The sequence below is a fragment of the Alligator mississippiensis genome, chromosome 9 (assembly GCF_030867095.1).
Source record: "Alligator mississippiensis isolate rAllMis1 chromosome 9, rAllMis1, whole genome shotgun sequence".
NCBI lineage: Eukaryota > Metazoa > Chordata > Crocodylia > Alligatoridae > Alligator > Alligator mississippiensis.
In genome coordinates this window covers 60,908,132-60,980,220 of record NC_081832.1, presented here as the reverse complement: position 1 = coordinate 60,980,220, position 72,089 = coordinate 60,908,132, and the positions used below count along the sequence as shown (strand labels likewise).

The 72,089-nt window shown below is 45.4% G+C and overlaps 1 protein-coding gene across 1 annotated transcript; it reads left to right on the top strand.

The window, feature by feature from the left end:
• The first annotated feature begins 21,161 nt into the window (after positions 1–21,161).
• On the top strand, positions 21,162–68,649 carry ADRB2 (adrenoceptor beta 2). Its single transcript, XM_006277862.4, has 2 exons — positions 21,162–22,337; positions 66,905–68,649. The coding sequence occupies exons 1-2, from the start codon at positions 21,194–21,196 to the stop codon at positions 66,937–66,939; spliced, it is 1,179 nt and encodes a 392-aa protein (XP_006277924.1). The 5' UTR covers positions 21,162–21,193; the 3' UTR covers positions 66,940–68,649.
• Positions 68,650–72,089: the final 3,440 nt, after the last annotated feature.

The following is a 72,089-nucleotide window of genomic DNA, read 5'->3' as shown; positions in this document are numbered from 1 at the left end:
CAAGTTAGGCAGAGATCCCCCATTTCCATAAAGTAAGCCCAACCAACTTTTAGCACGTTAATTTAGCTAGCTATGCAGTTAAAAAAATAGCTATGCAGTTTTAACTGGAATGACAGTTACATGTTTTGGGGTTATATAAATTAACGTGCTAAAAGTTGGTCAGGCGATGGCCTGGGCAGCCCACGTTGTTTCATGGCATATGAAAGTAAGTGTGTAGCTGAGATCCTCCCATTAGGAGGCTGTAGTAGACTCTTGTAAGGTATCCTGTCCACACTGCATTGAACAGGTTTCCACCCTCTACTACACAATGCCATTTAAAAATGATCTTGGCCCAGGGGACAGACCAGTGCAGCCCAGAGATGACTGATTTTGATCAATCACTTGATCTTAGCCCACAAGAGGCTGTGATGTGAAACACTTCAATACCACCTATTTCATGCCTCTTAACTCAGTAATACACTTGATTATTCTGGTCTTGGGGATGAACACTTGACAATATACTACGCATTTGACCTAAGCACCTCAGCTGTGCCAGCTCAGGAACTAGGTTTAATTAGCATTGCAAGTTCTGCAAAATTATGCAATAAGTTGCAAAAATGTGAACTAGGATAAAACCATCCATCTTGTTTCATTTGGAAACTTAGCAAAGCTTGAACTTGTGTTTCCCCAAGGTTAAAAGTCAATATAAAAATCCCTGCATTGCTCCATCTCAAGATTCACTTCTGCATGTCCCTTCAATTCCTGCATTTGAATATATCAGTAAATGAATATAGGGAGATTTTTGTAAAGTGTGTGCCTTATTTCTGTTTTATCCAGCCATGTTGATGGTCACAGGCCAAACCATTCCTTTGAGAGGGTTGGGTTATTTAATCTGTAATTAGTATTTACATTAACAATAACTCAGCATCCACCATGCTTGTGACTTTTTCATGTAGAAACAAGACTAATGCTAAACATTGATTCTGTTGGGTAAATAGTTCAGTGGAATGTGGGTCAGTTAAATGAGGATCCAGTCATTTCAGAATGCAGAACATATTTCCTACAAGGCTATAATCATTTGGAGGTACCATAGGTCAAGTGTTGGGGTTATGCTACTTGATTGACACACTCTAAGGATGTTGATGTAAGGCACTATTTAGAACAACACTAGTGAATAAATCTGGAGCTAAGAAAATCAGATATGACTACAGTAACTGCATGACTCTATCCCACAGCTGGGCATCAGTGTGGGCATTTAGGGATTCAGATTTGTGGCAGATACATTCTGATCTGAGGCCACAATTACAGTGTTTAGTGCACTTCACTTCAGCGGACATATCCAGGAACTGGCTCCCCATAATGGAGAACCTAGTGAAACTTGATAAGAAACAAAACAAAACACAAATTTAAAATAGTTAAATATTTGAATGGTACCAGGAAAATCCAGCAGCTTCATGTTTAGGTAAGTCTTTTTGATTTCATAGGGAAGAAGTGGGGAGAGTTAAACATGGAAAGCAAGGGCCTAGTCTTATAAGGTATGGAGCACCTTTGGGGTAATTGATCCTTTCTCCCACACTGTTTTCAGTTGGAGTGAGTCCTCACAATATTTTCTTGCATACAGCATGCTCTTTTCTCAAAAAATAGCTGCTGGAAATTCCTGCACGTGTCATATGTGAGGAATACCAGGAGTTTCTGCCACTTAAGCTTTGGCCTTTTCTTGTAACTCTGGAGCTCATTCCTATTGCATTAGTTAAGTTACTCTTTAACTTACCAGGCAAAAGCAAAAGTAAAGTTTGCACAGATGCCCAGGGAGCAATGAGCAAGCTTGGCTCCCTAGCTGCTGCTACGGGGAATGATCTTGTTTCCTTCATTTTGCCTTTCAAAACCAAGGTGCATATCTTTTCCAGGGTGTTGTATGCAAAAAAATATTACCAATATTTTATCATTCATTTCTTCCATTACTGACTGGGAATCTTTAATGAATTGTGGACCTGTGTGTCCCTCACAAGAGCTGATAACCTAAAATAATACTAAGCAAAGCAATTTCCATGTTAACCAATGAATGCTCATAAACTCTTGCCTGTAGGAAAAGGAAAAGTCCAGGGACCTGGGCAAACAAGTCAGCCAAAGAGTCAAGGCTACAATGAAGGGTCTTTTAGTCTCATGGGGTGCTTGTACATGCTAATGGCTTCACATGTACATGTGATGAAAATATCACTTTGTGTGGCTTAATGGCATCACAGTGTAGACATGCAAGACTTTTGGGGGTTTTAAATGACTTCTACATCCAGATGTAGTTTAGTTTGCAACGTTACAAATTGCAAGGATGTAGCTGTCAGCTCACCCAGCTGTGGGAGAGGTTGGCAGGCTCTGCAGAAAAAAAGGGTCAAGCCCCTCACCTCCTCTGCCTTGAGCAGGTACCTGCTGAAAACAGAAGCTGCTGATCCTTCTTTTTTTTTTTTTTTTTTTTTGGCGGAGCCTGCCCACAGCCAGAGGATGAACTGTTGGTGGGCTGAGCGGGCCCTGAGTTGCAGGGGGCCCCAGTTCTTCCTTCCACAGTGGCAGCATCCCCTGGGGCCACCTTGGTGGGCTGCTAGCGGGCTGGGTGCTGTCTCAGCTTGAGGGCAGCACCCAGCTTAATCCCTCTCTTCCCTGAGTCTGCCCACTAGAAGCCCGCTGGGTGCTGCCCCCCTGGGCAGGCTCTGGGAATGTTTGGATCAGGCCAGGTGCTGCCTCCAAGCTGGGGCAGCACGTGGCCTGCTAGCAGCACACCCATCTGGCCCTGGGGGTGCTGCTGCCATGGAGGGAAGGATCGGGGCCCCCAGCAGCTCAGAGGTCACTCTGCCCACTGACAGCTTGCCCCCCAGATGCAGGCAGGCTCTGACCAAAAAAAAAAAAAAAAAAAAAAGGATCAGGCCCCTTGCTATAACATAACGTAAAAATTGAAACGGTTTAATCATCAGGTTTTATTTTATGCCCCACCACTTCAATTTAGGGGGCACAGAATAAAATCTTGCAGATCAAGCCCTCGTCATGTGTACTAGTGCCCATGGTTGTACCAATGGACAGTGTTGCCTCCCTTGCCATCTTAGGTAGGGGAGAAAAAAGCAAGGCTTTCTAGGGAAAGGCAACCATGTGCTGTATACCTTGGGCTGCTTGAGGTCCTTGCTGATGAATGCCAGGCCTCTGATCTTAATTCCTGCAGGTAAATGGGAGAAGAGCTATTGTTTATTTTAGTTATCAACATGTATTTTTCTGAATAATAGTATAACAGCCTATCTACTCTTCTTGATTTTGGATCTTAAACTAGATTTTTCTTTTTAAAAACTGCCTTACAGTCACTTGAGCTTTCCAGGCCCCCTGAACTAATGCAATAGGAATGAGCTCCAGAGTTACAAGCAAATGGGTAAATTCCTTCCTAGAAATTGTTTATTTTTTATAGACCAGGATCAGCCTAGTGTTCTCGGATGCTGAAAAGAACAAAGATATTTTCCCCCATGTGATGAGGAACTATGGTCTTCTAAAAATGTTGCACATCTAGTTATATATAATGCCTCTGACATCAAGCATGGCTATAACTGGTATCTTTCATACCTGTATTTTGTCTGTGAAATTATCTGGTAAGGTTTAAGTTTAGACCAGCTCTTTGGAATGTATCCAAGTAGTTGTAGTTACCACTAAAAGGATTGAGCTGTATGTGAAAGAAGATTCAAGTGCTTCACTTCACCATACCCATGAGCAAAAAAATCCAAATCTGTGGCAAATTAAGTGACAGGTGCCTCAAAAAGTTACAGTTATATCCAGTCTATAAAATAGACACCATGACTGACAATTTCATAGCCCCTATGAAATTTGGGCACAAAATAATAGCAGGAATTAGGTGTTCCTATCCCAGAGACAGTTTTGGCAGTGTCTACCCATTTCTTTTAATCGCATAAAAATAGTTTAGTATGAATGTAACGCTCATGGCACTGTAATTCTGGTCAGAATTAGGACTTTGTAGATAGAAACAGTGCAAAATCCCCCCCCATGGATAACTGCACTAATGTACCTTAATCCCGATCTGCAGCCATTCTTACATTAGCTGTTCCAGGATGCTAGTGCAGCTCTGTCAACAGACTTCAGCCCTGACAAGCCCTTCCAGCCATAGGAGTGGGCACACACCTACTCAACATTGTAGTAATCCATTTCAGTCCTGACCTACTGCATTTCTTGCTAATTCTGGGCAAAGAATGCCAGTCAGAGCCAACATATATAATGTATGGGCATCCATCCATTGCATTATAACGAGCTTGTTGTTTGTGGCTGTATCATGGATGAAATAATCATGACTAAGTAACACAAATGGCAGAGGCGTCAGGGCGGGTGATGAAGATTATGAGTCAGTGAGCTAAAATGTAGTCAGTTGTGCAATTACATTTGTAACCATATTCATTCTTTCCCCTCTTTGAGTCTTCAAAAGGTGGGAATGGGAGTAGAACATGGTTTGGGTATGTGTCCACTTTTACCTAGAAACGATCTGCGTAAAGGAGCCTAAACACATCTGTTTAGCTGTGGGGTCATGAAGATGGTTTCATTTTAACTATGTACTTGATTTCTTTGACAGACACCATATTTGCTGGTGTCCATCAGCTTATGGTGTGTGAAAATGTTATGCTTGTGAAATCACTTATGGTACCTACTTATCTGCTGTAGGAAGGCCACGCTGTAGCTGTGTATGTGGTGCTTGTTCCATGGATGATTGCCTTCTCCAGCAGTGTGCCTCCAAACCTGACTGAGATAAAACTAGCTCTGGGGATGAGAGAAGAATTAACTCTCCAGGGCATCAAGACTCCCACTTCTCTGCTGAGCCTGCAAACAAATGGGCTGTTTTAAAACAGCAGTGTACTAGGGAAAAGGTTCATCTATATCACCACCAAGCTCCTACCTTCTCCACACTTACCTCTTCTAGCCAGCATAGCCTCAGCATATTTTCTCTGTTGTTTTGGATCACACCTGTCTCTCTAGATTCCAAATTAATCCCTGTCTGTTTTTCTCTCCTATTAAATGGTTATGTAAGTCATTATGAAATCAAATAACTTTGACCTTTGAAATGGAAAATCAATGGCTGGGCAGGGCCCAATTCACTGCAGAAATATTTGCAAGCACATAAGTACTACTGTATGTATTTATTTTATTTTTGGGGGCAGAGCAAAGAGCCAGCATTTGTCATGTCCAACTCTCATTAAACATTGCTGTGCTCCCCAGTTTACCTGCCAAGGTCCTCACCCTTGTCCTCAGGAACATCCCATCTCTCTAACTGAAGTCAGCAGTATTTCATGGGTGCAATGAGTGAAAAGAATCAGGTCCCATGTTTCCAGTGCAAGTAGGTAACTGGAGGGCAGAAAACTCCCACAGTGAGTATGCAGGACCTGAGAAGATCCCCTAAAGATTCAGTGCAGCATGTAAAAAAGATTTGATGACTGGATCCCAATGAAAGAGACAGGGTCTTGCAGAGAACCACTGCCTTCTGTGCAGGGTACCAAGACAGTCTGCTCTGCAGTGTTAAGTTATTATGTCATCTCTTGTGCTGCATTCCCCCTTGTGTGCTGTTAAGACTTTTGAGGGGCATATTCTGTGGTTCTTTGTGCTGCAGTAAATTAATCCACTCTACAGTGGCCTCCTAGCGAACTGTGGGAGACTGGGTCCATCCTTGTGGACATACAGCACTCAGGTGAGTCTGCATCCATGCTGCAATGTGAGCTGAGCAAATTGCTAGCTTGAGTGAAAGTGGAAACTTGGGTCTGATTCACAAATCCTGGCATCATAGCTAGCCCAGCCTGGAACCATTGCAGCTTAACTGGGGTGAGAGGGTTTTGACTGTGGATTGAAGGGGCTTGTAGTAAGTACTTAAGTAAGAGCATAGGTGGCTGATTGTATTAAAGACATCCTTATGCTACCTCCTGAAGGGACAGAGCTATTAAAAATTGCCACCAGTTACAGATAAAAATCAACCAATTACTATACTTTAGCAAATGAAAACACCCATCAGAGATGCAATCATAAGAGCTATTAAAGTACAATAACTGCACAAAAACACCATTCATAGATACCATCTCACAAATGAATGGCACAGACAATAGTGAATCTGAAAGCAATTAGACATATTGTTTCAGAAGTTGCACACATTTGTTTTTGCTCCCCATGGGAATCTGGGGTGGGTAAGAGGAGTGAGTGAAGAGATATGGTGCCTCATAAGGGGCTCCAATCTTTGTGTCCCACCCATCAGCACTGGCTGGGCAACCCCCAGAACAAGCTTTTTCCATTCCCTTCCCCCCCCCCCCAATCTGAAAACAGCACCGGGAGCAGGGCTCAGCTGTGCCAACCCAGTCCTGCTCTTGGTTTGTGTTGACACAAGCTAAAGAAGACTCTCTGCCTTGGAGCATCTTTATTTGAACCCCCATGTAATGAACGTTCAACTTGTCATGGGATCGGACCCTTTTAAAGTACTCTTCAGACGTACACTTCTGTAAGGGTCACTTTCAGTGGCTAATTGCAACAAAATGTCACTTGCTTTAAGGCAACCACCTAGAATCTGAGTTGTGTTGGGCTGCTGATAAACAGAAAAGATTGCTACTAGCTGACAGAAGGGGCTGGATATGTGACAGAAGTTAGAGATTTGGTGGGAACTCAGTCTAGGTCTTAGCAAATAGGTATATATCTCACCAACCAGATCACCAGAGTTGGCTGTAAAGGCAAACCTCAGGTGAAAGGGACAAAAGAGCTGTGGAAACAGAATTATTCTACCTAAATCCATGGTTCCCAGGCTTCTTGGGCCAAAGGCCCATCCCAGAAGCTCATAGCCCAACTTATCATCAGCTCATTATCATACACAGGTATACTGGCTGATCTTGTCGGGAGTAACTCACAACCTAACCCATCAGGGCTGTGAAACTTATTTTGGCTTGTAAATTGGGCTTTTCTTGTTTAGAAACAGATTTTTTACATTCATATGTCAACCTGGATTAAATTTGTTTCTCAAGAACTCTCCCCCAAAAATCCTCACCTGGAAGAGCATGTGTTCAGATGGACAGGGAATACCTGCGCTATTCAAGAGTCAAAATTCCATAATCCAAATAGGAATGTGGAAGGCATAAAAATGGACATGTAACCCCATTTTAGCACCAGCTCATTACTAGAAGAGTTGCTTATGGAGTGCAAAGAATATATGCTGTATGGCCAATTGTGAACTAAATGATTCTTGTTGGTTTGATTGTTATTGGCAGTAATGTCACTATATCACACAGGAACTCCAGTCAGTCTCTGGGACCAGATTGTGCAAAGTGCTGTACTAATGGAAGAAAAGGAAAACCCCTGCTCCAAGGAGCTTAAACTACAATATGAGGGACAGCAGACCAAGACTGACAGGAGAAGGTGAACAAAGGAATGCTGAGACACTTTCGATCAGCAACTCAGTCTGGTTTATGTTTGTCAGCTCCTAATGGGGATTTTCTTTCTTTCAATGAAAGCTGGAATGAAAGTAAGTTTACCAGGGAAGGGATCAAAAGAACAATCCTCTGCTAGAACTATGCAGGAGATTGTACAGTAGGGAACCAGTAACCCGCTGTAACTATCTAAGGCCTCACAAAAGGTCCTGTCATGGATATTAATGAATGGATGTTCCTGGCACCCCTAAATGAAGGAGGAAGGTATTCTGTCCCACTTCAGTAATGGGCAACTGAGGCACAGAGAATAGAAGATAAAATTTCCAGAAGCACCAAAGTGATTTAGGTCCCTAAATCCTATTTAAAGTTGCAACAAAGTTCTGTAGTCAGGGGAAAATAGGCATTTTTTTTCAAAAGTACCTGCCTGAGTGTTTTAGGAGTCTAAGTCCCACTGAGCACAATCTTTCCTTATAATGTAGGCAATTTTAGAAATTACTTGGGCACAAGGAAGGCACTTTTACAAATCTTTGCTTAGTGGCTTGCCAAATGCCACACAGAAAATCTATCGTAAAGGCAGGAATTGCATTAACAGGTATATCTGCACTAAAACTGGAAGTGTGTGTGGGATGTACAAAGCCACTCAACAGTGTTGCTATGGATCCTTTGCTATTGCTACCCAGGCTAGTTAGATTAAATGTAGCTAAAGCTATAGTCTACCTATACAGGCTGCAAACACATCTCTGATTACTGCATGCGGTCTTAGGCTCAACCCAGCGTTTCAACCAAAAGACGATCCTTTCCTTATATTTCCTCTCTTTCAAACTTGCAGAGCAATTGGGACTGATGAGGGGGTGGGATTTTTGGTAGCTTGACTGAGCAGTTGGAAGCAATTCTTCCTTTTTCTATGAAAAGCCCCTTTATTCAGCAGAGCATGTATTCTGGCCCTTCACTATTGACAGAAATAGGCGGGAGAGATGTAATAATGCTTTTATATCAGAAACAGGGGGCAATACTTCACTTCTACTTGCTCAACCCCTAGAGCTTCAGTACCAGATTTCTCTCTTCATCCCCATGATTTCACTCCTCTGGACTCTTAACTTCTCTCCCATCAGCCCTTGGAATGATCCCACAGAACTGAAACTTCTAATTAGCAGCCATGCAGGCTATTTTGGGTTTGATATGAAGCAGATTTGATAAGAAAGTTCTTAGGAAAACACAAATTTCCTTTTGGAAGAAATAGAACAGGGTACATTCTGGTACATCGTTTCCTTTCCTATAAGCTCATTAAGTAGCTTTTCTAAAATTAGGAACCTGAGGTGAAAGCCTGGCCCCACTGAAGTCAATGACAAAACTCCCATGAATTCAGTAGGACTGGGATTCACTGTACAACCCGAGTCCACTGTTATTCCACATCAGTGGTTAAAAGGGCAGGTGGTGAATGGCCCTATACACCCTTTAGGACTTACTACTGATATTCCTAAATAAGTGGAGAATATAGTTAGGAGCTATAGGGAAGATTTCATTTGGAAATATGTAAACCCTATTTGTTTGAGGCCTGGCTAATGAAACTCTTATCTGGCTTTGCCTCTGCTGCAGAGTGCTCAGAATGTATTACCAAGAAGAGTAAATAGTTGGGTTGAAGTGTTGCTGTCACTATGATGGTCCAGGAAATGTCCAAGAGGCTAGGACATTTTAGTGATATATTTTATTGACCAATGGTAAAGCTGGGAGAGCTATTGGACAAGCTTTTGGGCATCAAGGTTGCTTGGAGATGTTAAGCCCCTCCCCCTTCCCCCCCCAAAATGGCACTTTACCTTAAATTCCATGCACTCCCATGCTGAGCCCAACACATGCCCACAAAAGGTAGGGTGTTATTTGGACTCAGCTTGCCTGACATTTGTATGGATCGGGTGCTTTAGTGGGCCTTTTATCTAATGGCCGATTGAGTTAGCTTTAGCTAAAAGCACCAAAAATCCATGCTGAAGTGCGTGATTTATACACATGCTGTAGAGCCGGGTTGAAGCACCGTGCTGCTTCTTTTGGTAAAATATGTGTTTTTGGGTTTGTCTTTTTTTAACACCTGCAAACAGTTCAAGAGCCTTTTCTCAGGCCTAAGAAATAGGCACATGAAGGATGAGCTAAATATCCCTCCTTTCTTGAGTGGTTTTGTTCTGCTGCTAACTAGATTGCCTCTTCTTTTGTACTTTTGTCTCATTATGGCTCCTTATAACACCTCTTCACTTGTAGTTCACAACTCTCCTCCATTCCTCCAAGCAAACTGTTGGCATTTGTATGGAGGCTTTCCTCTGATATTGAGCTCAGCCTGTGTCTGACTGTCTCACACAAGAAGAAGAAGAATTATCACATTTTTACACACAGGAGAACTGAGGAACATGTAAGTGAAATGTCTTGCTGTAGACTGCATCATAGGTGAGTGGCATGAACAGATGTCTCCCACCCAGGTGGAGCTAGGCCACCTGTTGGACTGCATGGCCCATGTTAGACACCTGGCTCTCACTTGATGCCTTAGAGGTCATCTCTTTCCTTGTGCGCTATGAGAAGGGCCAAAAACTGCTGTGGTGCCCATCCCCATGACAGTGCATTACACATAACATTACATTATCAGCTTCTGAAATGGCAGAGATTTCATCTATCATGAAACACCCTTTCTGGACAACAGGGCATCTGTGGTTAGACCTGCATAAACTAGTGCCATTGATTTCTGTAGGAACCCAGTCTCTGTATCACTGTTTGGCTCATGACTGGGTTCAAGTAAAAGCAAGTTACCAGTTTCCCAGTCCAATCTCCTCGCATCATAAATTGACTACAGAATTCATCCCGGGAGTCATTCTCTGCTCAAAGCAGCCCAAGTGCATTATGGAGGCTGCAGGCCAAGATTGAGGTTGTCCCTATGGGCAATGGGGCACTAGTATTAGAATAGCAAGTGGTGTTTGCAGAATACCAGGCTAGAGCTGGACTGTGGACTGGTGCTTGCACATTGCCTGCCTGCATTATGCCTGAAGGCATCGAGTGTTAACTGTCACCCACATTTATAAGCTCAAAACTCACTTCCCAGCCCCATAGTAATAACAGAAGCTTTTCTTTGTTAATAAAAAAGTCTCTTATCTCTAACTGTAATTTGGAGCTTTCTCCATTTCCTCTGCTGCCCTTGCATTATGTCATTTTATAACCTCTATTCACCATTGTTATTGATTTATGGAGGAACAATTTAACATTTGGCTCAAAGAGCATATATTTCTAATGCTCAGCTGTTGTATCCTGTATTATATTTCATATTAAATGTGTCTATTGCATTGGGGTTATTACTCATCTTGACCAGCTTCATCTTTTTTTGGTCCTGTCTGAAAAACAGCTCGGATGGGTTAATAATCATCAGCTCCAGTGGTGGTTTCAGAGATGTGCTGGAATGCAGAAAGAAGAGCTGAAGCGCTTGTTCGGCTTGTTGTAAGTTTAAGTGCCCCCTCACCCTTCACAGGGTTCCTCTACCCCATGCCCACAAAATGCCTGCTCTTGTAAGAGGTTCATGGCAAATGGGGAAATGAACCAGTTGCACTGAGTTAAAAGAAGACGATATTTACTGCCTGAGTGTCTGCTCTTACCCTGTGTGAAGCGGAAGCTAACCCAGTGACTCAGCTCTGAATGAAAGAGGAGTAAGTTACCACATCTTTTGTTTTCACTTACTGCAAGATGAGAGTATGTGCACAGAGTGTCACTTGTGGATCAACTGTGGAGCAATTGTGGAGCAAGGCCTCCTTTCTAAGCAACTGATATGTAGTAAGTTCTTATCCCATTTTAATTCACTGTATTTACCTTAGTGCAAGGACCCTTAGAGTAACATTCAACTTCTGATGACCTCTTTAGGCTAGATGTCAATGTGAAGAAAGGAGAAAAGCCTTGCTTGGACCCACAGCAGCCGGAGATCCACCTGCCTCACCAGAACCAGCAACACCGAGAGAACAAAGGACATCACGGGAACCACACTTTATTAGCAGCTGTTCAGTCTGGATCAGAACTTCCCACAGCTGCTCAGGTATTTCTGGCCCACTGCCGAGACTGGAAGCCAGGTGGGATGGGCTCCAAGAGACAGCGAGGTGTGGGAGCATTGGGGTGCTGGAGGAGAGGCTCTGGAAGAAAGGGAGCTGGCTGCCTGCCAGTGTGGGAGCTTGGAGGGGTTTCAATAAGTTGGGAGATGCCAGCATTGAGCCCACAGCAGGAGAAGCAGCGGGAGCCAGTGGGAAGCCTTACTGGGAGACAAGCCAGCCGTGGAAGAGGTGGCTGCATTCAAATTAATATTCTGGGGTTTTTGCTTCTTTTTTTTCAGATTGGTTTTGTCAGAGGGGAGTCAGTTAGGCTGGATCCTGACCCTGGGACCAAGGAGGGGAGGACCAGCGATGGGCTAGGAAAAGGGGAGAGATGTGTGCTTGAAGCTGAGCTCCCATACCTGGGCCCACATAGCTAGTTAGGGCCAAGAAAAGGCCCATGTCCAGGTATGCTTGGACCCATCCAGGAGATATATGCTGGGCCAACACTGAAGCGCTCATGGCTGGGGCCTTCGCACCACTGAGAGGCAAGCCCAGCCAGGGTCCTTTTCAGTTCCTCATTTAAGTTGAGAGGGGATGGCCCCTGCGAAAAGGAGGGAGACTCCCCCACCCCCTGGAGCCTAGTGTGCTGCAGTGGAAAAACTCCTCTTGTCAGCTGGAAGGCCCCAAACCCTGAGAGACTTACCTGAGTTCAAATTGCATGTCCTGTGTTCTTCTTTAGTTCTTTTTACATTCACGGTGCTCCAACAGGGGGACTGTTAGTGCCGAGGTGGTCATCATACCTTGGAGACAAGTTCAAGGCTACCATGAGCCTATAACTTCAAAGGAAAGAAGTTGTCCGTTGAGATCCAAGGGTGAAACCAATGCTTTAACATCTGGGTGGTGCATAGACAAGGTGTAGGGGAGGTAGGAGCCTCAGAAGAATGACCAAGCCTGGCACATCCGAGTCAAGCTGCAGTGGAACTGAACACTTCCTGATCAAAGTATCATTCAACATCAAGTCATGACAGGTGAAAATCAGGTAACCCCACAGTGTGGCTAGATCAGGTGAACTCACATCCCTGTGGCCCAGTCTGGTCAGGCACAGGGCCACCAGGCCCCATGGCCCTATCCTGTACTGCGCCGACAGTCAAACCTCCTTTAAAGATGCAGTTTGTAAACTGCCTCCTTTTATTGTCATCCCTAGCTAGCCACAGTAATCCAGTCACTTGTGGTTTTGGGCCTAAATTACTGAAGGTCACTATATCCGAAACTGAATGTAATGGCAATGGACAGCTCCAGATGGTCTAGAATGCATCTACCTTGTCTTCTCCATGGCTCAAGCTGTCATGTGCCCAGTGGGTCTGAGCTCAAATTCCAAGACTTGCCTCCAGACTGTTTCTGATGCCAGTTAAAAGTGTGGGTCCTAGTTTACAGAACCCCTAGCTACAGCAAAGACTAAATGTCAGTCTCCAAGCCACCATGACAGCTGTGGTACTCTGAGACCATGTAGGTCACAAAGGGAAGCACAGGAGTGGAACAGGGAGCAAAACACTCTGCTGAGGGGATTCATCCAGGGAAGAATCTTCCAGAGGAGATCAGGTGAATACAGTGTGTGTGGCCTCCTTTGCAAGGCCTCTTTTCTAGGCAAGTATTTTCACTATAAGGGACACTCAGAATTTGAACACGCCTTTCATCCTTAAACACCTCTAGATCCCCATCTCTAGCCAGAGATCTGACCCAAAATGATGGATCTGGACTGAATCCAAAAGGATGAGCCAAAGAAGGAAGACACCACAGACTAATGCCTATCTGTTGAGGTGCCCAATAGCCTGAAGCAAGAGGAGGAGTTGTCATTAAATAAATCAAGCTTCTTGCTTCCACCCCCCACCAATAGTCACTGTCAGCTTGGGAACTGACCCCAGATGTTGTGCAAAGCAAAGTCATCAGCTTAGATATGCATGCAACATTTTCTCCATGTGTAAGGGATTGTGACTCCCTGAAATTCAGAAGAAGCACATTCCCCAAACCCTCTCCCCGCCCCCAGGAAAGAAGAAGGAGGGTTCCCCTTTATGCTATGGCAAACCCTCATGCAGATGTGTAGATGGATTGAGACAGGAGCTCCCTTCTGTTCCCTATTGGTTCTAAAAATGACAGCTACAGAGTGCAGCTGTGGGAGTGAGGAAAATGAAGGGAGCCAAAAGAGAAAAACTCAACTTCAAAATTGACACAGGAGTGATAGATGAACTAAACTCCAGCTCCAAACAAGTATAAACATGTTCCTTTTTCTCGTGATTCACAACTCCTTGTTCCTTACAAGTAGCCCCACCTCACCACTTAAAAAGCGGGAGAGTAAGAGAAATAAAGAGTCTTTAGTACCACATTGTTTTGTTACCACAACAACCCATCATAAAAAGGTACATGACTCCTGCCATACTCTTTTGTTTGAATTTGAGACAAACTGAACCCACCCATGCCTCTAGGAGAATGCTGGATGGAAGTACTGTAATGACCCACTGAAGTCTCCTTTGCATTGGCTTTTAATTCTGTTGAGACTCCATCGCAACAGTCAAACTCACCCTTGACGTTGCTCTGGAGACAGCATCCAATCCCTACTGCTGGGCTCCATGGCAGCAGACACACAGGGCAGTTGTTTGAGTGTATATTACATTTCAAGAATGTTAAAGTCAAACTGAAACATTAGGAAAACAAGAAATGCAAAACTGAGGTTTCACTTCTCAAACAAAGTACGCACACTACCTTTATTCTGTCCCCTGTAGCTATGCCTCAGGTAGATCTGAAATGCCATTGACAACCAAGAACTTGATTTTAATCAGTGACCACAAAACATGGAATGCTTCAGTGATGATTATATAGTGTTTCTGCTGCTTTTACAGTCATACAGTCCTAACAGTATTACTTAGCAGTTACGTCCAGTAACAGAATTTACTAACTCTTGACTAGATAAACAACAGTTTGAAGCCAGTCATTCCCCAGACCTTGCTCTGGGCCGGATCCAGGTAATTGTTGGGCTCCTTAATATCTTTTACATTGTGTTGCTCCTCTGGCAGGATCTAGGCCAGGCAGTTGTCCAACTGTCATCAGATACAGAAACAGTGCACATCCCCTCATGAAATTAAAGTGCTTGCTTGAGAGAGAGGAAAGGTTATTGTAATGGCAAAATAGCAAGCTTGACATCAGATGTGTGTATGATAGTTTCCATTCAAAGAAAACACTTGCTATCCAGGCAGAGGTCCTGTCATTTGGACACCCCCTATAAGAAATTAAACCTTAATTCTGCAATTCTGAGGCTTCTAATGTTGGAGGGTTTGGCTGAAAAAAAATAAAAATCTTGAAAGTTAATAATTACTGAAAGCATGGCTATTGCTGCAATTTCACCTTTACCTAAGCCAAGTTTTTGGTTATGGAATTTATCTCTGCATGGGGCCAATCTCTGCCCTTATACAGAACCCAAACACTGTTTGAGTGGGAGTATGTGGGTGCACACTTGAGCTCAGGATGAGTAGGCTCAATCCTGTAAAGCCTGAACATGGAAACAAAGATTACTCCGGTAAGGAGAGATTGCAGAGGCCTTAGATTGCACCTGAGGCCTCTGAAGGTTGTACTTTGATGAGTCCAGTGGTACAGGCCTAATCCTTCTGAAATAAATTGAAGCTTGTCCACTGACTTCTCTTAAGCCAGAATTCCACCCCAGGTATAGATTTCATAGATTTCATAGACATTAGGGGCTAAAAGGGACCTTGTGAGATCATTGAGTCCAGCCCCCCTGCCAGAGGCAGGAAGTCTGCAGGAATCAGATGATCCCAGCAAGATCCAAATGCCTTTTGAATGAGTCCAGAGTAGGTGCCTGCACCACCTCTGGGGGAGCCTGCTCCAGACCTTGGACCCTCAGACTATAAAGAAGTTTTTCCGTATATCGAGTCTGAATCGGCCTTCCAGAAGTTTGTGGCTGTTAGACCTAGTTATCCCTTGGGAGCCCTGGTGAACAACTGTTCTCCCAGATTCTGATGCACCTCCTTTATATACTTATAGACAGCCACCAAGTCCCCCTTGAGCCTTCTCTTTACCAGGCTGAAGAGTCCCATGTCCCTCAGCCTCTTCTTGTAAGGCTTGCTCTCTTGGCCTTTGATCATATGGGTGGCTCTCCTCTGAACTCTCTCAAGCTTATCCACATCCCTCCTGAACTCGGGGGCCCAAAACTGGATGCAGTACTTCAGCTGTGGCCTCACTAAAGCCAAGTAAAGTGAGAGGATGACATCCCTGGTTTTGCTCAAGATGCATTGGTAGATGTATGCCAGTTTGGTTTGCTCTGCTGGCCATGACATTGCATTGGGGGTCATGCTTATCTTGTGGTCAATCAAGACCCCCAAGTCCCTTTTGGTCATGGTGCTAGTGAGCGTACCATCACCAAGCCTATAAATATGATGCTATTTTTTTCTCCCAGGGTGGAGTACCCTGCATTTCTCTACATTGAATGCCATCAGGTTTTGGTCTGCCTACTTTGCAGGTGTGTCCAGGTCAGCCTGGATCCCCAGCCTGTTCTCTAGCATGACCGCCTTCCCCAATAGTGTCATCCACAAACTTTGCCAGTCCACATCTGATGCCCAAATCCAGGTTGTTAATGAAGATATTGAAGAGTACTAAGAGCACTGAGCTCTGGGGGATTCCACTGGTGACCTTGTGCCACACATTGATTTATTCCCATCAACTAGTACTCTTTGGGTCCTACCCCAGAGCCAGTTCCCCAGCCATTGGACCATGAGATGGTCGAGGCCAAAGTTCCCCAGCTTGGTCGTGAGAACATCATGGGAGACCGAGCCAAAGGCCTTCTTGAAGTCCAGATAAATGACATCAACCTCATCTCCCTTGTCTAGGCAATGCGTCACCTGGTCATAGAAGGAGATGAGGTTGATCAGGCAAGACCTTCCAGTATTAAACCATGTTGGCTGGCATTCAGTAGGTTGCCTTCCATTAGCCTGGTGCAGATGGATCCCTTGTACTTTTCCCTTTGTCCCTGAATTTGCTATAGAAATGTTGAATTCGAAACTTTGGTGAAAGGTAAAGCAGGAGAGATGTTGCTCTGATTTATGCTCCTGGCACTGTTGGCATAAATAAGGTCATTTGCACTGGCCCAGAATCTAGTGTAGGAAACTCAAATCTCTGCTGGGAGTCTCTGCCTGGTTTCAGCGGTCCTCCCTAATGGACAAGAAAATCCAGCCTTTTATTTCTTAACATTGTAATTAACTCTTTCAAAGATTGGGCTGGGGATAACCAACAACATCTGTGTTTTCATATTAGCAAAGCTGATTATGAGCAAGTTAATAGCTTGGATGAGCTCTGGATAATTTGTAAAATGGACTATCTTTGTACAAGAACTCAAAGGGCTGTCATTATAAAGATGTAAATCCCACAAATCAAATAGAGCACTAATAACTTACTGTTGTACCTCATTCCCATCAGGGACATAGCTCTGTGTGTTAGCAGGTCCCTGGGCTTCGGGAAAATCTTCCTTTTTCCCCACTTCTCCATCTTACTTTATTAACCATACGAGTGGTTCATAGTGAATACAAATGAGCAAAGACAGATTACATCAAGGTTTTAGATGAGCTGGTCATTTTCTCCACCCTGACTAATAGACAGCCCTGAAGTACACTGTGGAGGTTCATGGTGGGTCAGTATCTGGAAGGTGTGTGAGTTTTTGTGCATGCATGACACATAGCCAGAGCTGATGTTGCATTGTTCAACTGGCAAACTCAGCACGGGCAAGCCCTGCTCCTCCCATTCCCCCACCCCAGTTGGTGTTTTCCAGGTCTCCAGTCTCTTTTCAAGATGTAATACTTCTTGCAAGTGATACCATATATATCTAGATTTTAATATAGGGGGTGCTTCAGGATGTGAAGTCATCTGCTTTCTGAACTCTCAGAGTTCTGTCTAAACACCACAATCAGCAGCGACACAGTGAAAATTAAAGGAATTCCCTTCTTCAGTCACAAAAAATATATATCTTAATTCCATTTTTGATCAGCTCTCAAGAAAGAATGAACAGGTAAACGAGGTGCCATAACTTGTCCCTTCTTACTGTGCTTTCTGCTTTCCTTCCCCATGTTGCCTGCAGGTCCTTATCTCTTCTCAAACATTGCCTAGTCAACAATCCCTCTTTCCCAATCATTTCCTTTGGTGTTTCCACTTCAAGGTGTGTGGCTTTTGGGCATGGGAGGGGTGGATATATGTGCAAAGGAGAGATGGAATGTGCAAGCCATTAAAGTGTCTCAAAGCAAGTAAATGGAGCTGTGTTAAGCAATTATGGGCCAGATCCTTCACTGACCTAGATTAGCACAACTCAGTTTAAGTCAGTGTACCTATGCCGATTTACCCTTGCTAGGAACAGCTGTAACTATAGATACAGGTTTATTAGAGCACAAACGCTTTACCCAACCTCCAGTTAATTGAAACTCATGGTTTATCAAAGGTCATTTCTGTTCCCTAGTGCAACCTGCAGCCTGCTTTGCTTAGTCAATCCTCATTCTTTCTGAAGGCTTTTGGTATTTGCAGGGAAAACAAGGGCTGTGTATATCATCTATTTTATGTTTTTAAATTTGTTTATTTTCATAAAGTTAAGGATTGTGAAGGCTGGGCAGACAGTGGTATTCAGGAACAGGGCAAGAAATGTATGCAGAAATGAGGCTTCTCCTGCTTCAGGGGAAATAAACTGGCCCAACATGGAAAATACCTAGTGATTGACATTGCTTTTAACCTTATTTCCTGTTTCAAAAGTTCAGTGAAGTTCAGCTGAACAAAACCTGTACCTGATGCTGCAAATACTTGCAGTCCTTCATACATCCCCCACCCTTTCTTAAGCCACAAAACTTCCTTCAACATACACAGTTGTGCTCTATAAATAAAATCTTCGGGCCTATTACATACACCAGGAGTAGCACTGACATGAAATGGGACACCTAGTGGATTCAAAGCAGCAAGTTCTGAGATGCTTGCTCTGATCACTACCCCTCAGAGAAAGTGAGAAGAACAAGCAGAGCAGAGTAACTGTTGGCAAGTTTACTTTGCTAATGGGAACATCTGGGATATTTACTGCTTTTGCATTTAATTTCCTATTAGGAATAGAAAAACGAGGCACACTCTTGAAAACCACTGAATCTTTACTGTCCTGAGAACTTTAGAGTGTGATTTAACATTAATAATCCTTCAGAAATCTGAAGAACAATCAGAAGCCCTCTGCCTCCGGGCCATTTTAGTCATAACAATACTTGCATTTCCCTGTTACCTTTCATCTAAAAAGCTGAACAAACCCTGTACCTGATGCTGCAAATACTTGCAGTCCTTCATATGCTAGTTCTGTGGATGACATCATGGGGATTGTTTGTGAGGAAGGGACTGCTTTTGTGCCTAAGAGCATGAATATACCAACAGCATCACCACCACGCAGCCATGGATAATGGATACACAGCATGGCTGTGGACAGAAATGAAATTTTGGGCTGTGACACCATTGTGAGTCCTTTCTGTGCCCTGGGATCTTTAATGACCATGCAAATCACAGCCCTGAGACTTGGAAGACAAGCCCAAAAGACCTCACGCCTTGCAGGAAATTTAATTTAGTTGTGAAAAATGCAGGGCTGAGACAGTATGGTTTTATTCTAAAAAAACCCAGCAAAAATGAAACATAAAGCAGCAGCATTCTTTTCAGTCAGGTTACAAGAAGCTTGGCACCATCTTTATTCCCTAGTTAGCCGATTCTTTGCTTCTGGGGAAAATACTTTTAAAAGTTAAATGAACAGATTAACTATGTCTGGCTTCAGCATGGTGAAGCAGAGTGCACTGGAGTTATATGATCACAAATATTCCTAATAGCATTGGTGTCCTGAATACTCAGGAAATCACTGAGTACATTGTGTCAGGGCCATATTTTACTGTGGCTAGGTCGCTGCTGTAATTGTGAACAGCTGTGTGTGGACAACAATGCTTTCAAGCTGATTAGAGAAAAGGCAACTGACCCTATGTACACACTCCGAGTTATGTAAATTAAAAGTTTAACTTCTCATTTAAGGTCTTTTGAAAATCTAATGTACAGGCAGATAAGGCAGGTACAACCTGTATTACAAATTCTGGTCTGAGGAAAAAGACCTAAAAATAGATGCTATTAGGTAGCAAAAGTCCATAAAAATGCCTTCTTCTCCTTGACTTAAAAAAAAACCTAGAACTCTTGGTTCCAAAATGATATCTTTTATGAGACCAACTGGAAAATGGCAAGAAAATTGTCTTTTTTCTTGCTATTTTCCAGTTGGTCTAATAAAAGGTATCATTTTGGAACCAAGAGTTCTAGTTTTTTGTATGTCTTTTTGTCTCAGACCAACACAGCTACCAAGTACACCCTTCTTCTCCTTGATGCTTTTCAAGAGTCAAAAGATCCCCTTTATGCTCACCAGAAATCCAGAAATTGTACATCACAGCACAAGCTAAGGAAGGATAAGGTCCTTCTAGTACCATTAGTGGCCTCAGGATGAGCTGAGTTGCCCTACAGTAAATTTAAAAGGCTACATGGTTCCCAAAGTATCTGAAGACTCTGTCAGAGCACTCGCCCTTACCCAAACAAAGTGGCTGAGATACTGGCCTCACCTTTCTTGATTCCTCCATACACTTCTGCCAGCGTTCAGTCTAAGCCACCTGCTTGTTTGGCAAATCTGCTGGGGGGGGGCACTGCAGATCCCATCTTGGTCTTACCAGGCCCTGGGAGCTGCAGCCTCCTTGTACACTGGATCCTTGCACATGCTTCTAAAGCAGGAATTGCACAATACTGAAGGGACCCATGTGAGCTCTCCCTCACTTTGAGAGGGGTCACACTGAAATCAGCAGGACTCTCGGAGAAGTGTCCTGATTTCTGGGGGGAGCGGGGGGACGGGTAGGACAGGTTCTGCACCTGTCTTCTTGTGGGGCTTCTGATTATTTGCCCAGTCCCTAAGCTAGGCATTTCATTTAGCCTCCACTTTCCTCCTGAGGAAGGAAGTTTACACTCACTTTCTGATCCGACTCCAGGGATCATGTGCTAAATTCAGACCTGCAGTTAAAAGGGAGGGTGTGGCCGGCTAAAGGCTGCAACTAGAGGAACTAGATCTACCCGCGCCACTCGGTTGGCCCGAGGAGGGAGCTGCGCCGCGCTTCGCTGCACCTGGCGACTGGGTCGAGCCGTCAGACACGGTCCGAGGGCGAGGGAGGGAAGGAGCAGCTGCCGCCTCCCCCCGGCTGAGGGGTCCCGGGCAGATCGAGAGCCCCGGGCTGAGTCGAGCGCTCGCCTCCGCCCGAGCCCGCAGCGGGGAAGTGATCGCGCCCATCCCGCTCCACGCAGCAGCGCCGGATCTGAGACCCGGCCGGCAGCAGCGATCCGCCCCGCTCCGCCCAACCCAGGCCAGCCGGGGGCAGCTGCCGCGCCGTACCGGGAGCTCTGCTCGGAGCGGGTCCCCGCGCGGGACAGCGGGCGCCGCGCTGCGGTCCCCGCTCAGAACGCTCGAGTCGGCTTGCGTGTCCCGCCGGCCTCCCATTGGCTGCGCCCTTTGTGATGTCACGCCCGGCTGTTCTATAAGCTGCCTGGCACATAACGGACTCGGGACACTTGGCTGCTGCCCGGACGGGGCGGGCGGGCGGGCGGCAGGGCTGGGGTTGGGGCTGGGGCTGGAGCTGGCCTGCCCTGGCCGGAGCCCGGCGGCAGCGAGGAGCCATGGCGTCGGCGCGGAACGCCAGCGGGCTGGACAGCGCGAACAGCACCACGCTGTCGGGGGACGTGTGGATGGTGGGCATGGGCGTGCTCATGTCGCTCATCGTGCTGGCCATCGTCTTCGGCAACGTGCTGGTGATCACGGCCATCGCGCGCTTCCAGCGCCTGCAGACGGTCACCAACTGCTTCATCACGTCGCTGGCTTGCGCCGACCTGGTGATGGGGCTGGCCGTGGTGCCCTTCGGCGCCAGCCACATCATGCTGCAGATGTGGCAGTTCGGCAACTTCTGGTGCGAGTTCTGGACGTCGCTGGACGTGCTGTGCGTGACGGCCAGCATCGAGACCTTGTGCGTCATCGCCGTGGACCGCTACTTCGCCATCACCTCGCCCTTCAAGTACCAGAGCCTGCTGACCAAGGGCAAGGCCCGCGTAGTCATCCTCGTGGTGTGGCTGGTGTCAGCGCTCACCTCCTTCCTGCCCATCCACATGCACTGGTATCAGGCGGAAAGCCGGGAGGCCCTGGACTGCTACGAGAAGGCCACGTGCTGCTACTTCTTCACCAACCAGGCCTACGCCATCGCCTCCTCCATCATCTCCTTCTACCTGCCCTTGGTGGTCATGGTCTTCGTCTACGCCCGGGTCTTCCAGGTGGCCAAGCAGCAGCTGAAGAAGATCGACAGGTTCCACGTCCAGGGCTGCCAGCAGCCCGAGCACAGCGGCCGGCCGGGCCGGCGCGCCTCCAAGTTCTGCCTCAAGGAGCACAAAGCCCTGAAGACCCTGGGCATCATCATGGGCACCTTCACGCTGTGCTGGCTGCCCTTCTTCATCGTCAACATCGTGCACGTCATCCAGGACAACATCATCCCCAATTACCTGTACACCCTCCTCAACTGGCTGGGCTATGTCAATTCCGCTTTCAACCCGCTCATCTACTGCCGCAGCCCGGACTTCAGGTTCGCCTTCCAGGAGCTGCTGTGCCTGCGCCGCTCCGCCCTCAAGCTCTACGCCAATGGATACTCCAACAGCAACGGCAGGAGCGACTTCCACGAGGAGGACAACGGCTACCACTCGGGGCCGGATAAGCCTTGCGAGCTGCTGTGCGAGGGAGGTGCCGTCGCGGCCACAGGAGGCTTGTTGCACTGTCAAGGTACTGTGCCCAATGGTCGCCCCGAGCCCCCGGGGGTCAACCCTAGCACCCAGGTGTCCGTGTTGTAGGGCTCGGCCTTCCTTAGGGGCGAAAAGGCACCCGGCGACGTGGCGGCCAGAGGACGGCCGGGAGGTGCCTGCCCGGGGTGTGCGGATGCACAAACGCTGTAGCAAGGACCTATTTATAGGCGCGCCGGGGGGTTATTTTAAGCCTGTTGTAGCAGGCTCATCCCAGGAGGAACGGGTGACTTTTGTGGTGTCCTTGTCACTGTGTTGATCTACCTCAGAGCTCTGGTTAGAACCATCATCTTCATCTTCATCTTCACCGTGGCCTGAACCGCGGAGCTGCCTCCTCTCTGGGGCTGGGCATCGGGTCGGAGGCCTGCCCGTCCCTTCCCCTCCCCCTCCCCCTCCCCAGCGCTGCGGATGCTCTTAGCCGCGGACTAAATACAAAGTTGCGCTGACAACTTTTTTTAAGCGACGCTTTTCTGGTTCACTTCCTCCCCACGCCCGCGCCCGGTCTCACGAAGGGCAGATCAGCTGGGGGAGACTGAGGGGAGGGCTGGAGAAGTGCTCCACGCCTCCCTCGTGGGCTCCGGCAGCCCGGGGGCGGTGCGCGGGGCAGGGGCAGCGCGGAGAAGGCGTCTTTCCGGCCGCCCATCGCCTGTCCGAGGGCGCGGGGGTCCGAAGGCTTCCGACAGCCACGTCCGTGGCCCCCCCCGGCTGCACTAAACACTTGGCGGGGTGTTTTGTTTTTCTCTTCCCCTTGCTCTCCCTGTTGCCCCGGGCTCGGGCAGCCCGGGGGGCTGGGCTGGGCCATGCGGCGGGGGCTGGCAGGACATGATGTACAGACGTGCTGGGCGACAGTGCATCGCGATCAGCACTGCCAGGGCGGCCCTCGGGTCTTCCCTCTGCCCTCCTGCCAGCTCTTGAAGTGCTGCATCTCGGCTCCCGGCCCGGCGGGGGGACGCGCGAGGTCCGGGCTCGGCGGGGCTGCGCGGGGCTGTCAGAGGGAAGCTGATGCTCAGACGCACGCGGACAGGTGCGGGGGGGGGGCGGGGGGAGAGCAGCGACACGGGCCCTTCTCAGATCGGCAGTGGCAGGAAGCGATCAACGACCCCTCGTGCTCTGAAGGGCTGCAAAGAGCGGGGAGTGCAGGGTGCTGCCCAGCTTCGGGGGGAGCAGGCAGGGCAGCGACCCTCGGCCCTCGCTGTGCAGGGTGTCAGCCTGCCCCCTGGCTCCTGGGCCGTGCGGGCTGGGCCGTTCCCGTGTTGCTGCTCTGCTGTTTCACTAGTGCCCCCAGCCTGGGCCAGGGAACTTCCCCCGCTGTCAGCTTGGCTTGAGTAGGCAGCCCCTGCTCACTGCCGGCATCCTGCTGAGGGCAGGGGGCTCTGAGTCTGTTGCCCAGACCCGAGGGGCTCCTAGGAATCCTACCATGGGGGGGAAATCTCAAGCAGGAATGAACAAAATACCAGGGATGCGGCTGGCAGTCTGCTCAATGCTGCTGCCAAGGGGCTGGAAGGACAAAGCTCTCTGCACGGGAGCATCCAGTGCTGCGATTCTCAGGGGTATTGCCAGTGGATTGAAGAGGGACCACTTGCTGCAAAGTCAGACAAGCAGCTGCTGCAGAGCATGGGTTATCTTCTCCCTTTGTTCTTATTGCACTGCCTTACTTCTGGGACACAGGGTAGTTTCTCAGTAGCTTCCTGGGCACTCAGCAGCTGCTAGGGCTAAGATCATCCTAGGCTTTACCATTTCCAGTGAGGACAGCTACAGAGACTGTCACTGGAAGAGCTGGCCTGCAGCAAGCTGTGTGCACCTCCATCAGAAATCTGCAGGTGACTCCTATTCAGACTAGGGCTGTGGTTTGATCTGACAGCTGCAAGCCAGATGCAATGGATGGATATCCCAGGTAGTGTCCATGTGGCCCACACATTAATTGGCTGGGACCATAATGGGGGAAACCTCCCCTGGCCACACTGATTCAATCTTTGGTGAATTTCCCTTGTGTACATTGCTCTGCCAAAACATGCCCTCCTTTTTCACCTCTCTCCAAGCATCTTGTTCAACAGCTGGGAAGAACAAGTAGCTCTGTTGCCTTTTTTTCAATTGTCTGCTTAATCTTGTCAACTTTGTGCATGGTCAATTTGGGAATTAAATTGTGCAGTGAGCAAAGCAGTTACTGAGGTAATAGAAAAGCCCTATTGGAGAACAAAATGCCTGGGGAACCTTTTTTGGCAACTTTTCCTGCACTTGGAGAGTGAGGAAAAGGGAAGAGCAGTTGTAACCAAGGGAAAGACTTGCAGGATCTTTGGTGCTGCAGGAGATTGGAGACGTGGGCATAAGATACTGACATCCTGTCTTCTGTAGGTTTGCCATTGTCTTTATGGGACAAGGATATAAGAGAGAAAGTAGGCACCATGTGACACAAGGGAGTATGAGTTTCTATGGACAGATCACTGCAGTCCCAGCACTTGGGCGGCTGCATTGCTCTGCACAATATGTCTGCAGTATGCCTACCATATGCATGCTGAAAGCAGTGTCACTGGCTCATATCTTTTTGGCCACTGAAAATATTGACTTTGGCTCCTCTAAAGCATGTGTGTGCATGGAAAGCTAAGGAGCTCTCGTGTGTATTAGTCAAGTCTCCTTTAAAAATGTAGCAAGTGGAATATAAAATGATGGCAACAAAATTCATACAAAAGATGCCTGGCATTTCTTTAAAATGCATGGCACATTCCAATATGGAGAAACATGAAAATAACCAGGCATCACCCATTTTTGCTCTTAGAGGCCAGTTTGCCATTGTCCTGCACTTTGGGTAGTTATCTGCACCTGTATAAAGGAGGGTCAGTACTACCATCCCAATCTAATAATGCTTTACACCCCCTTGCAATTACTCTACACTGATAAAAGCGATGGTACAAAGTGCATGGCAGTAGTGAATGAATTGCAGAATCAAATCTGAACTATATAGGCTCATGTAGACATAAAGGTTTGTCTTAGCTGTTGGCTTTCAGGGGAGGACATGTTGAAATTTCCATTTCCTCCTCTCTACAGCAATGTGGTCTGAGCACTTAGGAAGAGTGGTTGAGAAAAAGAAATAGATTGAGGTTCATCCTTCTGTTCTACTGCAAAAAGAATGAATGCATGACTACCTGTCCTGAATCAGGACTGTAGGACCAAGCCCAAAGTAGATGCAGAAAAAGGGAATATGTCCTGAGAAAGCATTTTCCTCATCCATTATCTGTTAATATCCTATGTGTGGTGAGTTTCAGGGTGTCCAGATTGGTCTATGATCATTGGCTGCCCCCTAGCACCAAGCAGAGAGCAGGGTTTGCTTTAAGGATTTTGCCTGGTGCATCTCCCTCTGCTGTCAATGTAAGGTCATAAGTAGATCCCATGTACAGTTTAATTCCTGTATTAAGTTTTTTAATTTTAAAGCAGCTCAAGCAAACATATAGAGTGGTGATGTTTTGGAGTATGCAACTGCTGCTGAAGAAGTCATTGGGTCTACAAAAACATTATCTCTGAAGATAAACATTAACAGGCTGTCCTAGCAAAATGAAACCTGACACAGCGCAAGACTTAGGAACGCAGAAAATCAGGCGCTGTTTGTTAATGAAGCTTGTTTTGTACAATACAAGGAATTGGATACAGGACACCAATGTACAGTACAGAATGTGCATGTAAACACACATACTCATCATATACATGCTGAATTGTCTACATCAGCAAGCGTGCATATTACTATTACATAGCACCCTAGAGGAAGTGAAAATTAACTTCCCAGTAGTGACAATTGATCTCCTTGCCCATGTTCTTAGTTTCATAATAGCAACAACAAGTTGCTGGCAGTATAATTGAATATAATAAAATATGCTATAATATATAATGTGTATGATTATACACCCATGAATAGAATTACATGTATACATGACATAGAGGATATTACCAGTTGGAGGGGGCTTAAAAGACTGAATGAGCTAGTAGGGGGAAAATGGCATCAACTCTCATAAATGGCAGGTAACATTCTCTTTAGCAAGGGCCCAGTGAACCGAATTCACGCAGACTTTCACGGGAGCAGAATCTGACCCTCAGTACAAATAAATGTATCAGTATTACAGTGCTGTTCATATATTGCTATTATTATTGTTTGTTCCTGTTTGCATTACAGTTGGATATAGAAGCTCTAGTCACAAATGAGGATGCCATTGTGGTAGGTGCCACCCAAACAGCTACCACATTTATATGGCTTCTTACACTCAAATTTCAAATGCTGTTGCTCCGTATAGCCAAAGATGCAAAGTAGTTTATTTCAGAACAACATTGAGGTTCAAAGCACTAGACTGTGGAAAGATGAAGTATCAATAGATTATTCATTCTAAAGCTGGGAAGGAGATCTAGATAATGTGATGTGGGCACACAGTTTGGATGAGCCAAGATGATTCACGCAGGTCTACTTACAATTGCTGCAGATTGCGTGTCTTTCCTCTAAAGCAACAGTAGCAAAACAACTAGGGAGTTGCAAACTGCTGAGAGCCCCAGAAGTTGAAGGCAATACTTAACAGTTCCTTCTGAAATCCACAGAAAAAATTAAGCTAATCCTCAGGTGCTTACTTAGATATTACTCTGGTCTTACGCAGTCAAAATCTCTCTTTGGAATTAGACCCATTAAACTGTAGTGGCCTTCCAAAGACATATCATATTTAAAAGCACAAAAAGAAAGAGTGCTGTGAAATCAGTCAGCCACCATACAACACACACAATAAACAGGCCTTCATGGTTACTACCACACAAAGATTAAAAGAATGGCTAGAATGGCTACCTCTTGTGTGGTAATTTTGTAATAAAGAACCAAACAACTTAGACAAGACAGAAATAGGTATATATACCTAGATTGTTTGAGCCAACTCTCCAGCTATGGAAAGTGATTTCAGTGATTACTAGTTAAACCAACAAAGAGTCTAAGTCAAGGGTGTGTTATATCCACAATAAAATGCACAGGCCTATTTTCTTTAGTGGAAAAACATCCTACCAAACCCCTCTGTTGCTCAAATGAAACACCATGTTGGATTCACTCCACTGAACCCATCTAAGGCTAGGTGCTGTGCTGCTGATTTCTACCTTGCCTAATCCCCGCAAAGGCAGTGAAACTGACTTGGAAGAAACTGGAGAATCTTGACTCCTTGTGTAATGATATGTACAATTATTTGTAAATATATATCATAGTGGCCGCTACATCCATTACTTTTTGCACTTTGAGGGAAAAAAAGTATTTTTTTAAATCTTTCAGTCTAGTTCAGTGTTGTAGTTCCTGCTTTTGCCTCATCACAAAATAGCATCCTAGCTGTAGATCCCCAAGTCATTTTTTACCTTGGCAGCTAACATTTTCCAGTGAGAACTCTGCTTCACCCTTCAAATAAGTATAGCATTTAGGAGTTGCTACACTGTGTCAAGTCTTGCCTCTGGAGACATTCCTGGAGAGCTTCTGCATTCTACAGACTCCAGGTCTTCAAAGATGACTTGAAACTCACTGCACTTTCAGATTATCATTGAAGTGCTGTGGGCACTGTTAACATTAGGAACAAGCTAATCCAGACTCTCAGTAATGCACTTGGCTCACTGCTCTTTCAAAATACTGGTAGCCCAGTTCTAAATCCCAGAGTAATTCTGGGTCAGATGCAGGTTTCAGCATCTCTTATTCAGTGTTTTGATTCTGCCTACACTGGATTTGTTTCATGCCCAGCACAGGTTTCTATAGAATCGTGCTATCTTTGCTCTGCTTTCTTTGTTCTGAACAGTGACATAGACTGACAGAATTTAGCCAATTTTCTGACCGCTGATTGCTATAGGAAATTACTAATGAGAGGAGCTGCATGTCAATGAATATTATACTGTAGTGTGATATTGAAGTCTGTGTATGGGTGGATATATAAGAGTGAGCAAAGGCTGTAAGCTAGCAAGATTCTTATGGACCCAAAGTATGAGTGACTAAGATGCCAGTGATTGTGTGTGGCAATCTATACCTACTTTCCCAGCAATTTTGGTTCAGGCATTTTGCCTCTGTGAAACAGCCAGAGTTTGACTAGGTTTGCTCTTGGTCCCTTATTTAAGGGTAAATACAAGAACTATACTGAAGCAGTGGGAAGAAGGTCAGCTAGTTACCAGATATCCAGAAATGCTTGAGAACAGGCTGAGTGTAATAAAAAAAAAAAGTGAAGAAACAAGGAGCCTCTCTGGACAGAGAGTGAGACGGGGAGCCAGAACATGCTGTGCTCCTCAGCTCCCTCAAGTCATGGGCCTTTGCACTTTTTAAAGGTGTTATTTATTTATTTATTTGCTTACTAGAAGGGAGATATTTTTGTCATTGCATGATCCCTCCAATTTGGAGAGTGCCAGCTAGGAGTCAACAGAATGCTGAAATCCCCTTCACAGCATCTCCCTCCCTTCTTGTGTTACCACTGTCCTAACTGCATGGGCTAGAGGCACCCATGCTGCTAAGACAGACAGATGTTGTTTCTCTCTCTCTCTCTCACTGCATCTCTCCCATTCACCTTTACTCTCCACTTGTTCTGCTTGCTTCTTTTCACCAGTGTAGCTAATCCATTTTCTGACAAGATTAGCTTCCGTGATTTGGGTTCATTCTTTTGGCAGCAAGCTCTGTCCACTGTTTATTTTGATTAGTCTCTGGTTTGCTGTTCAGAACAAAGAACCACCAGTGTGAGGAAAACTGTTATCCCACTGAATTAGGGAAGAAAAAAAGGGTTTCTGGAGCAAATTATCAACCTCTGATATATATGGGGCAAAATGTCCTTTCCAGCTTATTTCCCCTGTAAACGCAAATCAGTGATGTTTCAGCGCATGTGCCTAGGGCCAGATATCAAGTCATTCTGAGTTTGATGCCTAAATGGTTCTGAGCTTTTCTGAAAAACTAGGCTTTAGATAGTGAACCTGTCAGAGGCAGATATAAGCGGCCACATGTTCATTTAAACATTATGCTGAGGTTTATAGGGTGTTCATAAATTACACCCACAGACATTTAATGTTTGGTTACTCTAGCTCCCATGCAGGAGTCCAGGCACTGCTTAGTATTTTGTTAGCATGGAACGGTCCCCTTTCTCACTGAAGATCTCTGCTGTCTGTGATAACGCACCTATCCACACTGATGTTCCATACCATTGTTGTTTTCTTATTGGCAATATTTTCAAAATGAGCTTTATCATTAACTCTTTTGCCCCACTTCAGACAGAACTGTTTGCAACAGATGCACGGTGCTTCCGGTGAACTTACAATTGTTTTGCCAATAGGTTGGTTGGACCCTGTTCTCCCCACATCCATCCTTTAGGAGCAGATTGGGAGGGAGGAAGTCCAAAGTACTAGCTATTTCCTGTGATACTGCAAAGCAGGATGATTAAGTTATGGCCCAACGTTGCAGCTTGCCAGAAGCCCTATGGCAATAGCTTAAGCCCCCAAGCCTGCAGCTGATAGCATAGTGCTTTGCTCAGATGGAACCAGGTTGAAGACACCCTGAGTCCTGAAGGACACAGCAGTTCACTTGTGTACCAGCGGCTGTAGGATTGGGGCCCATGATGGTAGAATATAGAGCTGATTACAACCAGGCTAATCTTCAATGGAGAAGTGCTCCAACAGGTATCAGCAAAGCAGTTTAGATGAATATAGCACACTCCATGCTGACAGCTAGAGTTCTGCATGGTCACATATCTGTTGTAGAGAGGGGGGCAGCCACAGGCTACATGTATAACCTGCTGGTCCATCCCTCATCCATAGTGTTAGCTGGGCCTATCCATAAGACTCCAACATGAAACCCAGATTCACCCCTCCATTAGCTGGAATCACAGCATAATGGAGAGGTGAATTAGGCGCAAATATTTTAGGAGGCTTCAAGTTCTTAAAAGCTCTTTAACATAAACATGAATGTATCATTCCTCTGTTGCCATAATGAAACCTTTCCTTCAGTCTTCTTACCCCTCCAAAGCCAGGAGCGGACATGTGAATTTCTGTGCAATATTGCTGATGTCAGCAAGAGTGTGTCGGGAAATGTTTTCTTGTTTACTGTCCTGCATAAGGTCATTTTTTGCACAAAAATATAAATAAATAGATATAAGTCAAATGTATAGTTATTTTTGTTCTTCTAGGCAGTTCTATAGAGATCCATATCTATGAAAATGTGTATGGTCAAAGTTGGAGTATTTATTGCAGGCCCTATTGTTTGCCATGTGTGTTTAAATAAAGAGTATTTATGGTTTTGCTTCTGCTCAAGTGTCCTTGTTTAAAAGTTGTTTTGCTGTCGTCTTGGCCAGCTATTTTTCCCCATGTTCTCTCAAGCTCTTCCAATGGATTTTCCAGGGCTTGGAAAAAGCTCCATCCACGTGTTAGTGGACAGGCATGAAAAACCTTGTGGAGCCTGCAAAAGGCCTTCATCTCCTGAGGCCTGATCCTATAAAGAGCTGAGCTCCCTCATTGTCTCATCTCAGAGTTCAGGGCCTTCAGTCTAAATGGCTTTCAAACAACCCTTTTGCTCTTCTGACAGTTCATTTTGCAAGCTCTGCACTGTCTTGAATTAATCCTGTACATGTGCCATGGAACAGAACTGCTTAAGAAGTGCTGTCAAGTGTTTATCAACAGCTTTTTAAAATCCTTTGTTGCTAGTTTCTAGTGCTGATGTTTCAGCGAGCCATCAGAGAAACACCTGCTAGATCACAACATGTGCCCTTGAGGACAGTCCTGCACATTCAGGGAGGGACCATCGGGGTCCCTGTTAGATCCTTTCCAGTTGTATCTTTAATGAGCTGACAGCTCCTTTAAGGGACTGGAGCAACCTCAAGGGGCTTTTGGGAAAGCTTGATAGTTTTCTGGCCTGCGTCCCCATGGCTATAAAAGTTCTGGCTGTTCAAAACACTCATCACAACAGTGAAAGAATGAGAAAAAAAATGAAAAAAACCCTTCCAGAAACCCAGCCCAGAGTGTGGCAATGTAAATACATTTGGCATTCTTCATGCCACTTAAAACCCTGATCAGCTCCTTGGTAGGAAAAGATTTTGTGTGCCTTGCACATTTCAACATTACCCCTTCCGAAAAACAACAGGGCTTTACAGAGGAGCAGGGAAGGGGTTGAATCTTAGTGCTGCCAAAGTCATTACAGCTTCACAAATTCTGATAATTTTTTTCTGTTATAGTTGCTGCTTTTCAAAGGGCCTAAGAGCCCTACAGATAGATGCAAGTGTTTTTCTGACTGGGCAGCCCCTGAGATATTAAGAAGAGCCAGACTTTTAGTGAGAGTCGAGGCCATGCAGCCCCCAACAGGGTCAAGCCCAAACTTGAATGTAGTCCCAGCCTTTAAAATGGGAGCTTCTCACTGGAGTAAAGTCTGAGTTATGTCGCACCACAGGGAAAGGCATTTTACCCTTAAAGGCCATGCACAACCCTTTCCTAAGTCCTTTTTGTTTGAACCATAGCTGTTTCTTTCCCCAGCCTGCTTTCTCTTCAGGTTTGATCCCACAGTGATGTAATGCATTATAGTGATGTCATTGTGATATTACTGTGGGAAACTAGGACAATGATCCAAGCAAACAGAAACATTTGAACTGGGAGGAAGGAATTGTTACTGAATCTTTGGAGACACGCCTGACCACAGACTCCAGGTCAACCCTTTTCTGAGTGTCAGGTTATTCAAACTGTAGCTGAATTCTGCAGTTTGATTTGAATCCTGAGAAATGTATAAACATCGAAGAGGCATCAGAGATATCCCTGCCAAGTCCTTTGTCCTGGTATAAATATTTTCTTCTTTCAAGTGCACGCCAGTGTGAAAATCCTCTCTTAAGCTTATAACCCTGCATCGAGGAGGAAACACTTTATGCAGCTTTGGGCGGGAGCAGAGGCCTCTTGCCACGGAGCTTGCATGCGAGCCTGCGGCCATCTCTCTTACCGGAACAATACAGCTCAGAGCCTTACCTTTCTGTCCAAGTCTCACCACAGCCGGACCACTGCAGGCTAAATGCCTGCTCCTTAGCTCCACTGATCTGGTAGTGATGTTGCCTTGTCCGAGAGCCAAATCTTAAGGTCCTTATCCAATTTTTACTCTGCTCAAGTTCACTGAATTTAATAGGAGCTTTGCCTGAGTAAGAACTGAATGAAAACTGAGCAAGTACCTCATAATCCAGGCCCAAAAGCAGATTGTTCAACAAAACAGATCTATCGGTGATATTTAAGTGAAATGTTTCTGTCTGCAGTAGAGGTGATGGATAGTTACAACATTACTACAAATGAGGAAAGAGAAGGGTGTACTTTAATTGTTTAATTATTTCAATAATGTACCAATCTCAGAACCTAGCATCTACCATAAAGGAGGGGTACTACTACAGAACTAGTACAATGTTATTACTATGATTTATTGTAGATAGTCAAGATTTACACTCAAACCTATACCTTTACATGCCCCTTTTGATAATGGTTGATTCCTGGGTTCCTGGGCATAAAGTTCCTGGGCATAAAGTTTTTCTAATCAGTCTACTGAGCAAAAAAAAAAAAAAAAAAAAGAGAAAATATGCATGCACCTACACACACGCACACACATTTGTATGACAGGATGCCGAGATAAGAAGAGGTAATACTACAGTGAACATTTACTGCCTTGCAGTGACCACTGCTTCCTGACCCTCAGAAATCTTGCTGTGCCCACCACCCCTGCTTCTAGATCACTCTCCAAATTACCAGTACCATCCTCTGGTGAACCCACCTTCTTTCCAGGTACTTTCAGTAGGTCTTGGCATCCCCTTTTCTAAAGCAAAGGGACTGTTCAAAGCAGAGTATCATTAGATCTTGTGCAATTCTGTATTGTGAACTTCAGAGCTATAGATTAACATTACTGCCTTTTATTCAGGAGCAGTGTCATTTTTAGAGCTGGATTCTGCTGCCAGCTGCACAGGTATAAATCAGGAATTAACTCCAAAGCCAATGCCACCACTGGGGATCAATCAATATTAAGCTCTGTAACAGCATGGTCTATGAAGCACAATTATTAGCATGGTCAATAAATAATTGCAGAGATTTTATGTTTGGAACAAGGGCCTTTCATAGTCATGATGGACTGCTTGCTGTGGCAAATCTCTTTTGAATAGACCAGGCTCATTTCACTTGGTGTTTTGCTAGGGCCAGATTGGGAGGTTTTAAGTACAGCCTGAACAAAGAAGTGGAGGCATGAACCCCATGAATAGCCCCAGCAGGCACTGTGCTTCAAAGATGCCCTTTGCAGGCCAAATCCCCGCTTTGCCCTGCACTAGCTCAAATATTGCTGCTCTCTGTGCTGTCTGGTGTGCCATGGGCATGCAGCTGTGTTCTCCCACGTGCCTTGCTAATGTGGCAGTGGAGAAGTAGAAAGCATCCATCTCCTTCAGCTTGACCCCAAAAGCTTGTGCAGGGTGCTACTTTGCCCCTCAGCCCATGTGCAGGCATGTAATTCAACCCCTAGTGCAGTTGTTCTTTTCTCCTCTCAGACATGCATAGATTTAGAGCAACTCCCACCAATGCCAAATCAAGGTGAGATTGGAATCACCCTTTGTGCTTCATCCCATCCCATCTTTCAGTCACGGGCCCTCTGTCTTTCTCCGTCACTCTTAATGTGAAATTTAAGGAGAATGTCAAAATGAAAATCCTTTTAAGAGAGAGAAATGAGCTATCAGGTGGTCACTGGGTCAGCTTGAGCAACCTGGGCCTTCTGGGAGTAAGCTTGCTCCACAATAAACACCCTGTCAGCATACTCTCTGGCTCAGGAGACTGCACGCGGGATAAACCCTACAAAGCCAAATAGAGTTTCTTCTGTTCTGGAAGTTCAGCTCTCGACTCATCCAGCTTCAGGTGCTTTCTGTTTTCACATGGCCAAAGAGATGGTAGAAGCCCAAGGCAGCTACATGGAAGGGGCACAGAGGGAGGGCCCTGCCTTGAAAAACCAGGGCTAGATACAGGCATTCAAAAAACCTGAGGCAGAGTCGATCTAAGTTATGTGGTTTCTGTAAGTGGTGTAGTTGAGATTGATAGCAAACAGAGCATATTAGCCCTTTGGTAGGGGTGAGGGGAGCAAATCTTGGACTGGACTCCGCTATTTTTAAACCAGTCTATGCATTACAGGTATAGACTGGTTTCCGATCACTTATACCAGTAAAAGTGTAATATCTGTACCTGGCCCAGGAATGGAAAACCACAGGCCTTAACTGATGTGCAGGAGAGTGGACAGGGCTTAACAGATTGCACCGTCAGAGGCTTGATGAGTTCCTACTCACTCAGTGTGGCTGGAGAGCATGAGAGGACACAGAGAGGAAGCATGGAAAGGAGGAAGGAAGAGGAAGAGGGAAAGGCAGGGGTATGAGGGAAGATTTGATAACAGGCTTCAAATAGAGAAAGGGGAGTTATAAAAAAGGATGATGATCAATTAATCTCTGTCTACTGGAGACAGGACCAGAAATAATGGGGTTACATTGCAGCAAGACTGAAGTTGGATATTAGGAGCAACTTTCTAACTATGAGTGGCTAAGCACTGGCCCAAGATGACCTAGAGGGGCTGTAGGATCTCCCACCAGCAGAAGTTTTCAGCGCGGGTCACACAAACCTTTGGGTGGGACGATATGAACAGAGGCAATCCTGCCTAGAGCAGTGGATTGGACTAGGCGACTTCCTGAGGTGCTTTCCAGCCCTCCTTTTCTATGGGCCTATTGCCTGGAAAAGGACATCACCTACTAATGATACCATCCAGCTTTGTCTTGAAAAAACTGGTGAATGAGGTCAGAGAGGCTGGGGGCAGTCCCTGCATCAGGGTGGGGAGAGAATCCCCTCTGAAAGGGACTCCTGAGAGGGCTTTTTTGTAGCCTGGAAACCCTGCCAAGAGGCCTCTTATAATACCTAGACCTGAATGAACATCTTTTTGTTTCCCACAAGGAAAGCACTGTGTACATGCTGTTCTTCTCCAGCCCTAATCTGTCCCCCTGCTATGGCTTGCTCTCTGTTGACATTTGCTAGCAGACTGTAAGCAACAGTTGTGGTTGGTTTTCAGTAGCAATAAAAGGTGATGACATACTGTACACTGCCAGCGCTGGGGACAGGGAGGAGAGTGGAGGGGGGGTCACGTTCTGGGTGGCATGACTTGTCCAGCTGCACTGTACCTGACTCCTTTGCTTCTCATTCTGTTAACTGAGCTGAGGCAAAGGGCCCATGCCATTCCCTGTAAGGAAACAGCAGGACGCAGCACACATTAGTAGTGTCACCCATCTCAGCCCAAAGGCGGACAGCACTGTTCTTTCTAGGCGTGACTTGTTTACTTTGGCTGGAAGAGATAAAAATGAATTAAAGAAAACACAAATCAAGCCAGAACAAAGCCTTGGCTCCCCAGCTTTCGTAATCGCGGGCTGAAGCAACATCCTGTTCTAACCATCCCCGAGTGCCCATCACATACGTGTTCCAGACTTTGGGAGTGTAACGGCGATACCATGTGTCTGCTGCGGAAGCAGGCATTATCGGGCTCATTGCACCCTCTGAGATGAAGATACACATCACCTCAAGGCAGTGCTGTTGTATTCTAAGGCAATGGACCACACAATGCCTACAAAAACTCTGGAGGCACTGGATAGTGGCCTATCTTTTCCGTGTATCACTGTGCCGGTGATGCTAGAGGCCTACATCAAACCTAATGTGATTTAAGGAATATTTTTGTGCTGAACATAAGTACTTTCTAATGCCTACAACAATAACAGTAAGTTATTGGAGCAGGGACCATCATCCCATTATCTATTTGTATAGCACTGGTACTGTAGGATACAGGGGCCATGGCTGAGGTTCCTAGCCACTACTATAAAACAAGTGACTAATCATTAATTAGTAATATTGCCCACCTCCAGCATTCCAAAACCATGAAATAGATCCTCCCCCACCCCCGGCCATGAGATAAAATGAGGGTTCTTTTAATACTGAACTCTTTAGTCTCTCTGTTTTCCTTGTGGGTTTGGAGCATTCAGGGTTCACATTTTCAAGATTTCCCTATTGCCTTGCGGACTGGAGACTTCTTTTGAAAAACAAACTTTAACATTTCCATATAATCACATGACTCCAAGATAAAATCCAAAGTAAAAACTGTAAGACCCAAGATAAAAATAATGAGAGTTCACAATAGCATAAGGGCTAAATTTGTCCCTGGTTAAAATCTACCAACAACAATGCAGCTACATTTGCAATTGAAGGGAACTCAAAAATCTGCCAAAATGGCAAGAGCAGAAGGAGATCAGTGATGAAGATAGTGATGCTAAAGGGAAAGTTTGGAGGGGCAAGTGGAGATTGTTCTGAGAGTAGGGTCCCCCATGAGATATGGAATGAGGTAAAGTGTAGGAGAAGGGGACACCAGGGTAGAGAACTAAAGAAGGGAAAACAAAGCCAGAGGTGCTGGAAGGAGCTTCAAGGTGAAAGCAAGGAAAAGGAATTTCATACGGGAAAGGAAGGCAAGGACTCAAAGACAAGAGAAGTGGAAGGAGTCATGGGACCATGTAACTGTATTCTGAGCTTCCCTTCTTCCTGCTGGATTATGGGAACAGGAAGGGAATCAAACCAACCAGAAGGAAGGTGGTCTGATAGCAAAGCAGTTAAGGTATTTCACTGTGGGTCTAGAAGTATGACTTTGAATCTCACTCTGGACTGATGCTGAAATCCTTGCCCAGTCAATTCAGCTGTAGATGGAGAACTGGTCATTTGGGTAGTCAAAGGGAATTGGCTAGGATGCCAGTCACATCACTCCTGAGTACCGGTGGTTACAGATTCTGGGCCACTAAGGCTTGACAGACCTTTTGGAGGGGAATTGGGAAGGAGGCAATGGTGGATGGAGCAGTGGACAAGAAAGGGTTTCCCAGGGAGAGGAAAGCAACTCATGGAAATAATGAACCACAATGAGCCACTTTCAGGTATGCTTAGCACCAGCGGTCAAGCTCCTTTGACTACAATGCAGCTAAACCAGGGATTCATTTTGCTGGTTTCAAATGTCAGCAAAAGATGACTGCTTCTCACAACAATTTGTTGCCAGGGCTGCCAGTACGAATCTCCTCACCTTGGGCTAGCTGGTTCCTAATATACTCTTTCAGAGGCTATTAACGTTGAGTCCAGAAATTACTCCTGTACTACAGAAGCAGGTTAGGGAAGGTGACTTTTCTTTTGAATGTCAGTCTTCCCCACCCCATCCTATGCAATCCCCTGCCAAGGGATTTCTGTTTGAGGAAGCTGAGAGCAAAGCATTTATTTCTAGCTTTGTTCTGTGTGTTAGCTGGTATTTTTGCCTCTGATGATTTCTCTTCTCCTTCCCGTCTGACAGAAGCAGCACTATTTTACTGCAGCATGAGACACTGGATCAGCAAGCAACTACCTCAGAAAAAATATCTAAGGAGGGAGAGGATGAGCAGATCTTTTTGGCGTTAAGTGGGGATAAAAATCTGGCTCAGGACGGCAAAGCTGTGTTTAAGACTGAACTATGGGAGCTATTGGTTTGAGGACAACACATCAGGCCAAGTAGCTTTATTTCTAGCCAGGTGATTGTGACTTGAGTGGGGTTGTATTTTGTCCATCTGCCACAAATTGAATAGGCTCCACTAGTGCACTCAGCACCCAGTTCAGAGAGACAGACAGTGTGAGAAAGCAAGGAAAGGAGGAAGTTATTACTTGGTTAGTGTCCCAACTGATTGTCTTAGTAACAGTAAAAGCTGCTTTGCAAAAATCTCCTCTTCCTCCACCTTCAAACACTGGCATGTTTTTTTCTTATCTGTGCATAGAAGCAGCAAAGGAGCAGAGTTCTCACTGCAAAAAAAAGTGCTTGCAGGACCTTGGAAATGCAGCTACAGATTTAAGTGCCCAAGGGTTGGCATTCAGTTTATGGCCAGTGTGAGATGACCACTGCAAGCTTTCCAAGACTTGATGGTCACACTCAGTTGTTAGTGGATAGATAAAGCAGCATAATGGAAAGCAGAGGTTTGATTCCCAGATCCGGCCAAACTGCATGAGGCAGTGCCCAAGCAGAAAAATGGTGTTTGTACTAATCCTGAAATTAGGGAACACTACAGAGCAACAGCACTGTGGTTCCTCCATCATACCCTTGACAAGCCCTCTGACCTGGGAAGCTTCAGGAGCTGGCATGGAGCATGCTGCACCAATACTTTGCTGCTCCAGGATTCTTTCAGGCTGGATAAAACCTTCAGTAGGCTTATTTGCACTGCTAGGACTGGAGAAAGGCAATGGCAATCGCCAGGAGCTAGTCCCTGCTTGGAAATTGCCATCATTGTCTCCAAAGACAGGTGCAATAATCTCCTGTGTTACTTATATCCTTGTTTATCCTTGTTTGTTCAGAGTAAGCTGGGGAACTCCATGTAGCCTGAGTTGCCACATCTTCCTGCTAGTCCAAATAATGGTTTTAGAAAGGTTTCTAGAAATGATTCTAAAAAGACATCCTTGAAAGATGACTGCATGCTGCTCCCCCTCTATTAGGTGGAAGAATAATACACGTGACCAACATGTCTAGGACCTCAATATGTCTGCATGTGAATTTATCTGAGGTGAGGGCTATGTGACTTGCTAGTGTAGGTATGTTACTGCTGTTTTTAAAACTCTTGAAATCCAGTGGCTCAACTTCGTAGAAAACTGATATGAAACCCAACTGCCCCAACACAAGATCTATTCTGCTGTCTTTGGAAGTAATGATCACGATTGTGGTAATGAAAAACTGAAAGGTGTTTTATACTCTCCTCAAAAAGCATCACTTCCCTACTGGGCAGTAGAGTGTGCAAGGCTATTTTGCTGATGAGAAACAGCCAGCCACCACACATATTTGAACACTGTCTGCACCTTCAGACTCACCTATACATGGCATATCAGCCTGTCCCCTTTACCTCTTACTTATCCCTGCCCCCTGCCCCTCCCAGCCGTATTCATCACCCCCTCCTTGCTTTTAGCTTCAGCTACCTACAGCATGAAAAGCGTTTCAGCACATTCCTTCCCTGCAGGGGCGGTGGCATGCCTCACTGATAAGTCAGTTGAGTGAGAGCTGCTGCTTGCTAGGAGTGGCATTGAGCTGGGCCTCCCTCTGGTTTGGTTCTGGGAACGTCTGTGAACAGCCGCCTCGTTCATCAATGACTGCACTCACAGTGGCGTCTCCACACACGCCCAAGCCTCATTTCACACTCAGTCCATTGCAATAAACACTGACGCTTGCATTTTCTCACAAGCTGTTACTGGAAGTTGGGGGCCAACCAGTCTGCAGTTGTTGGTCCAGACAGTGACTTCATACAGCAATCTTGGCAAGAGGTGCTTTACTTTGCCAAGATGCTGCAAAAATGGGAACCTACGTGATGGAGGCAAAAATATACTCTACCTTACCTGCATGAAAGATTAGCACAGTCCAGTGCGATTTGAGCATGCTCAGTGAGTCTAGGACTAAGACTTGAGCAAGGGTGCACAGAGCTGTATCACTCAGGGTCATTAATTCAATCCTTCTCCAAGAGCTCTGAGCTGCACTGATGGGGTTTCCTCTAGTAAAAGTAGGTCTTCTGGTTTTGGTGCCTACGTTCAATTTAAATTAGGCTAGATCCTCCAGTGTGTGCTCCTGCGACACAGCATTGCTCAGATAACACCGAATAACTGCACAAAGGCTAATTTCCTGTGGACTGGTGGGTGCTGACAAAAATAACACCACCTTCTGAGGCTCGAGTACAGCAAACACGGAGCCCCAGCAGATCAGGAAGTGACTGTGATTAAAATTAGAAGTAGGCAGTGTTTCTTTATAAGAGTGATAACAGGCTTGGACATGTAAATGCTGTTCCCCAGAGCCCCTTCTCAGAAAGAAGACCCCAGGATTGAAGTAGCAGGGGTTGTGGCAGAGCTGCAAGTCTGACTTGATCTCAGGAGCATATTTTGGCTATCTGAGCTCACAGTCTGTAATGTGTGGGGGGCACCAGAATTAGGACAACAACAGCAAGAACGCTTCAATGGATAATGCACTGGGGTCCCTCTGAGCCCACCCCAGAGTATGTTATATCTCCAAGCTGGGTAGTCTGGTTTTGTTTTCTAGTTGTTTACTTCAAGCTAAAGAAATAGATACTTTCAGCTCTGGGGGGTTCGTGTTCAAGTCACCAGTGTCAGTCAAGATACCAGCTATCACAGAAGTACTTCAGCAACATTAATGAATTAGGCCTTCAAGAAGTGTGATGTGTTGGATATGTAGTGTAATCCCCACTGAGGTACCCAAGAGCCCTAGGTCACAAAGGAATCTGGGACAGAGCTCAATAGAAAGGCTGCTTTGCCTTCTTGAAAGCAATAAAGATGCTGCACTGTAGGACTAAGAGAGGAGTTAGCAGAACAGCCTGAATGGCAGGTGACTGGGGAGCATTAGGTGGTGCTGGTCAGGTTGGAGACACTTTGGCAGAGCTGTGCACAAGGTTGGGGAAGGGTCACGCAGTGCTGGCAGCCCTCAAAATGTACCTGTGACTATCATAGTATATGGGATTTTCTTGAAGTCTCACTGATGACGAATCTGTATTCATTTTTTTAAAAACATAAACACTTGCACCCCGCCTGAGAGGAGGAAAGCGTGAAACCGTGACGCCTAAAAGGCTCAGCAACCAGGAGGCAAATAACTCACCACACTATTTTTTTTCAGTCAGCATGTTTTCTACAGGTGCTGACTCCTGATGCAGACAGCTTGGGGCTGACAATCCAGTTACAGATCTTGAGGTAGAATTCGACTCAACCTTAGAGCTTCTCATTTTTGTGAGAGCTAAAGTCCCCCTCTCTCTTTTTATTTATTAACTTTGCTTACCCATAAAAGGGTTCTCCTGTTAGCATCCACCTTGCCTTATCACCACCCATATCTTGACAAATGGGGACTGCATGAAAAGTTGCCAGCAGCTCATATGGCCAGCTGCTAATCTCCCATTTTACACTAGTTTTTCCCTCCTTCTCCTTTCTCAACTTAAATCCCCTGACCCGATACTTTTCTTAGGAGTTTCTTCCTCTTCCTTCTGCTGGGAAATATAAAGACAGGCTGTGTGAACAAAGAATGTCCTTCCCAAGCCCTGCTATAAAGCCCGGGCTACCTGTGGCAACAGTGGTTTCATTGTTTGCCTCAGTGTTAAATCCTTGCTTGGCTGTTGGACTTGTGTTTATTGATGCAGTGTCTCTTTAAGATTAATAGCAGCCAGTTTCCTTCTTTTTGAGGTTGGTCTAATTACCGCAGGCACATTATTATACTGGGTGCGGAGCAGGCGTGTTGCTGTCATCATGAAGCCGCGCAGCCATTATGGGCTTTTGATCTGAGTGTATCTGGCAGGTATCGAGATGAATCTGCATGGCCTTTTTGTTTCTCTCCTCCAGCCTCTTCCCTTGAAGTGGACTAGGTTTTAATCCTGTGGAGACCCGGTGGATGTGGAAGAAATATGGCATTTTCCCTCCAGGAATCAAAACAGTTGACCTCTATCTGCAGAAGGAACAGAGACATTTTGGGCCAAAAGGGGGGACTGACTAAAGCTTCAGACCTAGAACATCCCTATTCTGTGGTTTGTCTCTCTCTGTTCCCCTCCCATTTTAATTTACCGTTAGTATAAGTAGGATTGTGGTGGTTTCCCCACGAGCCTTGAGGTCAGAACCCCATTGTGCTGGGCAGGCACAAGCAGAAGAAGAGCCAGTCACTGCCCTAAGCGTTTTCAGTCAATGACCCCACTCCTGCTAACTCTCATGCATTTGCTCAACTTAAAGCACAGGTACAAACTGCTCTCCTAGAGCAAACTCATCCAGAAAAAGAAAAGCAGAAAGCTTTAACCTGTGTCTACACTAGGGGAAAAAAGTGATGGCTTGTATCTGATAGTCCCATCTGTTTAGTGACCTCTTTCATAAATGTAGGCATACACCCATCAGCAAGCTTTATTGAAGAGCTACCACAATTGCCAGTATTACTGGGTGGAGATTGCTAGATACAACTGCATTACATCCTCAGCTTGTCTAGGGTAGGACACACCCAGCCACCACACCCTACCCACCTGCAACTACTCACATGGGCCCAACCTGAATATGTGGTGGTGAAGTTGCTCCAGAGGCTTCAGAGTAGAAGTGAATGGATGGGGAATGCTTGGGATCAACCCTCCAAGGAGATGCCAGAGATGAGGTGTTGATATTCCTGTTGCTGCTAATACATGTCTGCCTGTGTATGCTTATTTATTCGTACTTTTCACAAAGGGTCCTCAGGGCCTCATGCGAAGGTTGACTAAATTCACAGAAAGAACATGGGATTGGTGAATACTCATGTGAACTACCGGCCTATGCCTCTGCTCTGGTATTGCAAACATCTGTGGTTAAAGCACAGAACCAAGGTATCAGGAAGCGTGAGTTCTGTGTTCAGCCACGGTTGAACCATTTCACTTGTCTGCCTTGGGTCTTCAATTTGCAAGGTGGAGATTATATTATTCTTCTGTCTCACATGGTGGCTGGGAGGGTGAAACCTTTGCAAAGGACTTTGAAAATCTTTGATAGAAAGTGATTAATAATTGTAAGTAGAAAGTGAAATAGAAAGTGATTTATAATTTGGCGTCTTCAAATGCAATCTAAACCTCAACCTCATTTGGTTTCCAGTGGAGGTTCAGCAAGGCTTTGTGAACTGTTAAATCGTTTCACTTTACTAGGTGCAACAGCCTGGACCTGCGTTGTTAAATTACCCCTGCACTACCAGCAGTGGGAGAACCTAGCGCTTGCAGAGTACTGGATACAAACAACTGAGCTAAGAGAGCAACTCTTAACCATCAGCATAAGAAAGCCCTTCTCCTCTAGGAATTAACTTCTCAGCTAGACCCAAGTAATCCTCGTCCTATTTAGAAGTAACTGGTCCCTTCACAAAAATTCAATTTTGTTAGCTTCAAGGACTTTTGAAAGTTTTCTGTATTTCCTTCCTTATGTGGATTAGCAAGTGTGTTTCTGTTTACACAGAACTTTCTTCTTTATACCCAGCTTCTTGCACGATTCATTTGGGGATGCCACATTCCACTGCTTGTGTTATAACAACCCAGCACTAAGGAAGCAATTGCATCACAAATGCTAGGGCAAAAATCACAGAGAGAATTAGTTCAGAGGAGTAGGAGGATGGTAATGGATATTCTTCTGCATACACACTAATTTAGCATCATAAAGCCAGAACTGACCAGAGCTTTTTCTGAGGGCATCCCTAGAGGTTTCAGACCAGGAGTTCCACAAGCTGGTTTTTGCACACAGATGATTAATAGATACTGGATTTACAAGGTTGTCTTTTCCACTGCCCATTCCCCAGCAGCAGATTGGTTTTGTACTGCAGTGTAAATACTGTGCTCAGTCACTGGTAAATAGCTGTAAGGCTGATAAAAATAAATAAAATGGAGTGCTCTAGCTAGTTGAAATGATAGGACTTTCACCACTTCCCTTGGGACTAGCGGAGGGACTCACATTTCCCGTTGTCCAAACATTAAATCTGAGTATGCTCACTTTTGCTTCATTAATTATTCCCCACTGAAACACCCAAAAATCACATTATCATTCATTTGCTCAGTACTGACAATGATCACTAGATGCAGTGGAAGTATTGGTCTCTGTCACTAAGGTTTGCAATCTTTATACTATATTTTCCTTCAATATCTAGGATGTTATATTCCACCAATCCCTTTTGACAGTCATTTGGCCAAATTGTACATGTCCAGCCATTTTTCCTCATTCCTTACTGCCTCAATACTTTCTTCCAATACTCCTCTTATTCTTTTGTGTGATGGATTTACTAAGGGATTTGGATTCAAAGCTAGACAAGACCATTGTAATCATCTAGTCTGATCTTGGCAAAGCATAGGCCAAAGGACCTTTTTTCATTCATTCCTCTTTGAACTGGGAAGAACCTCTCAGAAAAACAAACCCTTCCCAGCAGTGGAGAATCCATCACAACCCTTACTAAACAGTGCCAGTGATTAATTACCCTATGATTAAAAAGTCCTTGGATTCTTTCCTTACCTTTGCACACTTCAGGACAACCCCCCCACCATAAAATGAACAAAATGCAATCTATTTAGATGGTGGGGCACAGACCATCTTTTCACTCAGTGCTTGTGTGGTACCCGCAGTTCTGGTCTCTGTTTGGGCTCACAGGCACCACAGTTATATAAAGAATAAATAAATTATTATGAATGACGATAGAGAAAATTTAGAATAGAGCAACCAAACTGATTAAAGAGCTGGACAGACTGGTTTAGGAGACATGATTAACAGAACCAGTTATATCATTATGTAAGTTGCTCATACCACAGTCTGGATAATTTGGAAGTTGTTAGGTATTTGATGGTTATTTGGAAGCATGTGAGACATTTATTATGACTTTCTGATTCAAAATGGATTGTATTCCTTGTCACTACAACTACCGGCACAAAAAGATATTAACCTGCTTTTTTATCATTCAGCAATCTCATCAAGGAGTCCAGAACAAAGAATGGTCATAAAGACTGCTTTCTCCTCTCATCTTTACAGTGAATTGCTCCATATCAGGCTCAATATGTTGGTGCTGGAAGAGGTTTCACAACCACTTGTTGAGCTGTCTCTCTCTTTTGGGGAAACAGAGGCCTTCGGTCTCTGGGCATGTCAGACTTGCATCTTCCCTTACTATGAAAAAGGAATCTGGAGGATCTTACTCAAGACAGACTCATGAGCTTATGGATATGTTATTTGGCTGCCATACAGGCTCAATGTCACGGCACTGTCCACATTTTAAATCAGATACATATTACTTTTTGACTTCAACTCAACAGGAAATTATGCTATGGGGTCATGGTGCTATGGGGACCAATTTGGACATTCCTACAAAGTGGGAGTGAAAAAAATTAGGCTCCAGTGTTCCCTTAAGATTCTGTAACCACTTCTTCCAAATGTTCCTGGAGATTTTTTGTACCTTTTTAAGGTTTGTCTGGCATCTGCTTGTTCCTTCTGAGCATAGGTAGGGTATGTCCTGAATTTGAGCTGCACACTGGGGATGAGAGAAATGCTGGAAAGCAGCAAATGACAAGCTCTTGGGTTTCCTGGCTGTAAACTCAGCTAAAAGAAAAATTGCTAATGAAGCAGGGAGTGCACAGGAAGCTGGAGAGCATGCTGCAACCACGCACGGCAGTTCACCGTGACTGAAACCATGATAACATCAGTGAGTGCTGCTCTGCCTCACGTGGAAATCTTTTTATATCTCAGTGGCAGATGCCAACTTCATGAAGACTGCCAGAGAACTATGTAGAGAAAGCCTGCAAGGGCTGATACGGTGTAATCACAGCCCAAAGCTAAGGGCTGGAAGAACAGGTCCCACTGCTGGGATATTTATCCGCATTACATGTACTCCACCCATGAATTCCAGGTCATCCCTTTTATTCTGTTTATATTTCAGAATAAGGTCACTTGCCCCCTGCCATGGGTCTGTGTTCTATCATGCTGCTTTCTGTCTGCTAAAACATCAGTGGTGCCCAACATTTCAGATGCACAACAGTTGTTCTTCTAGCTGTAACATCACCTTGATGAGCAAGACTAAACAAAATGTAGTTAAACTCCATTGCTCTTGGACTTCGTATTCTTTTCACAGGTTCTTCTGCACACTGGCACAGCTATGCAGAGCTCCAAAACATTTATTAGTACAGACACAAAGTCTTCTTGCCCCACCCCTTTGCAGTGATGAGTAACAAAAATAAATTGTATTCTCATTTCTTGTCAAATAAAAGATACTGCAGTGAGAGAAAGCTAGTGCCCCAGTCACTTCTGACACTGGACTTAAAAGCTCTAAAGCCACTTGGACACTTTGGAAAAGGTTATCTTTGTTTTGTCTTGCAAAAGAGGGTTAAGGTTTGAAGAGTCAGTTGTTCCTATCCAGTCACATACTAATAGCATACCCTATGCTGCAGTAACCAAGTGAAAGGATCCTTGCATTTTGCTTAAGGATATATCCTCAGAGCATAAACTAGCACTGAGAAGCCTGGATAAACATACCACTCAGAGTGTCTTTCAGTTATATTCAGATCTAAGCTATCTGGGTATCAATCCAGCACAATTGGATTGAAGTGAATGGATTTATTCTTGATTTTTGCTGGTGTAGGCAAGATGTTTTCTATTTCGATTACATATCATACAGAGATAAAGGAAAGGAGGGGAGAGAGCAGTCAGGTGCTGTACCTTTGAGCACTAAGTTTTCAGTGGCGATGCGTAGGGGGTGCACGAGGGTGCATGTGCACCCCCTGAGAACGCCGGTGCACCCCCTGATCGGCCGTGCTCGCCGCTTAGGTGATGGACAGGAGGGGCAGCTGGTGCCCCCCTGCAAGTGCCGGTTGATCGCTGCAGCTGCTCCCAGAAGCGGCTGCAGCAACTGCCCTCAGGGGAACTCCCTCTGGGCAGTGAGATTGGCCCTGGAGGACCCCTCCCCCAAGGGCATCAAGACTGGTTTCGGGGGGGGTGGGGGCATATGCCCCCCCTGACTAACGTGGAACCAGTCTCCCATGTGTAGCGTTCAGTACAAGAAATAACTTTCCATTAGAGGAATGCCCCGCAGACATTGAGGGTAAAAGCATCAAGTGCAGCTCAGTGTTAACTGAGAGAACATTTCAAAATAAGACTTTCTTCACTGGAAGGAAGCAACAGTGCTGGAATCTACCAGCCTGTGATTTATTATAGGAAAGAAAGACTTGGCAGCTAAGACTGCAGGGTTCATTTCTGCATTCTGCGCTTCCCCGAGAGGACTGAGTTCAGCCATTCATTCTTCTGGGCCTGGCAAAAACTAGTGTCTTCATTACTGATCAGGAGCTGCCCGCTTGCTTTGGGCAACACAGGCAAAAAACACTACTGCTGAGAAAACCACTTGTAGGGAGTGGAGATGACTTGTGCTGGCGCATTGAATCCTCCATCAAGGACCAACGCTGATCAGCTGTATCCAGTCCTCATTGCCCAGACTGACAAATGCTGTCCAGTCAGATCTCAAGGATGAGTGGGGCGAGGAACACACATCCACACACACAAAACATGCACCCACTGGAGAGCCGTGTTTATGTTAACAGAGCTTTGGACTCCTTTGGGACCGCTTCAGCTCCCAACATTTTGGAACAGGTTGAGGCCCTGAAACGTGCCATGCAGAACACACCCAAGCACTTACATTCTAAATACAAAGGCATTGCCAAGTTTAGGCCAGAAAACATGGCTAGGGCTTGTTCCTGCTCCTCTTAGACTGGTTATATTGATGCTAAACTGGTGTCCTGTTGGGCTACAGTAGAGACCCTATTCCTATTAAGGCTCAAGGTCTTTGCTACCTGCCTTTAGATATAAGAGGCAGGATGGTCATCAGTAATGCCATGGCAAGGGGAGGCAAGCAGGGCAACTGCCTCTGGTGCCAAAGCAAAGGGGTGCCAACAGGCGCTGCCCAAGTGGAGCAGGGCATGGGATGGAGCTGCAAGCGGCTCATTTTGGTGGGGGGGAATGGGAGAAGGGTGGCTCCTGCCACTGCGTGCACTCCCGAACGAGCATGGGGTGGGGGACATGTGCCCCATGGATCTGTGCACTGGGCAAGGGTGGGCTGCCTCTGCAGGCTTTGCCCCAGGCACCGAACTTCATTGCTACGGGACTGGTCATCAGCATTATTCTTAGACTGGCTGAAAGTACAGAATAGCACATATAGAAATCAAGTATGAATTTCCTGCCTGGTGTCCTACAGCACCAAGCATGGATTTTTGGTATTCTAAAGCTGGTCTGCTTGGTTTCATTACAGCAAATGTCTGTATCAGGAGTTATTCAACTCATCTATTGAGTTATTCATCCCATCTGGGTTACAGGTGAGAGAAGTGTAACAAAGCCAATTTATTTGCTATATTTACACTCAGCTGATTGCAGCTGTACACTTCACTCAGAAGAAAAGAGAAGAACTATGTTAGTGTTCCCCTTTTATTTCCCCTAGTCCTTCTTGCTCCCAGGGCATCTCTGATAAAAAAAAAAGACTTCCACATTTGAGATTTTTTAGAAGACAAGGAAAGTCTTAAATAAACACACTAAAAACAACTGCCCCTCATTTTATGGCTATCACACTTACACAAACCAAGCTCACTTCAGATTAGGGGTTGCAACAGAGGCAGGGACTTTATCTGGACACTGGTAAGCAAATGGAGCTCACTTATCCCCCTTCTCATTCAGGGGCAATAGATGGGTTATTGGGGGTGGGAGGAGGTCTAAGGAAACAGCGCTGTTCACAGGACCCACCAGGCCAGTATGATGTTTCTTTCTGCTGTTTGCATTCTGATTCTGTCACTCTCCTACAGTGGCCATGTATTCCTGGGTAGCCCTTGCTCTCTCCATCAGACTGTTTTTTTCTGAATCATTCTGCATGCAGTTCTGTAACTCTTCTTTCCCAGTATTGCCAAGCACAAGCATTCAGAAATCTCAGCTGAGGCTCCCAAAGTCTTGCTTAAAAAAACACGATGAGGGGGTTTCTTCCCCTTAAAGAAGAGAGGTAATGGGTCCATTTGTCTGTTGTATCTGAGCCTTGAAGGTGTCCTCATGTTAAGTTTTCAAGCTTTCCTCTAACACTATGAGGGCCAAAGATTGATTTTTGCTTTTTAATGAAAAAATGGTGGCCCTTATCCAATCAATGTGTATCCACAAGTGTAGGTGAGGAAAACCACCAAACAACACGAGACTCTTGATTGCATCAGATCAGTTAAGAACTCTTCCAGCCCCTGTTGGAGCTAAAGTTCTTTGATAGTTCATTCAGCTTGAACTTATATTTCTGCCAGACGACTACAACAGCAAGTGAGAGTCTTTGACCAAACATATTCTCTGTGTCTGGAACACTCACAAGAATACTCCACAGTCCCTTTGAACTAAGACTGGATAATACAAATAAAAATGTATCCCCAAAATATGTACACTGAAAGTTTGGGCATGAGCAATGGCACATAATGGAAACGGTCTCTCCTTCATAGCAGCCTGAATCCCTAGCTCTGCTCTGAATAGCTTAGTTTTATCATTTTACCACAGAGTGGGAAAAAAGTAGCAATAATAATCTCTATTAAGCAGCCAGCTACAGCTCAGCATGGGGCACTACAATTAGAAAGAGAAGAGCGAAAGTGCTTGACTCCAACCCCCTCGCACTCTATTCTCTAGGGCACCTACAGGGACAATAAACTGCCTGGGATTTAGGGACTTGGCTCTAAGGCTGTAAACCATTTCCCACATTCAGATCTGTTCTGCTTGTGTCCTTTGGATTACTGAGAATTTGCATGAGAGACTCGCATGGGAATAGAGCGTGCATGGCCCACAGATCAGGAAAAATTCAAGAGGGGGAGAGAGCAATTCCTTTTCCTCAGGCCTGTTGGGGGCATTTCTATTCATGAAATAATCTTGGTGGGATCCCTACAGTTTGCACTAAGTGGCATGCCACATGTTCAAGATATAGTGCCAAACAAGCCCGCCACAACTTTGAGTGATATCTTTGTGGCTGGTTTGTGATTTTACAATACCATAAATTCTATGACTGTGTGGCCAGGTGCTATTTCTGATGTGATTAACACCTTAACTGAATGAGAACTATAATGTGTGCTGGAGGCCCAATGTTTCTAAAATAGAGGGAGCATGCTGAGACAGACATACAGTTGGAATTTTCTTAATTCCTTAAATATATATCAATGGACGTGCGCATGCACACACACACTCACAGCATTAGAATGATAATTGCACGTGATTAATATAAATGATGCTCAAGTACTGAAACCTTTAGATCAATAAGACTAAAGCCTCATTACCTGGGATTGAAAATAAGAATGAATACCTTACTCCCAGTAATCTTTAATTATTGAAGTTAAGGCAAGCAGTTTTTTTCTGGCAAATGAACTCAATCCAATAGAGGCCACAGGAGGAATCTTAAGAGAGCCTCAGTATTCTTGCTGGACACAATCAGTACAGACCTAGTCTTACACTTACTTTGTCACATTTTATATAGTCCTAATAAAGGTGTTGCTCTGTTGTCTCACCCTTACACGTGCTGTGAACAGAAACATACTTCCTCAGCGAGTTCCATTCCTCAGTCACAGATATGAAGGGACTGGTCTGTGACTGCAGAGCTCCTCATGGTTACAGCTGGGCATGAAACGGAGATTTCAAAATTTAAAAAATCTTCTGCACTTGGATGGTGTAACCCTATTTGGGTTCTGGGAGTGACTGTGATACCCTTTGGTGGCCATGCAACCCTTACCCAGCTCCAGCTCTAGGGTGCCCGTCCCTTCTTACTTGTCTGCCACGTCATTGTGCGGGCCGGGAGCGGTCCGAGGCCCTTTTTCGCGTGGCGGGCTGTGGCCAGCAGCCCGGACACGCCAGGTCGGGGAAGGCAGGCGGCACGCTAGAATTAGGTATGGACGCTTAATGGTTGTTTAAGATTGTTTACTTACACCGTAGATGGTCGTGGTGCAGGCTGGAAAACTTCCAGGAAAACTTTGCTTAAGTCCTAGTTTAAAGACTCGGACAGAGCTCTGGATTCACTCACAATTCACTCACATGAAGTTTGCTAGGCTGCGTGGAACTTTGCGCGCAGGGAAGGGTACGTCGAGGGATCAGGCGGCGACGGGGAGAGGCGAGAGGCTGATCAGACCCCTGTAGCCTTCTTGATATTCACGCTGGGTCCAATAGGCTCCGCAGCACTTAGAGATCTTCACGAGACGTGAAGTCTCCTCCTCCTGATGGTCGTGGAGTCCTCCAACTTGGGCGGAAACCACTCAAGCCTCTTATACGGCTAGCAAGCCAATCACTAGCCGTCACGTGGGAATAATTTAGAACTAGCCAATAGTGGGGCACAAATATAAATACAAATGGCAGGAACTCCTTGCAACGTGCATTTCTGTGTTGCAACGAACAAATGCACCCTGCAAAGAAAGCTACAAATGGCGGGAAATAATTCAGCAGTGCCGAAGCACACACAGACAAAAATCACACCCTTGGGTTGTGACAGTCATATATTGTTCAGTTGGAAGGGAGGCTGCCTAACAGGATCTAGAGTGAGCCCCAGTTCCTCTAGATATCAGCTTGCTCTTCTGAGCTCCTGCTAGTCTCCACCCTGCCCTCACTAGGTGGGCCCATTGGCCCACCAGTGCCCTTCCCCAGGGCACCTGCTAGCCTTAAGGGGCTAGCTAAATCACAGGCTCCAACTTCCCCAACAGCTGTGCCCATGCATCATAGACATTACCAATTAATGACTTCATTGGTCACTTGGCCTCAATCCAATAACAGGCCACCTCAGACCTCTATACCCTTGTTGGGGCCTCAGTCTTACTGGCCTCAGCCCCTGTTCTCTCACTCATTCCCTTAGCCTAGGCCCACTGTGCTGGAGCTGGCTTCAGGATCCAGCCATTGACTGCCTAATCTGGCTTTGTTTGTCCTGTCGTTGCTGAGCCTGCTACCTCAACAATACCCTTGCTAAGCCTGCTTAAGTTCCTGGGTCCCTGGCCCTTGCCTCCGTCCCTTTCATGCACATGACCCCCTGGCCCTGGCTCCACCCTTCCTGGGCACTGGGCACCTTGTGCGGCTCCTGTCCGAGCTAGGCTGCAGCCTTTCTTTCTCTCCCTCTCTAATCTTCAACCTCCCCCTGGGGTCTAAGCCCTGAATCAAGGCCCCTAGCATGGCTCTAAACACTAGCATGCCCTGCTATGGGTTAAACTGCCAGGCATCCCGCCATGGCCTCTGCTCACTCCACTTTCAACCATGCCCAAACAACTGGTTGAAACTGTAACCCCAAAGAAAACTTTGTGGGTAGCACAAACTCAACCCCCTTTGGGTCCACATGTAAGCAATGGCTACCTGCCTGCATAACAACATAACAAGATCTCCCCTTACCCCAGGTAATATTTCCCTGTAGGGCAGACACATTCAGTGCCAGTACCAGCTAGAAGCTCTCCTGCATTCTCCCTGCTCTGGAGCTCTGTGGCCTCCAAGGCCACACTGCCCCCCTCCTCCCCCCCGGATCAGGGCCTATGCTTTAATATCTCCCTGGCCCTGCCCGTGGGTGATCAGGTGCCTTGCAGAGCTACTGCAGGTGTTTCCCAGTTCAGCTTGCTGGCTCAGCCTCAGGATGACTTACTGCTGCTGGTCTCTTCTGCACTCCTATCTTGTCTCCCATGCAAAGCTCCAGCCCATGGTGCTACCGTAGCACAGCTAGTTCTGGAGTAAGTGCTTGCATCAGGTAAATTCCTGAATACCTATCCCCTGGCAGCCTTTTATGAATAGCTTTCCCTGCCTGAGGCCCTCTCTGCTTCTCCTGCACCCTTAAAGTAACAGGAGCCTTAAGCTCTCTAGGCATCTATACACGTGCTCCAGGGTGTGTGGAGGGGTGGGGGGCACTGTAATTAAAGAAGCTCTGATAGCCACTCTAATTAAAAAGTGCCCACAGCATCATGCATATTCAGCATCCCACGCTTCAAAATGGTCGTGGGGCGCTTTAACTAAAGCTTGTTTGATGAGCTTTAGTTAAAGTGCCCCTGCCGCCATTTTGAAATGTGGGGATGCCGAATACACATGACACGGAGGCTGCTGGAGGGCGCTAATAAGCACAATCCAGCAGACTCACAGATGCCTCAATTAACTGAGTCTGCTCCAATGCGTGCTAATTAGCACACACTAGAGCAGAGGTGTGTCATGTGTGTAGCTACCCTCTGTTACAATAAGCCCAAAGCCTGTGGAAGATTTTTCTTAGAAAAACAGAGACACACTGAGATCTCCCCAGCATAACTGGTAAATACATTGGCTGGGCCACTGATGTGGAAGACACAGGTTCAAACCCCTGCTCGTCATGATTCAGAGCATGGTCAGAAGGAACTTGTGTCTCCACATCTGATGAGCAGTGGGGTGGGGCTTATCTTAGTCACTCCGGTTAAAGCTGTCAGATTCTCAACTAGGACAAGCCATGAGATTTGGGTTCTCACTTGCAATTTGAGTGTCTCTAAAATCTTAATCATTTAGAGCAGGGGTCAGCAGACTTTTTGGAGCAACAGGCCAAAGCAATGCAGCTCCATTTGATTCAACATTTTTAATGTGTCTGCTGCTAAGCAATGCACATATGCCTCACTGCAGAAGTGCCCCAGCACTAAAATTACACCAAATGGCCTGGCTACCAAAACACTGCTGATATCTAGACTTCACAGGCCAGATCCAGCTCTTGGGCCATTGGTTGCTGATCCCTGATTTATAGCAAGGATTTGCCCCTGGATCTCCCTCTGTATGACAGTCAATCATTTGCATGTGGGCTACTCTGGGGTAAGACTGTCTTAGATACACATATTTTTATTAGAAATACTATTTTGGACCTGAGAAGTTTTTCCAAATGAAGGATTTTGAAGTTTCACTCAAAATGTTCCACTGGAAAAAACTGATGATCTGTCCTTCTGCATGGTTAGCTGGTTAAATGGGCTATTAGTAAACCACTGGGTGGTTGTAGGGTTGTTGCTGTTAATGCTATTTTGTTATTGCAGTGTTTCTTTCTGGTTTCTGGTAGGTTTCCAGAGCCCTGCCAGTTCATAAGAAGGAAGCAGGATAACAGACTTGAGCGACTTCAAGTTGAACACGTATCCCTCAAAATAAGATAGCTGACAGGTGTAGTGTGAAACCTCTTTCCCTGGTGCTTAGTTTCTCTTTAAATTACCCAGCATTCATTATTGCAAGCCAGACCCTTAACAATATTTCAACATAGATGGGTTTAATGGTGGGTTGTCAACTTGATTAATGCCTTAATAGAAGTCCAACAGAATTTCTTATAGGAATCGTCATCCTTTTCCATTGGGGTAACAGCCAAAGCTACCAGTGAGTGCACTCGGCATTGTCACTGGGTTACATGTCCACTGCTTTATCAGTGGATTGGATGGTCACTAGGGCTGTGTGAGGCTTTGGACCGTGGTTCGGATTTGGAGAAGCTTTGGATGCTTTGGCATCCAAAGCAGCATAACCGGATCATAGAGATGGCTTTGTTACACTTTCTGAAGTGGGTTGGAGCTTCCGGACTGCTTCAGAAAGGCTTCAGAGCTGCCTCAGAGATCCGGCCATAGGGTATAATGGGGAATCAATTAAATATCTATAACTTTGGTTTTTTTGTCTGACTTGGATGAAACTTGCAGAGATGGTAGCCAATGCTGAGAGCATGAAGCCTGCCAAGTATCAAGAAGATAGGTGCAGGGGGTTGGGGGGAATTGCACCCCAAATTCCTGAAAGGAAAACTCAAGTCACATGTATGCGTTACACCACAGGGGGGTGAAAACTGCAGGGGTGATGGCTCCTGCTGAGGCCACAAAGCCTGCCAAGTTTCAAGAAGATCAGTGAGGAGTTTGGGGGTACCTGCACCTCAAGCTGCTGACAGGCAAAACTCGTGCCATGGGTGACACTGTGTGTGTTAAGGTGCAGCAGAGTGAAAGTTGCAGGGATGGTAGCCCCTGCTGTGGCCAGGGAGCCTGGCAGCCGTCGAAGAAATAGGTACAGGGGTTGTGGGGCCCTGCACCCCTAGCTGCTGACAGGCAAAACTAGTGCCATGGGTGCTTGTGCAACTGACTGTCTCTGATTTGGGGCAATTCATTGTCTGTATTGATTATTTCCTCTCCTTAGTCTGTGGTTTTGTAGGTGTTAACCCTTGCTAATTACGTGGCTACATTAGCTAGCTACTTTGTATTGAGCTGGTCCCTGAGTGAATCATGATTGATTGGTAACTGGTAACACAGTAGCTTAGCAGCCAGGCCTACAGTAGTGTCTTCCCACCCAAGACAGACAGTTTCACAAGCACCCACCTCACGAGCTTTGCCCATCAGCAGCTAGGGGTGCAGGGCTCCAGAACCCCTGCACCTATCTCCTTGACAGCTGGCAGGCTTTGCAGCTGCAGCAGGGGCCACCATCCCTGCAGCTGTCACCCCATTGTGTCTTAACACACACAGGGTCACCCATATCACGAGTTTTGCTTGTCTGCAGCTTGAGGTGCAGTTTCCCCCAAACCCCTGTACCTATCTCCTTGAAACTTGGCAGGCTTTGTGGCCTCACCAGAGGCTACCACCCCTGCAGTTTTCACCCCCCTGTGTTGTAACAGACATGACATGAGTTAGGCTTTCAAGAATTTGAGGTGCAGTTACCCTGAATCCCTGTACCTATCTTCTTGAAACTTGGCAGGCTTCATGCTCTCAGCAGAGGCCACCACCCCTGCAAGTTTCATCCACATCAGACAAAAAACAACAAAGTTATAGATATTTCATTGATTCTCCATTATACTCTATGGCTGGATCTCTCAGGCCGGATCGAAGTGGAAACCCAGTCCGGAGCTCCGGATTGGATTGCTGGCATCCAAAGCAGCCAGATTCAAAGCTGGATCGAATAGCTGCCTACTTGCACAGGCCTAAAGGTCACCAAACTGAACTTTTAAAAATAAGGAACATTATTAGTTTCTCCCTCTGTACTTTTGCATAGCACAACAGTAGAGATATAGTATGAATAAGCCACCAAAAATATATTCATGAAGTTTCCCAGAAATTGTTTCAACTGTTCTGCAGTCAAGGGGGAGTCATAGTTCATACTCAGATTCCAGAAGCAATTGTCTTACATCTGTTGAAGTATTTCCATTGCGTGAAGCCAAGTGTCCAAAAAGTTTTCCTCCATAAGAGTCAGGACCAATTTTAATGTCAAAGTCATATTTCTTTGGACCTTCAAAAATGTGCACATGCCAACACCAAGGAATCATGTGATTCTGTTACTGTACCCCCTGTCTTCCCTCACTCATGGCCCTATTGTTTTTTCTCTTGTTCATTAAGCTGCTTCTAAAATTATACAGGACAGGAACCTTGCCTAATATTTTCAAAAGTGATTTGTGAGTTTTATTGTCTTGATTATGGTATAACCCAGGGGTTGTAACTTATGGCCCATGGACCAGATCCAGCCCACAAAGAGGTGCAATCCAGCACCAGTTATTGGTAGGGGTCTGGTCTGGGGGAGCTCCAGCATGGTGGATCTTTTGAAAGCATGCTGAGCACCTGCCCTATGAAAACCAGGCCTCCTTAAATTATCTTAGCTGGGGCAGTTCAGACCTGAAGCACCCTAATTATAAGTCAGGGTTGAAAATTTTGTTTGATAGTTTTTTGTTTTGTTCTTTAATGGGCCTAGTGTGCTCTGAGAGCTGTGTATCCTTGTTACCATATCCCTGCTGAAAAGCAGTTTTCAGGCTGCCTACGTAAATAAGCTTGACGTGTTTCTTTGTGTTTCCTACTGAGGAGGTGGCCAGACACCGCTAAAATCAACACTCACTACCCAGTTGTTGGGCCCAACAGAGAGGCCAAGAGTTGGATGCGTCGTGAAGCTGAACTCCCATTTCACTCCTAGAAAGGTTCTCACCCTGTCAGTACTAAATCACACACCCTTGGCAGGAAAGGGAGGTTGTACCTGGCCACTGTGCCTCTTCAGTAAATAACAGGCTTCAGGCTCTTGGAAGCTTTCATCGAGGATAGATTCAATTTCTCAGATTCTGCAAACTCTGATGAATCAAATCACTGGAGAAGGCCGGTTTGGGGAGCCAAAGGAATAACAAATAAACAAGCAAACAACCTATAAGGAAGTCAGTGTTAAGTCTTAATCAAGTAGGCAGCTTCCTTTTCACCCCACGTATACTGTTCAGCACTACCCAAATGCCAGTGACACTTTTGTTAAGGGCTCTTGGAACAAGAGTATTGGAATTACTAACAGCAGCAAGAGCCCTTGACAGAGAAGGTAGCAGAAAGGTCCCCTTTGATTGCACCACCCAGGTCCAGGTGCCAGTTCCAGGTGCCTGTCGCACAGAAGGTGTCATCCCCTTGGGTGGATCGTGGGTGCCATGTAAAACCCAGGGGCCAGTCTGCAGCAGTATCAGATGTGGCCACTGACAATAAATGGCTGTACGTGTAATCATGAGAGGAATGAAGGATACTCTTATCTTTCTGTGCAGCCTTCTGGACTGGTGAACACTGGCAGTCCCAGCTCTATTTCATCCCCTCTTTCATTGCTGTTTGAATCAGTCAGTGGCCGCTCTTCTTATCCCACTTCGTTGGCAACAGAGGAGAGCAGTTTCTGTGCCCATATTTTTAGAAAGACCAACTGGTATCTGGATTCACTATACATTTCTGCTGTGCTTTGGGCCAAAAGTTCAGTGCCATGTCCCAGCTATTCAGATACCATGGCAAGTACATATATAAGTGCGCTGAGAAAGGGAGAAGCCGAGTACAGCCAGAATCTCCATTGTCCATGCAGGGGGAGGGAGAATTTCAGGTTAACACTGTTGTACTGGAATGTCACAGGTGTGAACTGTAAAGATGTGCTTTCTTTTTCTGTTGCATCCCCCTTATCAAATCTCTCACAGAGCATTCTGCTTTCTATAAAAACTTAACCTTTCTTCATTTACTCATGGACAATAATAAAACATTTCCTGAAAGATTTGCTGGATAGGAATAAAACAGTTACCTATTCTTCAGGGTAAGCCAGCTCATTCATTCCTTCTGATCAGGTTGAAGGAAGCATTTTCCATCTCCATGGGCTTTCCTCTCCCAAAGGCAATTCACTCTACAGTGGCTAAGGAAATCATATCTGATTGCACTAAAGCAACAAATGAGAATATTTTTAGAGAGGGGGGGGAAATGCACAAGCAAGCACTCTTGTCATGCAAATGCAAAGGAGGAAAAATCATTGCTGGCAAGTAACATGGCAAAACTCTCTTGACTTCCATATAGTCACAAACTGCTACCAGGGTGGAGATTTCATAGTTTGATTTTACAGCATTTCCAGGGAGTTACAGCACTTGTGGGACACAGGTCCAAATTGTTCAGTAGTTTAAAAGAAACAAGGCAGAAAATCTGGGACAGACAAGGGGAGGAATAGGATAACATTCCCCACCAACGTGAGGAAGTGGTCAGTAAAGCTAACCGCACCTTGTCCTGCATGTACAGATGCATCACAAGCAGGTCCAGGGAGGTAATCCTTCCCCTCTATGCGGCGCTGGTCAGGCCACAGTTGGAGTACTGCATCCAGTTCTGGGCGCTGCACTTCAGGAGGGTTGTGGCTAGCATTGAGAGGGTCCAGAGGAGGGCCACTCACATGGTCAAGGGGCAGCGGGTCAGGCCCTACAAAGAGAGGCGAAAGGGCCCGAATCTAGTCAGCCTCCACAAGAGAAGGCTGAGAGGGGATCTGGTGGCCATTTACAGACTCACCAGGGGGGACCAGCAGGAATTGGGTGAGGCTGTGTTCCCTCGGACACTACTAGGGGTTACTAGGAATAACAGCCACAAATTGCTAGAGAGACTGTTCAGGCTGGATATCAGGAGGCATTACTTTACGGTTAGGGCTGCCAGGCTCTGGAATGGGCTCCCAAGGGAGGTAATGCTCTCTCCTACCTTGGGGGTCTTCAAGAGGACAGATATTTGGCTGGGGTGTTATGACCCCAGAACTCGTTCCTGCCTAGGGCAGGGGGTCGTACCTGATGATCTGTTCAGGTCCCTTCTGACCCTAAGCACTAGGAAACATTGCTTTAACTCCTGTTGCCTTGCAGCTGTTCCATTCTGGCTAAACTAGAATTTCTCAAATTATCCAATGCCAGGGGGGAAATCGTACCTTAAATCTAAAATTCTGTATGGAGTAAAATATGATTCATGTTTAGAATTTAGCAGCTGGACTGATCATGCTAAAAGCCAATGGTTTTTGCTGGTCACAGTGACACTTAGAGGCAGCGTTGGGGCTGTTGATTTATGCCATGATAAATGAGTGAGCATCTGGGTCTGCACTGATGATGGATAATGTTGCTACCAAGCGGTAATGTAAAGTTAAATTTGTGGAACAATAATAAGACAAGTTAGAACAGGGGAAGCATGAATCTGGGATTAGGGCACTGTTTTGAAACTCAGAGACCTGGATTCACTACTTGTTCTATCAGAAACTGTGCGACCTTAAGCAAGTTGGTTACTCTCTGTGTTCCTCTGGTTTTCATTTGTCAAATAGGGACACTACTCCTGCTTGGCCTTTCAAGGTGTCAGCTGTAAACTGTGAAGTGTTCAGGTACTATGAGTAATGGGGCCAGAGATCTTAGACCTGTGTCTTTCTCCTTGTTGAAGTTGGTTCAGAAGTTTGGCTGAAATATAATCATGAGATTTGTGTTCCTCCTAGGAGAAGTGATTAAAAATAGAGTGGGAAGTAGAGCAGATGGAAAGATGAAGGAAAAGAAATCAGAGGGAAAGTAAAAAAGGAGCCAAGTAGGGAAGGAAAAACAAGCTAATCCTGACAACCCATATACCTGGGTCCTACATGTGTCAGTCTGCTGCCACTGTTAGAAAGGTCCTTTCCTCCCAAAATTTAACTGGAAAAGTCCGAATAACTGAATAAAAATAACTGAAGCTGAATAGCCCTGGAAAAAAAATGCACATTTAAATTACAGAGGGAAGTAGCTTTTGAAGCTCAACTAGTTTCACAAACCCTCTGAACTTTTCCATGCAGCTTGAGATGTTCAGGAGTCCTCCATCTCCCTCTCCCTGATGGTTTTGTCCCTCTCTCTGTGTGCTCCCACAGGTCCAGCCTGTTTAAACCAAGCATACTCCTCCGAGTTTTAGGAGTCTCCAAGTTACGTTGGGCTAGATCCTTGGTTGGTGCAAATCAGTATAGTTATGTTGCAAATCAGTATCAATACAGGTTATATTGGTTTTAGTGGGGCTATAACCATTTGCAGCAGTTGATTTGAATCTTCTAGTACAGTAATAGGTAGACCTTCACCAGCACACTATAGACTGACACATCGAGCCACTTAGAATCATCATTGCATAGGCTCTCTCTCTCTAAAGCTAGGGCCTTCTTTAGTAGATATGAGATGGACTAGTGACTACCTATTAGAGATGTCATGCTGTAACCTTGCATAAGGATAAAAACAGGTGGTATTACCACATTGCAACATGAGAACACCACATCATCACAATCTAGTGTTGTAATCCCAGGATGCATTGATTTTATCTCGCATGGGAAATAGAGCAGGGTTGTGGCTGTGGTGGCAAGCTGAATTTCAGGCTGTTCTTTTATGTTGGTGGTTGTGGTGTGATACAAGGTGGATTTGCCAAAACCAGAGGAAATACTTCTGTGCCAACCAGGATAGATTTAAGCCATGGTCCCCTCCTCCTTTGCACAAATATATATCTGCTGGAGTGGGCTAAAAGTGTAACTCATTCTTTATTTCCTTAAAAAATATCACATCATGAGCAACAGTGCTGCTCCACCGGGGTGTTTGCCCCTCGGGGAACATGCATGTTCCAGGGACTCCTCTGGACTGAGAAAGTAAGAGAGACCACAGAGACTTTCCACTGCCTGGGGATTTCTGTCTCTTCAGCCCTCAATGAACCCCCAGCAAAAGTCCCAGTTGCTCGGTGTATACTTTAGCTGGCTTGCAAATGTTATTTTCTTTTCCCCACAACTTACTGCCTGTATAAAATGGCTGTCCTGGAGCCTATAATTTATATATTGCAATTAAGTAAAAAATGTGTAATTTACAATACAATAGAAGCATTTCCCTCAGTTTTTCCCTTCTTTCATCGTTTATTAATATAAAGAAGTGTAATACGGTGAATGACATCCAGCTGGCTCGGTTGTTAGCAATTGGTTGCACACAGGCTGTAGCTTTCGTCTCCCTAGCGCACAGCTCTGTCTCTCAGTCATTACACTCTGGTATGCAGGTGTCTTATCCTGTTATCAGGTCTGTTCCTCATAGCCTTATACGGAAGGAGAAACTGGGAGTCCCAAGCAAGGATTTAGAGATCCCTACAACTGCCTTCTGTTTTGAAGCTTATGTTTTGGTTTGTGCATGCTGAGGAGCTCAAGTAGTGGGTCAGAGGAAATGTCATGGAGAGGTCGGGCAAACAGCAGCTCCCGCTGCGTTACCCGGAGCAGCGCATAGTTAGCATTCCAGAGCAACATCTGATTTTCGCTTTTACAAGGCAGATGTTTAAGAAAAGCGCCCTGATGTTTTATTTTAATTACTGTTTTCCCTGCCCCCATTCTGCGTGCACACACATATTCAGAAACCATAAATAAGAATTCTTTAGGTTGTACACTTAGTGGGGAAGCCAGCCCTGCCTTCCATCACTGTCTGGATATGGCTGCACACTGATATGCCTCTCGCACCAGTTTTACAGTGGTGTAAATCTGTGGGTCCTGTTTTTCTTCCAGCTACCCTGCTGCAAATCTGGAATTACTCCCACTGAAGCCAATAGAATTACAGCAGTGAACAGGAGAGGAAAATCAGACTGGTTGACTTCAGAGGGTTTACTCCCGATTTGCACTAGTGCAAGAGAAAGAAGAGTTGAGGCCCAAGATACAAACCTGATTAACACCCCCACACCCCTAACCAAGGGAATGTTGGGGATCAGCTGTCGACCTCTGCTCTACCAGTGTAGATCTAGGTAGAGGAAATTGATAACTTCACTGGAATTATTCCTGATCTACATAGTTGTCACCAACATCAGGATCTGGCCAGTCACCACCATAGCTTGGGTCCTGGAGAATCACATGAAAACATGGAGGTATTTTTTTTCCTGTTCTCCAACACAGTGCACTTTTGTTCCTATATAAAATTAGTTGTGCTTGGTGAATTCCTGCTGCAACCTGCTGTCTTCAGTGAAGCTACAACAATGATGGATCTAGTCCAGGTAGCTTACCTAACAAAGTGTTTTTATAAGAGCAGGGGGACTAGGCATGGCAAGTAATAACCCCTAATGTTGCCACCACACCTAGCACCTTGGACAACAAGTTAGTTTCTGCCTTGTGCCTGCCAGGCTATGTTCCCTGGGCAGTAGTATCAGCTCCTCCCAAGAATACCTTACCATTTACCACTCTGTTGGTCCCAAATGCAGATACTATGGTACATGTACAGGTGTTGCACCTGAAACTGCCACTAGCATAAGATTCATTAGGCTGTCATTCTTCCAGGACGCTCAAGCCATATAGTACAAAAACTACAGGGTCATTAAGAGGTTGACTTTGACCTACATTTCCATGGGCCAGATTTCCTCATCCTCACACTGAGCAGGGATTGCTCTAAGAGCCAGGGAATAAAAGTAGAGGAATCTCACTGCACAATGTTGGGTATTCATTGCCTTATAGAAGACTCTCTCCAAGTCAACCTGCCAGCCCCCAGGTTTAAATGGAAAGAAAGGTGGAAACAAGGCTTACATTTTCAGGCTTTTCCAGGAGGCAATACAAGAAAGTACATGGGCTCCTTCTGGCTGGAAGGGCTAGAGAGATGGGAAGCCAGTGCTGCAGTGGGTGTCAATCTTTGTCTCTACGTTAGAGAGAATAAAATAGGAAGATTAATGCCCACTGGTCTGGTGTTTTCTATTGGCATTCAGCCAATCTGTTAATTGTTTTTAAATGAACTTTTTAAGAGTGTGTGCTTGTTAATAGAGTGGTTCAATTAGTATGTATTATACAGTACAATGCATGCAAACCTGTTATTTTCCATAAAGTCAAAGGGGAACAGGGGTGCTTTGGCAGGAAAAAGTAATGAATCTGCCTAACAAAGAAAAGGAGGATTTTTTTACGTATTCTCTGTTGTGAGGATCCTCCATAAACCCCAAATCCTCTCAGACAACAGCCCTTCTCATACTGACAAAGACCAGAGTCCCAATAAAGAGAACACAACACGCTGGAAAAGAAATGTGGTCCTCACTTTTAAGTTCTTCTCTGTGAGGGTCGTGGCTCGCAGGCATAGGATGAAATGGAGAGCATGAAAATAAAACATACCCTACCAAGCGAACACCCCCATCACCATCCTCAGGAGTCCCTGGCTATAAGCATGAAATACCTGCTGAGGATCTGCTTCTGCGCTGCAGTTGGGAGATGTGATTGGAGTCGCTACCTAAGCCAGCTTGAACCTGGCTAGCTAGCATACCTGGAGCAGTACAGATGTAGCAGTGTGGGCTTCACAACTGGCTTGCTGCCCAAGTATGTACTTGGGTCCCAGGGAGATTTGTACAGCTGGTGCTGAAACCTGGGCTGTCACAGCTTCCATGCTGTCAGCAGCTGAGCTAGCAGCATTAAAAAGTGAACTTGGCAATGTCTACACAATACTGCAGTCACACCTCTGGGCTACATGAGAGACAAGCTGGTAGAAGATGAGAACTGCCCGGCATTACTGAATGTGGGAGACAAGGAGTGATTAAAGTGCAAGGAATACTGTACAACTTTTCCTTCCTTTTTTGTGCTCATTAGCTGTGTATATCTTAGAACAGGAGGTCACAAGAAAGAAACGGTGTGTTTTAAGTAACTACTAAAGAGTATCCACAAGAAATGAGTGAAACTATGATCGGTGTTATGGAAACCTGAGTCTAAATGTTAAGCTTGTCAAATTGGGGAGTAGGAATAGGCAACATGACCTATTTGTCCTATCAAAACTAGCCAAATGCAGCTTGAATTTAGAAAACCAAATTATCACAACAATAGTTCATAAGCAGTCTGCAGATCAAAAATCAATTACTTCTCTAGTTCTTATTCAGGCATGCTGCTAAGTAAGGACCCACAGAGTTTGACTAATGGTGGCTGAGAAAAGTCATCAGCTCCCAAAACTGGGTGTGAAACACAGCCAGAATGTAGCTCTTCCTGACTTGGAGGAGAAGGTATTATGTTGCGGTTCCTGTCCTATAGAGCCCTGCTCTGCTTTGTGGATGTCCCGTGTCTCAGTCTGTGCACATTATTTGCCCAACGTATATTTTCCTCTTATTTTAAAGAAAATCCCTTAAAAAAAGCAATGCAATCTCTTCTTGGAAGCTACAGGCTGGAGCTTCTGTAAGCCCCAGGTTCTTTTAAGTTTCCTTGTGAACATCAGCTCAAAAGCTCCACCTATAGGGAAACTGAAAAAGATCCCTTTGGGCTCCAACTCAGGAAGAAAAGAAAAGCAGTTTCACTCCCTGATTCCAGTTTTCATGTAGGAAAAACTGCTCCAGCAGGTTTCCTGTTATGTTACTGAACCTGGTATGTTAGGTTTCCCCTTTGCTGCTTTCCGTTCAGCTTGCTATTAAACCTTTAGCTCTGGGTCTTTCCCTGCACCTGCCATGGTACCATTGCCCACCAAAATAAATGGAACCTCAATACTGTATGTGTTACATTCCACATAAGAAATTTAAACATTTCTTGTCTGATCTCATATACGTCTAGTTGGTGAGCTGTCTGGAATAGGAACTATGAGCTATTTAACTTCCAATAGCATCTGGTATCTTGTGAATGAAGTGACAAACTAAATGTAACTCATGAGAAAAATATTATTTACCAATTCAGTTTCCACTGGACTGATGTTAAATGGATCTCAGACAAAGCCCGTCATGTATTTTACTAGCAGTGACAATAGAAGTACCTACAGTCCATAGTCCTTTTTAGGAAGGGAAACATCCAGGGCCAGATTCTCTTCCCTTTTTTTCCTTTTGTGAATAGTAGAAACCTTTATGGCAATTAGTGTTTCAACATTCATGTGTGTCCTCAGGGTTTAGTTTTGTTTCCTTAAATATTGTGTCTCTAGTATTTATAATTTCCATTATTACTGGACAGTCATCACACACACGGCTGAGTCAGCAGTGTGTTTGGAGGTCTTTACTTGACCCGCAAAAAAACACTGCATAATTTATCACGGACAAGAGTTTCTTTTTATGAGGCTCCAATCCACATTGGTCAACTGATGTTGCAAGGTCAGGATCAAGTGACAGTTTCAGATCTACATAAGGGGCCAGGTCTGGTGTCCTAAATGTGCTGCCTATCAAGACAGTGCTGCACTGGTACTGATATGGGAAAGCATTACACTGACTCTTCCCATCCCATGTCTGCATTTAGTCCAACATATATCTGTCCCCTTCACTTTCATTAATCCTATCTGCACCCTTTTCCCTTCCTCCACTTCCAGCCAGGGCTGTCAAAATAATGCCATTGCTCTGTGACATGACATGAGTGGAAATGGTTCTTCGGAAAAATTTGAGCACTCAGCAGTAGAAGTGCTAATGACTCATAGTGCAAGAAGCAGAATTACTCATTGACTCATTCATTTAAGTGAGAACCCATAAGAGAGTCTTCCCCTCAGCTCAGGAAACCATTTGTCTGTAAAAGTCATAGCAGCAAGTTTGGTGGTTTCCTACTGTATCATTCCTATAAGAACCGTATCTAAAGCTAGTGAAGTGCATGGCATCTCTTCATGGACTGGGGTGGGAAATGTCTTTGCAGCAATCCCATAGCTGTTGCCAGGGACTACATTACTGAACAGATTTCCTCCAGTTGTCAGGCTGATTTTGTGCCTCAGCAGGGCAAGTCCAATGCTGCTTTGGTTTCCAAAAAAAGGTCTCATTTTTCTGGTTTCATGCTGTGCAACACAAAACCTTGTGCAAAATGTGTTTCCCATATCAATGAGTTCAAGACTCATCCTCCCCTTTTAAGAGGGAGGACTGCTCAAAATAAGTTTCTAAGCATTGCAGATGATCAGATTCACATCACAAAAGTTAGTCCCTCCTCTGGAAGGAAGGAAGGAAGGAAGGAAGCGCAGAGGGTGGGCTGCATTTTTATAGAGCAGAAACAGCTTGGATAGTTTTGAAGCCAGAGTTGGAAACTGAATGGAATTGGCAGCCAACACTTTCACGGACCTTCTCTTATCATGGAAATGAGCCTATTCACACTAGAAACGGGGCTTTATTTAATTTTTCTTTGCCCCAAAATGTTGCAGGAGTTGTATTGTGTTTCATGGCACAAAATGTCTTTTTACCTCCTTTGAAAGCCTTCATTTAAAAAAAACAAGTCATGTTCATTAAAACACCATTCAAAAATAGGAAACAGTTATCTCCGGTATTCTGACATCCATTCATTTTCAAGATCTTAAGAGCTTCCTTGTCTTCTGTCTGTCAAACAGGTTCATCACTTAATTGTCTGAACACCTTATATAATTAAGGAAAGCGAGGGTGTCATATCCTAAGAGTGGTACTGTAATGGGGTTTCCCAACTGGTTGCGGGGGGAGGGGGACAGAGGAAACTGAGGAGTCCTGTGAACAAGAGATAGGCCAACAATTAGCTGTGTATGAGTTTAGATAATATGCTCAGACACTTGAAAAGGGGAGGCACTTGCTAACTCATAAATCCTAGAGAGGGCTTTCCCTGCTTGCCATGGGATCTGGTGTGTACTGAGTGCATGGACCCCAGGCTTTGCAACCTAAATCTGCCAGTCTGAGTCCTGACTGTTACAATGTGTGTGTGCTTGTACATGCCACAAGCATAGGTGTCAAGTGCAACCTCCATCAGTTGGTTAAACACTCTTGAGAGCTATGGAGAGTTTTGTTGCCAGCTCTCAAAGAATCAGAATTGGGTGCTTGAGTGCCTAGGCTGTGGTTGATGGACGGAGCAGACACCAGCAGCAACTGGGGAGATGTAATCTCTCTCCTGGGACTGGCTGTGGGGTCTGTTGTCTACTAAAAAGCTGTACTGAAAAGCTGATCATTCTTCTCTAATCCACAGAGATTCCTGGCTGTCCTGGAATGGTTGAGAGTTGAATGGATGGACCTCTCGTCCTCACCACCCTGAGCTCACAGGGCTCTGAAAAGATAGAAAGCAGGAGTGCAGTCAAGCTTCTTTGAGACTGGGGACACTGTGGGAAACTACCATTTTGGCAACTGCCTTCATCCCAGCCCATCACCCATGAGGAGTCATCCAAAGGAGAAGTTGAAGTAGTGACAAAGAACCAATGAGGATCCATCTGCACTTCAAGCATGTAGGGAACATGGAAAAGGGGTATCTGCATTGAAAGAACCACTTTCCAGGAGTCAGCCATGTGTCCAACCTGGGAAGGCTGTGGCAAGGCACAACAGAAGAAGGATCTCTTAGCACCAAACGAGCTGAGTATTCAAACAGGGAGAAGGACACCAGTGGGTTTCCCTGCCACACCAACCTTGGAAAGCATAGTTGTAAAAGGAATGAAAGCTCCAGTGATGCACTGTTCTCTTTATAGGCTAATTAATGGAGGAAATGTCAAGCTCACTGCTGCATGGTCAGGCCAGGTTAGGAACATGTCCAGGTTTTGCCTGGCTGTGGGTTTTAAATGAAAATGAGAAAACTATTAAAGACTAGAAAGAGAAGGAATGTTGAAATTTGCTTTGACTTCGTCTTAGCTTCTATCCGTGGTACCTTTCCTGTCTCTCTCTAGACATATAAGTACCCTGCACAATATACTGTCTCACTCAAGAGAAAGAGCACTATTATGATGGGTCAAATACTGATGTCCTCAGGTGGCTTTTACTCAGTTCTTTTTCAGCCTAAGCTCCTATTAACTCCAGCACACTGGCTTCAATGGCATTGTACTTGAGCATGGCCTAAAGTGATCTGACTCTATACTTTTGCCCTGAGCAGGGATGAGAGGAGATCTACGTTACCTTTACTTTTTCAGCACCAATGTGCAAGCATCACTAAAGCCCAGTTTTTACACTTGCACACCAATACCATACAACATCCAAACTCCTCATACGCCTATGAAGAATGGCAAGTCCACACATATGCATCTTGAACACTGGGCTCCCCAAGCTTGTAAACACACAAAGACAATACAGAAGGGCTCTAAAGAAAAAAGCTACTGGTTTGTTTATTAACAGCTTGATTCCATGATGTCTGGAGGATGTCCGACAGATGTATTTAGAATCCTCATTCCCCAGCTGGCTTCACAAGAGTTGAGAGACCAGCACTTTCCAGAAGCTCAGCATCTCAAAAGATCAGGAAGCCCTTAATCATTTAGAAGAGAACAGAGAGCACTACAGGCCCCAACAACAACCGATAGGAAAGAAACTCAAACAGTAGGAAAACATCGCAGTCTTAATGGTAAATGACTGTCCTGTTTGCAGACTAACCTACCCAGCCTGTGACTGCAGGTCTCAGTGCAACAACCTGCTTACAGCCACCTGAGCTCTAAGTACCAGCAGTGGTGATGGCAGCCTGGCTGCCTGCAGACGGCAGCTGAACTCTGCTTACAGTCCTGGTTTGACATGAACTGCGCAGACAGCCTGGGTTTCCACTTCTGAAACCTTCCACAAGGATGTGCAATTGTATTTATTTATTTATTTATTGCTACTCAATGTAAAGCCGTACACCCACCCACACTTCAGTCTGTTGTCAGCCAGCTTCTTAACTGGCGTCTGTAAAGAGAGTCACTGAGAATGCCTACTGTGTAGCGGGCCGTCAGCTCTAGCACAATAAAAACAAGCTGTTTCATCTTGGTTGCTGGACCTGTGGAGGAGGGAGGTGGCAGTCTGATGTTGTTTGCTGTGTACACATGCAAAAGGCACAGTGTAAGTGTGTGCATGGGAGAGTGTGCAGGTAGACAAATGGGGCACAGAGCGAACACAATTGTATGTATGGGCAGGTATACATGTATCCACGTACTGGTTATATACTCACTTGCACTTGATATCCTTAATGTTATTTTCTTGGTGCTACCATCCATTCCAGAGCAGAGTTCACTTATATACAATGTGTGATGGGTCTGCATACTTGGGGTGCAGTGGAAAAGCAGTTGAGATGTATTTTTAGGGCTTCAGACATATAAATTCAATCCCCTGTCTGGATTCAAACCAGGGCTGCCCTCAACTGACCCAACTATAAATAGGTTGGGGGAGTCATTCAGGCTGGGAGGGTCAAAGGCAGCCAGATGTGGTGCTGGCCATGTGCCATTGGCACCAGAAATGTTGCACTTTAGCTGTAATTGTCCTGAGGGCAATGAGGCTCGCATGGACCTTGTATACTCCCCCACAGACCAGATCCTCAGCTCGTGTAAATGGGCATGATTCCATTAAAAAAGCAGCCATGCCAGCTAATGAGCTAGCTCCGTATCTCCAAAGAGGTCTTTCCTACACTCTTGTATAGCGTAGCCAGAAGGATTCTGGCTGTGAAGTGACTCTGTAGGCAAACACGGTAAGTGCTCTCTTCCCATCATACCTCACACTCAGGGCTCAGCCATTTGAACCTGTTTGACAAGGAGTGAACACTGGCCACAAATGGTCACTCATCCTGTTTTGCTGCCCCAGAGCAAATTCTACAGAATCTCCCATGACTTTGCAGGCTACAGTGCAAGGCCCAGTCCCCTTTTAAGCTCGTGGAGTGCCCTGTTGTAGCGCCAAGCTGAGGAGCTATTTGAGTCACCGAGGAGCTGTGGCTGATCTAAGGTCTAATTCCTAATTAGGAATTTCTAATTAATTTGATCAAAGGTCTAATAATGAGTGGGAAATTCTGACAAGTGCTTCCATTCTGATTTAGAAGGAAAACCACAATTTTCAGAAGGTCTCTCTGTTAAGAAATTTCTTTTTTTTTTTTTAAGTTTGGAAAAACTGAAAATATCCCCCTTGATTTTTTCCCCAAAACCAAGCAGTGAGCTGCTCTGACTCCTCAGATTCGAGCTTTGAGCAGGTGGGGCACCCACTGAGCTCTCCCAGAGTGGATGAGTCTCACACCACTGGAAAGTTACCTGAGTCATCTTGAATCAGGTGAGGATTTTTCTGGGGGAAACCTTTTTTTTTTTTCCTCCCCAGAAAGTGCTAATTCATTGAAACATGATTTTTGTGGGAATGTACAATTTCTGTCAATATATTTTTTGCTAGAAAGAGGTTCACAATTCCAGGATGGTACTTCTAGTGAAAATGGAGAAGTGAGAGGAGTGGAAGAAAGAGAGAGTTTTAAAATCTTCATTATGCAACTATTAGAAACAAGTGGTGAAAGGCCCTCCCATGGGCTGGGAATGAAACACTTGCCAGCAACGAAACACGCTGGAGACCAACTCCCCTTCCATCCCCCCATGCCCATCATGAGGTTGCAAATGTAGGACCAGCTGTCCACCTTCCACCTTGAACAGGGGCCCCTTGATAGCCCAGTATGACACAAAAAGATCCATGTTTTGTTGCAAGGTGAAGAATCCAGATTTAAGTGTGCAGATTTAAGTGCGCCTAGATCAGACAGCAAAAAAGAGTTGAGGGTGTCACAGCCAGTTTCTGTGGCTTTTCAGAGTTGCCATCATGGGCTGGCCAAACGGGAAATTGGCCAGGCAGATCACAGTCCCCTTGGTCGCTCAGTACAGGATAGAGAAGATGTGCTCTCAGTACAGGATAGAGAAGATGTGCACAGTCTTACGGAAGTCCAAGCCTAGCATGTGAAAGAGGGTCCTGAGGGCAGGAAAGAGAGTGGAGACAGACAGAGAGAAAAAGGATTGACCCATCCCAAAAGAGCACATAGTTTAGTGGGTAAGGCCCTTAAATGGGGCATAGGAAACCCATGCTGTGCTTGAGTCCAGACCAAAGATGTGACACAGTCTCTTACATGCCAGGTGAGTGCCCTGCCTTCCAAAACTCTTGATTATCCTGGAATGGGGCACTCTTGGTATGACTTGTTAGAGCTGTTCTATCACATAAACACTTGCTCAATCAAGGGCTTGAATTTTAGTTTCCTGCTTCCCCAGCACCTGTCCCAAGTACTGGATTATTGGCTATTCTGGAGAAGGCAGGAGTCTCATTTTTCATGAAAAACGTGGAAGGGTTTTTCCAATTTGTCCCAATGCTGAACGAAAAATCACGCCCATGAAACAGCATAACTCTTTCCCATCTAACTGTATTTTCAGGGCTTCCAGGCTCCCTGCTGAAGAGGTAGCAACAGACCTCTGAGTAGAGCTTGGAGGCTCCAAGCTTGAGAGGAGGGAGCCTTGGATTCCCCTGCCCTGGGAAAGGTCTGTGTGTTGGACTGCCCTGGAGCTCAGATTCTGGATGCCTGGATTCCCAGTCATCCCACAAGGTAAACTAAGGAATCCCAGCATATCAGACAAGGAATATAAGCATAACAGCCAGGGTTCCCACCTGTGAGTCATCAAAAGCTCATTAAGTCCAATATATTTTCATGAATCATTTTTGGTTTAACACACACACAATTTCCAGTGAAAGCCTGTTTAGTCAGGAAATTGCCAACCAGCTTTGGTCACAGTTTCTTCATTAGGACTGTCCCCTTGGGATTACTTCACAAGTTACAGAGCAACACAGGACCTTTTTGGTTACTCTACTTGCTAAATACTTCGTGTTGGAATAAGTGAAGTGGATAATTTCACTGCTAACTCATAAACGTGACCCAACAGTAATCTATGGCTTACTTATTGCTGATTACTTCCTCATAGAGTCATGGCAACAGAGGGAAAAGAGACCTATTAGGTTTGTTGGAGATCACCTGTCCTGAGGCCTGCAGACTTGTTCCCTATATTTCTTTGGCTAATAGTTTGTTAAGTCTATTTTTAAATGCTTCAGACAAGTAGACTCTTACCACTTCCCTTCGGAGACTACCACAGAGCCCATGTCAGGCAGGAAGCTTCTTTTAATATCCCACCTACATTTCCCTTCCAAAGATGTCATTCCATACTTCCCAACTGTGACCCTTTAATGCACGCAGATCATCATGTATGAGGGTAGAGGTCTTTTAGTCAAACTCTTCCATCTTTCTTTACAAATTGCTCTCTCCAGCTGTCCAATTGCTGTTCTTTGAATCCTCTAATTTGACATAGAATTAGGCGATTCGTGTCTGAATCCAGCTGTGTGTAACTTGTGAAGGATTTTCTCAAGTAGCTCTGGCTGCATTGCCTGAAGCATGAGTGTTGTTCTTAGAATCCCTAGTGGCAGCTGTGAGGTTATCT

Excerpts from the sequence above, each read along its gene's own strand:
- ADRB2 (XM_006277862.4), top strand. The coding sequence starts at position 21,194 with ATGGCGTCGGCGCGGAACGCCAGCGGGCTGGACAGCGCGAACAGCACC. Across the intron at positions 22,338-66,904 it reads AGGCTTGTTGCACTGTCAAG|AGATTCCTGGCTGTCCTGGA; the intron begins GTACTGTGCCCA and ends TCTAATCCACAG.